This window comes from Urtica dioica, chromosome 5 (genome assembly GCF_054948205.1).
Source record: "Urtica dioica subsp. dioica isolate 48M chromosome 5, U.dioica_male_clone48M_v1_H2, whole genome shotgun sequence".
NCBI lineage: Eukaryota > Viridiplantae > Streptophyta > Magnoliopsida > Rosales > Urticaceae > Urtica > Urtica dioica.
Genome location: NC_142760.1, coordinates 42741242 through 42802421, shown reverse-complemented (window position 1 = coordinate 42802421; position 61180 = coordinate 42741242). Strand labels below are relative to the sequence as shown.

Genomic DNA, 61180 nt, shown 5'->3' with positions numbered 1-61180 from the left:
CTAGCGTGGTCCCAAGGCCAGCGAGCCTCCACGGGTCTAGGCCGTTGAGCCTCCGCGAAGCACGAAACCGGCGGGTTACCTCGATCCTAAGGCCCGTGAGCCATCATGATACCAAGGCCACCGCGATCGAAACTAGGCCAAATCCTCTAGTAATTTTCTATTACAAAACACATTTGAGATCAAACAAAGAGAACCAAAACAAGGCTACCAAACTCATATAATATCACACAAAAAAAGAAAACCAAACGCAATAGAGGAATAATCTACTTCAATTCTCTCTAGAATGTGAGAAGAAATATTTACTCTCTCTCTCAAACACTTTCTCTCATAAACAAAGGTTAACCAAGCCAAATTATATTTCCTCTACAAGAGTGTCCAAGAACTTGAGAAATCGATTCTCATGTTCGTCACTTGATAAGAGGAATATTTCGTCACTAATCCCACGAATTCAAAGACACGTGACCAAGTCCGCTCACATCACGTGTCCATAAGTGTTAATCCAAAAAATGGCTTAATAGTACCGATATCGGTATTTTAATCTTTGTGTGTGATAGCTAGGAGTAGCATGTTGGTGTCTCTAAAGATAGGTATTTTAACCTGTTAAAATTAAGTAGTTAGCCGATTTGTATTTTGATCAGTTAAAATTAACCGATCGGTTAATTATAAACAATGTTTACTGGTAAAATTAACTAAACGATTAAATCAACCATTTTTTTCATGGTTAACCGGTTAAAAGCAAAGAAAATGTATATATAATAAAGAGATTTGTAACGAATTAGCCATTTCATAAGGGGGGAGTTAAAATTTTGGCCAAACTATCAATAATTCTATTAAGGAAATAGCCAATAAATGTATCATCTTCCTATTTTACCCTTTTGCAACTGATTACAGAGTTGTTCTTGTTCCTGTATCTTCACTTCTGCGATTCTGATCCTCTCTGCCTCTCACTCCTTCGACGAGAACGGAGACGATTGTTTTGCCCGCCTCCATCGCCGCCCAAAGCTAACCCTAACCTTAGCCCATCGAAGACCCAACCTTTGATCCACATCGGCCAACAAAGAAGAGCGTCGAACGGAGCCAGATCCGAGGGACGGTCGCGACGAGGAAGACAGAATCAAAATGCGCTCAGTCGTGAATGAGCCACAAGAGGAGTGAAGCAATCTTCGAAGCTTGAGAGAGGCGTTGAAGATAGAGACGAGGCACATCGCGGCTCCGATCTGCGAGTTCTATTCCTGCTCCGAGAAAAGCGCATCAGCCAATGGCTTGAGGAACGACGCGAACGGAGGCTTAACCACGTGGCAGAGGAGCGACTCGACGGAGGCGACGTAGGCGGATCTGACGGCGGAGTCGTTGTCCTAGAGCCGGCGAATCACGGCACAGAGGATCTTGTTCATATGAGGAGATAAATCGTCTCCGTAAGACTCGGTGAGTACGGCCAAAAACCTCACGCATTACCTTCGCATAGTCGATCGATCCGAAAGCGTCGATCGAGTGAATACACAAAAAGAACGCCGCGATCGAGGAAGAATTGAGTCCTTTTCCGATGGATTTGAGCTCCGACGCGGCGCAAAATAGGTATCTCCATCGGCGAGCCTCGCGAAGACTCGGTGCTTCAGACTCACCGGAGAAGATGAGACAACATGCATTTTGGTTCAGTTCTTTGTTTGATTTAATGTTCAAATTATACTCTGAAGTCTGAACCTTCAAAGTAAATTATAGTAATGGTATCCTGCTCTCTATAACAGTAAGTTCCATTTTTCATATGGAAATGTTGAATTTTTTTTTTTGTGTGTGGTCATTTTAGTTAATTTTATTTATTAACCTTATAAAACCATTTGTATGTCGGAATATATGAACAACAAGAGTTATAAAGCAATAAATTTGTTTGTTTGAATGTAAGTTAATATTATTTACATTCACAGTTAATAATATTTAATGTTGTTCTTGTTACGGTTAATAAGATTTACTGTTGTTTTTGTTACGGTTAATAAGATTATGATTTACTTAATGATTATTATGATGTACTGTCGGATTTACTGTACTCGATTGTTCACGAAAATAATTAGTAAATCGTATTTACTTCTAGATTAACTAGTCTTCATCTCTGATGTGAAAATGAAAGAGATGAGCGATATAAAGAGAAGAGCGATATAAAAGTAAATCAGATTTACTATTATATTTACCATAGAAACGAATGATTTACTCAATGGTTAATATGATTTACTGTCGGATTTTTAGTCCTCGATTGTTCACGGAAATAATTAGTAAATCGTATTTACTATTAGATTAACTAGTCATATTTACCATAGAAACGAATGATTTACTCAATGGTTAATATGATTACTGTCGGATTGTTAGTCCTCGATTGTTCACGGAAATAATTAGTAAATCGTATTTACTGTTAGATTAACCAAGTCCTCGTCTCTAATACTTTTCCTGTTAGATTAACTACAAAATGTTACGGTAAATAAAATTTACTTTTGTTCTTGTTACGGTAAATAATATTTACTGTTGTTCTTATTACGGTAAATAAAATTTATTGTTTTCTTGTTACGGTAAATAATATTTACTATTGTTCTAGTTACGGTAAATAAGATTTACTATTATTTTTGTTACGATAAGTAAGATTTAATATAGTTTTTGTTATTGTTAATTAGATTTACTAATTTTTTTGTTATAGATAATATTATTTACTATGATAGTTAATAATATTGACCTAAGGGTATAATTGGAATATTGGAATGTTGTCATGATAAATTGGCTATTTTCCTAAATATGTTAATAGTTTGGCTATAATTTTAAAATATGGGTGTCATTTTGGCTAGTTCTTCAGCCGGCCCTATAATAAATTGTGAAGTGATTCTTTCTAGATTTATTTATTTTGATAGTGTTTCATTTATTATTTTTTATATTAATTAGTTATTAGTGGCTCTTAAATTTCTGTCATAATCATTTTTTAATTAAATTTATTTAAAATTTCTCCTAAATTTAATTTTAATTGTTCAATAATTTTTTTTAACTTATTACCAATATAGAATTTAATTTTTTTCATTTGGACCCCCTATTCGATTTTTTCTAGCTAGGTTTGCCTCCACCAAAAATTGGTACAAAGATGCTCTGTTTCTTAATCACCGGGTTATTATGTATTAAAAAAACACCCATATTATACGTAGGAATAGGTCATACAATACTCAATAGTAGAGTAGCCCAAACCAAGGTTCGCAATCCCGCGGGTTCCGACCGGGTTCCGGTCGGGATCCCGTGAACCGGAGGGGACCGGGACGGTTCTTGCATAAACCGGTCCCGTGAACCAAACCCGGTCGAATCCCGGGTAAACCGGCCGGATCCCCCCAAACCGGGTCTCGTTTTGGGTATAAATAATTTGCCCAAAAATCGCGAAACCCTTATCTCCCGAGGAACAAATTTGCGCGTCCCGTCCCGACCGGATCCCGTCGACTGTCTTCGTGTTTTGCATAAATCCCGGCCAAATCCCGTGAAACCCTTCGAGTCCGTCCTTCGTCCCGCCGGATCCCGTCTTGGAGAGGCCGATTTTGTCCAGATCCCGGGGAACCGAGAGGTTCCACCCGAGTTCTTCAATTTTTGGGAATGTTTTTCAATTTTTAGTTATGAATTGTTGATTATTGTGATTATTGTCATGATGAAGTTGAAATAATAATGTTGATTACAATTAATTTGATGATTATTGTTATGGTTATGTGGATGATTATTGTGGTGGTTATTTTGTTGATTTTTGTTATATGATTATGAATTGCTGATTAGTGTAAAGTTAATTTGATGGTGGTTACGTTGATTGTTGTTAATTGTCATATGTATTGATGATTATTATAGAATTTTAATTAATTCCGAGATTAAAATGTTGAATCGAATTGATTATTGTTATGATTAAGTTGAATTATTTGAAGTGTTGATTAAAATGAATTTGATAATTATTGTAATGGTTATATTGAATTGAAATTAATTTGATGATTGTTATGGTGATTTGTGAATATGTGGAATTGAAATGATTATGATTATGAAGTATGGCGTCCGACCCGGCATACAAGTATTGCGAGCCCGTCGAAGGACGACCGAATGCAAGCAAATGCAAATTTTGCGGGTACATCATTAGCGGTGGTGGAATCACTCGTGTGAAAAATCACTTGGCGAACATAGAGAAGACAAAAAGTGTGAAGATGTGCGACCAGGTTCCTCATGAAGTACAAGAGGAAATGCAGAAGTTACTCTACGTACGCTCTCAAAAGAAGAAGGAACGTGAAAGTTTGTGTGAGGCGATGCGAGCAGACCTTCACAAAAGTCTAGGGGACTCTGACGATGAAATAGACGAAGGTCCTGGTGGATCTTCGAGGTCCTCTGATCCAAGAAGATCGCACTCCGGGATCAAGAGGTTGGCCAAAGCTGTCGACCGATTCTTCATTCACGAGTGACGTATACATATGTCCTACGATTATCACTTTCGTACGTGGTTCAACACATATTCTAGTTCCATGACGTGGTACCCGTATAACATGATGGTGGATGATCAACCACGTCGCAGATCTAGGCGACGCATTTCAACCCCCGAGGCACTCCACTTATAATTAGTGTGTTTTATCGTACGTGTTGTAATAATTTTATACTCTACTTATGGTATTTTATGTTTAAGAACTCAGTTTATGTTTGATATGAACTTTTGTTTGAAGTATGAAGTATGAACTATGAAAACTATTTTTATTATTGTAAAATATTTGTCTGAATCCCCCTCGGGTTCCTACATTTTTTGTCGGGTTCCTCTCCGGTAAACGGGTTCCTACCGGTATCGGTTTCCTTTTTTTTTCCTGAATCCCCCTCGGTTTCCTCTTCGGTAAGCGGTATCCCCCTAAAATTGGGGCCCCGGTACGGTAACGGTAACGGTAAGACGATCATTGGCCCAAACATATCATTCGGGGTGATAATGTCAGCAATATCGTCCAAAAGATGTCCTTCCTCATTGACGCGATCTTCGGAGGAATTTTGAGATTCCAAATCTTCGACCAGCCGTTGATCGAAACCTTATAGACCCCTTTTTCCCTCCAAATGCCACACAATCCTATCGGGTTTTAAACCCGAAGGTCTTGTTAAGACAAGATTGCCTCCGCTTCGAATGGTAAGAAGGAATTCCGGACCTGCTCTTCATCAAACTTCTCCGAAGAAGACTCCCAAGAGTGCCAATGCTATTTATCCTTCCCATTATCTGAGCCCCACCAAAAATCAGCACAAGCTTTCTCAATTTCCTCGCAATTCCCAACCGGAGTTTTGAAAGTACTCACTACACTGAAAAATGAGCTAGAGTCTAGAATTGCAAATTGGACCCGTGACGGTTTTGGAATAAAGATTATATGAAATTTCGAATGTCACTAAATCTAGGGACCGGAACTGGAACTGAAGCGAAATTCCAGTTCCTTCCGTCATTGTGCACTTCCACGTAGCTTCCAGTTCCTCGGTGATGACTGAAAGTGAAAGTTCTGATCATGTGTGGAGTGCAAAAATACCCAATAAGACTTGGAAGGAATTTCTTCCCATACTAGTTCTAATTTTTTTTTCTACGTATATGTGGGCCGTTGGATTGATATCCAACTACCCAGATTAATCTCCAGTGGAAGTGAACTTTTCCTCTGCCGGAACAGAAATATTACCACATACACGAAATTTCAGGTCATCAGTGACCAGAAATATTCCTTTTAGTCCTGACCGGAAGAAGCCGAGGAACGGGTTCTGCTCTTCCAAATGTCCAGATTTATGTCACCATAATGAACACCAAATTTTAATACATAAAATAATTAAATTTTTCTCGGAAGTCAAACAACCTATAGTTCACTCCTAGACTCTAACGTGCTTTACTCTCAGGTTTTGCAATGTCTTGAGCCCCTTCTATTTGGGGGTTTCCTGTTCAAGTTATTTTCTAGTTTTCAGTTTGATCTGTTTTTCTGTTTCTATTTTGTCACTTGTGTGTTCTTCTCAGACAATTTATACTTATCTCACATACTTGGATTCAAAGCCAACAACAAAACGGATACGAATTCAGACCCGAAAAAACTCGTAGACCTATTAAAACGTGATACTCAATAACTAAACACATCAAAGTTCTATCTAAGATTTACAATAATAGCATAAAACTCCTTAAGCATGAGTTAGAAATTGGAACCGGGAGAGACAAACAGGGAAAGTCAAAGTCAAACAAACTATTTCAGTTGTCCTTCACAAACTGAAATCGAGCAGAGATCTTCGTCAGCTTCTCAACCCTACGCTCACATTAAAGTCAAATTCGTAAGACACATATAAATCTACATCACATATTATAAGAGTATGAATAACTGAGTTGTTCACCCTCTTTAACCAATATGCTAACGGATACAAGTAAAAAAAAAAAACAAAAAGAAATGTAGTAAATGCATTTTAAATGTTCTTTTCGTGGAGAAATGAAACCATCTTCTAAAACTGAAATATGAAAGATACACCAACTTCAAGCAAATTAATGGCAAAATAACGACATGTACGAAAATTAAAAATAACGGCTAAACCTTCTTAAAATAAAAATAAAATGAGATATCCTTGCCTACTTCCATGTTACCCGGCCTAAAAAAAACTAGTACTTCCATGGAATTTCATAAAATAAAATAAAAAATTCCATACCTCAGAATGAACATTGAGTACCTCCGCATTAGAGTGTAAGCAATGATTTGAATCTCGGGCCGCCTCGACTTGGGTCATAGTAAACGAGCTCATTCCTCGGAAAGGTCGTGCGTGATTCACCAACACATCGATTTTCGTGATAGGCTCTTCGGGAGAGCGGTTGCGAAACTGCTCCGAGCCCAAATCGAAAGATTCCAATCCGTACGTGTTGATGCTTTCGTGTTTGTAGACCCAATAGAGAGCTCCGTCGAAGAAAGCCTTACCGCTCTCAAATCCGGCAGAGAGTACAACATGACAACCTCCATGTTATAAAACTATGGTATTTTTTGAATATTAGTATTTTCAAAGCCTTTGATAAATACTTCATTTTTTGAATGAAATTGTATAAGCGGGAAAAAAAAAATTATAAGTCAAATGTAACAGGTAAACAAGAAAAAATACTATAATTTTTGTAATAAAAGATAAAAAAAATACTGTAACTCGATATTTTTTTACCAAATTTTGAAAACAATGGGTGTTTTAACATCTATATCACTTCAACCACATCTATAATGGGTGTTTAGTGAATTTTAAAACTGGTAACAAAATGATAATTTAAGACTAACTGATAGGAGAAGATTAAAAAAAGAAAAACTATATAGTCAGCTAGTCTCTTGAGATTTTGTTACACGCGCATCATAAACATTAAACCAAAGTAATAGACATGATAGTAAACCAACGTCCCATCTTTGCATATTATGAAATGGCTTTTATTTATTTATTTTGGACAATATATTTATTATTTTTGTAACGAATAAAACAAACTCTTGTTTTCGTAGGCAAACGAGAAAATCTCTAGAAGAAATGGTTTTATTATGTTTATGGAGAAATGGTTCATATTTGCCATTAAATGTTAGTATCGATCGTATAATAACCTAGTAAACCAATTCGGTATGAATTACTCTACGAAAAACGGGTTTAAATTTCAATGTTACTTGAACTTATAGTTATGCAATAATAATATAATAATATGCCGATTTACAATTTTTGAATAACATTTTTAATTTTTATTTGGTTTTAAAAATTATGTTGAATGTCTGAAAATTTCGAATGCTTTTTTTTTTTTTTTTTTTTTTTTGTGGATGATCAAAATTTAAACTAACAATATGAGACCTATAATTAATTTTTGTGTTAGTCTACTCTAGATAGACTTGTTTGTGTTTACTTTTCAAATCCAGGAAAAAAAAAAGAGACTTAAGACTTAATGGAAGATTGTATTAACGTGTACTGAGTGTTCCATCAGCAATGAATAAAAATGTTGGACCATTAATTTTAATGTTAGTCAACATAGACTTGCTTGTGTTTATTTTTCAAACCCATAAAAGACGGAAGACTTGATGGATGTATTGGCTGGCTAGTGAATTATCAGCAATTTCTATGTTAGTCAACACAGACTTGCTCGTGTTTACTTTTCATATCCGAAGAAGACTAAAAACTTGATGGAAAATTGTTTTGGCTAGTTAGTGAACGTTCAATTAGGATTAATATCGCTTGGACCACATCTTTAGTGGGTGTCCAGTGAATTTTTCAACAGGTAACAAAATCGATAATGGATTAGTTAATTACCTAATTGTTTTTTTTTTTCCTCTTACTTCCACGAAACATTCTAATAAAATAAGATGTAAAGACCTAAAAATACAAGAGAGGAGAGGAACATCTTTCTGATGCATGCTAAGCAAAACTCCATTTAAACATGGTTTTTGATATAGTGGTTAAAGCTTCAGTAAGAACAATGAACGTAATAATGGTTATGTTCTTCAGCAAAATATTATTATAGAAAGATCTCGTCTTCCAAATTTATTGACTTGAGTTGACCTGTCAATGAGCAATGAAAACCGATAAATAAAAATAATTTTATTATTTAATTGCATAAAACATTACAAGTAGGAATTTCTATTGGTATGATGATACACGCCTGAAAAATATTTCATTGCAACAAAATAGGAAAGATACAAGATTTTACAAGCTTTGGAGAGGCTTGTTCTCTCCCAATCCCAAGGAAACCATCCCAATTCTTTGCTCAATATTTGCATTCCTATTCCTTTCATTCACGTTTTATTTATACTAAGTAATTATTATAACTAACTATTAATTTTTAATTACCATGCTGCCTTTAAAGTCCTAAAATATAATTAATACCACAACAAATAAAAAGGTTGATATAATTTATTAAAAACAAAGGGTTGATATATATTACCCTTTCGATTAGGTAATACATAAAGTGAATCGTAAAAGAAATACGTTAGGGAAAGCTATGATAACCGTTTCCTATTCCGAATCTGTTGAGATTTCTTTAATTACTCGAACAACTAATCTTTTCCATGTGTTTTTGAGAAGTGGTTAACCTCTCTTGTCGAATTTTAATTGCAATTATTATATAGCAATAATAGAGTTTATGATAGGGATAAATCTAAAAATATGACATCTTGGTAGTGTTTTTTCTCATTATTCAATATGAGCAATTTATTCTAAAACTATGACAAGTAATGTCATGAAAAACAGTTGTTTAATAACATTTTGTCATTAAAATATCGTTAATGTAGTTTTTCTTTATGACAATAGGTGAGATATGTACAAAAGGACATCAGGTGAAAATACAAATGTATCCTCTGAGTAATTTGGTCGAAATTCATTAATACAAATATATTAAATACTTGAAAAATTCGTAACGTTACCATTGGATTTTGTGAAATATCATCAAACCGTCGATTTTCTTTTTCATTCATAAAAAAATGTAAATTAGTAAGGATTTATGCTTTTTGCATGGTAAAAATATAATGATAAAATTGGTTCAAGCATGGGATAGATATTTCACATCCTGATCACAGAGTCGGGGGTTAATTATTTGACACTGAAATTACAAGCACAAAAAGTTAATTTTGACCAAACTCGGGAATATATTTGTTAGATTCCTCGAAATAAATAAAAGATCGTGATCCTATTTTTTTAAGGGCCGACTAAACAACTAGTCAAAACAACACCCCTACTTTAAAATTATAGCCCAACTATTAACATATTTAGGAAAATAACCAATTTATCATGACAGCATTCTAATATTCCAATAGTACCCTTAGGTTAATATTATTAACTATCATAATAAATAATATCATCCATAACAAAAAAATTAGTAAATCTATTTAACAATAACAAAAAATACAGTAAATAATATTTGTTGTAACAAGAACGACAGTAAATCTTATTTACCGTAACAAGAACAATAGTAAATATTATTTACCATAACAAGAACAAAAGTAAATCTTTTTTACCGTAACAAGAACAAAAGTAAATCTTATTTATCATAACAAGAACAACAGTAAATCTTATTTACCATAATCGGAAAAGTATCAGAGTTGAGAATTAGTTAATCTAACAGTAAATACGATTTACTTATTATTTCTGTGAACAATTGAGGACAATAAATCTAACAGTAAAAGTATCAGAGATGAGGATTAGTTAATCTAACAGTAAATACGATTTACTTATTAGTTAATCTAACAGTAAATACAACAGTAAATCTTATTTCCAAAATCAGTTCATCAAGAAAAATGGACGGCTTCGATCAACTACCTGACCCGGTGGTTCTCATGATCTTCAACTCCGTCTCCGACATCAAAACCCTCCTCCAACAGTAAATACGACAGTAAATCTTATTTCCAAAATAAGTTCATCAAGAAAAATGGACGGCTTCGATCAACTCCCTGGCCCGGTGGTTCTCCTGATCTTCAACTCCGTCTCCGACATCAAAACCCTCCTCCGATGGCGGGCCGTCTCTCAGCGCTTCAACGCCCTCGTGGACTGAGTGAGAGAGATAGATGATGAGGTGGAGTCGGCGTGGCCGCGCGATTGGACTGAGTGAACTCTCGGACGAGCTTCGCGGCGATCAGAGAAGGCTTGAAAGGCTCGTGAGTGACTGATGGTTTGATTGGATAGACTTGTGAATGACTGATGGTTTGATTCGATATAGCCACGATCAAAGATTGAGGCCGCGAAGGGAAGTGAAAGATGTATCGGAGATTTGCTCGGCGTAGAGGCCGTACGGACACACAAGAGGGCTGTTCTGACCCTCCGGCAGAGCTCCGGAGATAGCTTCGAAGGTGAACGTGGTTCTGTGGCCAGACTGGTATGAGAGATCGTCGAAATCAGAGGAAGCCATGAAAATTTTGGAATCTTCTTCTCTGAAGAAATGAAAAATGGTTTTGGATTTGGTTTTGGGGAATTTGAGTTTGGGATTGAAACGTGAGAGAGAGAGAGAGAGAGAGAGATAGGGTATTTTGAGGCAAAGGGTAATTCTGGAAACTTTATATAATTTGGGCTAGTTACCTAATAAACTAATAATTGAGCTATTATTTTAAAACCTCTCTCTTCAAGTGGCTAGTTCTTTATCAATCTCTTTTTTTAATCAAAATTTAAAGTAGATAATTACTTTCAACTTGATTACACTTAAAAAGAACAGAGAAGAATCGGCAAATCCTCTGGTCCATTCAGATCATATTACATGAAAATAGAAAGAAGAAAAAAAAAACAAGTGTCTCTTCAAACAAATGTAGAACTCGCAACACCACTTCTCGTGCTCATTCCTGAGTAGAAAAAATGAAAAAAAAAAAAAGAAAAGAAAAAACAGAGTTAAAATATGAACAGCCAGAAATATAATATCAAAGAGGAAATTACCGAAAATCACACCTTATTTAATATGATTTATTATGTCCGCTAGACATTTGCAGTATGGTTGTCTAGCAATCCTTTTTTGAAGCCAAAAATCGAATCTTCTGGTGAACAACAGAGCGTACCCAATGGATACTCCGATTCCGAGACCTGCACCGTATCCGATAATTGCAAAGAGCTTCCACGTCAGTGTTTCATCGTCGCCATCGTCAACCTCTTCATTGTCATCCTCTTCGTCGCTACACGGCTTCGTCAATGGAAATCCACACAACCCCGGATTTTCACCATATGAATTGTTGTTGAACGTATTGAATTGTGTTCCTCGAGGTATTTCACCATCCAAGTTGTTGTGGGTGAGATTTAGAAAATTGAGTTGTTTCAGGTTCGAGGCCAGTTGTTGCGGGATCTCTCCGGCGAGCTCGTTGAATGAGAGGTCCAACCATTCGAGATTACTCAAATCTCCCAACGAGGGTGGAATCGGACCGACGATGCTGTTGTTAGAGAAATTGAGGCCTTTGAGCGAATCGAGCTTCCCGATCGTTTTCGGAATCGCACCCGTGAATCCATTTCTTGAGAAATCAATCGTTGTGAACAAGGTTTGGATTTTCTCCAGCTCCATGTAGTTTCCTTTCATTGTCACCGCCACAGAGTCTTTATAATAGGCAGATCCCAAGTATTCCAATTTATTTGCATGCGCACCGATCATTGCCTTGAAATTCTCAAAATATTTTGCTGGCAAGACACCCACAAACATGTTGTCGGAGAGATCCATGATTCTCAAATTCTGAAAAGGAAGGCTACTCTTGGGATTCTTTATTGCACCGTGAAATCTGTTAGACCTCATTAGGAGTCTGAGAACATAGTTGAGCGCCTTCCAAGTAGTAAGAAGAATTGGAAGGATTATTTCTTTTGGGTTGAGGGGGCTTATGGTTTTGACCAATGCCCGATTACTTATACTTAGTCTTTTCAATTTCAGGTTATTAGCCTCACTACGACGAGGAAGACATCTCAGATCTCTCTGAGATCCTTGACTTGTCTGAAGAAGAGCGTTCTACCTTTACATTGTCGGACTCTGACTTTCTCGACGACTACTACCGCTACCTCTATTCAAGTAAGTGTTATGCTCATTGATCTATTAGCATTGTCAGCCCTAATGTGGTTTTCATGGTTTTCAGACATAAACGCACTAACTACAAAATAAGAAACTTAATGAATTCTCAATTTGGCACTCAAAAGCTTCATTCAATCCTGTTCCGTAGGATTTTTTGTTACAAACGATTTAGAACATATTTGATATAAATATTGTTCAAGTTTTGTTTGTTAGTTAATAAACACAAGTCAATCCGTTTATGTTTGTTAAATAATTGGGTTTTTATTTGTTTACAAAAAAAATAATGGTTAATCATTTGTTATACTTTGTATTAAAAAAAAAAAAAAAACCTTAGCTTGCGTTATAAACTATCGTATTTTTGTTTTGAAATAATCAGTTTTTGTTTGTGTGTTTAGTGTATATTGTAAAGACTTTAGAGGAAAACGAAAAGTTGCTATTCTCTTCCACATTGAGATATTTTAATGATAAACTGCAATTCTCATCCAATGGAAAAAAATGACTATGGTTGTCTTGTCGATTACAAGGTGACGAAAGATCTGCAGAGACTTAAGCACAAAGACTTTTATTCAGCAATGGAAATTTATATTCTCATCTCATGTCCGTTTCACAACTTGATAGGAAAAACAAAAAAGAAAAAGAAAAACATCGATATCGTTATTGTGTTAACTTGACTGGGTCAATAACCGCGAAGAAGTAGTTTCATATTTTTATTGACAATGAAATAAATTTGGCGCTATTAGTTTATAACACAGTCCCACTGGCATATAACACATATAGTCCTCTGATATTTCAATTTGGGCCAGCTTGAAGAAAATTACAGTTCTTATTTAATATTGTCCTAGAACAGTTGGGCCAACTTGATTTATCAATAATTTAAAAATAATCCATAAAAGCTAAATTTTGAATTGGAAAATATATAGAGCAATATGTCAAGATTTTTGTGTTAGTGTGATTTGACTTTAACCTATACAACTTTATGCATTGATAATACGTGTAGCTGTAAATATTATCGCTGAATTTTGAAGAAATTTGAAAAGCCAATTTATTAATTTTGAAGGACATTTTGAAAATTCAATGGAATTTCAAACAAATTGCGAAATTCTGTTTTTCATCGTGATTTTTTTTTCTTAAATTATGTTGAATTTCATAACAATTAATACAAGTGTTTGCTCATCCAAGCTTAGGGTTTTGGTTTACTTGGATTACTATGCAAAGAGTGTATATTTCAGAGGAGATAACATTTTTAAAGAGGTTCCTTCGTAGGATTTGAACATGGTCAAGTCCTTTGTGCGACGATTCAGAGTTTATTATCCTTCACTGTCTCAAAAATCAAGAAAAAAAAATATAATTCTTTTTTTTTCTATTTCTTGAAATATGCTTAATATTAAATATATATATATATATATATTAAAAAATTGCATTTAAGCCTTAAACGTCACACAATTTTCCGCCACATTTTCTTTCTTTTGTTTTTTGCACAAAGTTTATCAATATGATTTTCCTCTATTTTGCTCAGCCTTTCAGCATTTCCTCTGTTTTTGTTGCGCTCATTCGAATTTGTTTGTCGACCTAGATCTTTTTCTTTTTTTATTTATTTTTTTTTAGGAAAAGATTAGAACTTTCACTACTGGAAAATAGCTAGCTCAGCGCAATGAGACTTGGTAGTGTTTACTTTTCGAATCCAAGGAAAATAAGGCTCCGTTTGGAACCCGGAAAATAGGAGGGAAAGGAAAATGGAAATCTCTCCTATTTTACTCAGCGAACTCTTCTCCTCTATTTATAGGGGTCTTTTGGTCAAGTACTTGGATTCAAGCGTCACACATTTAATTTTGTTAATAAGTCTTTCTACTATTTGTTGTTTTTCTTCATTAAGTATTTTGATGTTCCTGCTCATGAACTTTGTTGTTCTTTGTTTTGTATTCTTATAAAACTGCTTAATCTTCAAAATAATTATATGAGTTGAAATAGAAACACATTAAGTTGACGTTAAACCATTCAATGGAACGGAGAAACATACATTTGAGAACTGATGATTAACTCAGGAAAAAAAAAACTTTGAAGGCTAGAATAAGAAACGGAAGATAATGGCACCGTACATTGGGTCATAATGTCATTAATGTTGACACTCTTAGATATAAGACTGATGGTAAGTACTTGAGTATTTATTCCTTACAAAAGATAGAACTTAAATAAAGGTCAGAGAACAAAATAGAGGTGAATCCGATCATATATTACAGGAAAATAACAGAAAAGAAAAACAAGTACAGAATGATCTCCAAACAAATGCAGAACTCACAACACCACTTCTCGTGCTCTTTCCTATACGTAGATAAAAATTAAAAAAAAAAAAAAAAAAAAGAGTTAGGATCTGAAAGTAGATATATATATATATATATATATATATATATATATATATATATCAAAGAAAAAATTATTGAAAAGCATACCTTATTTCCTCTGCTTTATAATTTCTGCTAGAGATTTGCAGTGCCGTCGTCTAACGATCCTTTTTCGAAGCCAATAATCGAATCTTCTGCTGAAGAACACCGTGTACCCAACGGATACTCCGATTCCAAGACCCGCCCCGTATCCGATCATTGCAAATAACTTCCACGTTAGCGTTCCATTTACGCTTTGTTCGTCATCGTCACCGTTAACCTTTTGTTTGCCTTCCTCTTCACTGTTGCACGGCTTCGTCAAAGGAAATCCGCACAGCCCCAAGTTTCCGTTGTAGGTATCGTTGCTGAATGTGTCGAATTGTGTTCCTCGAGGTATTTTTCCGTCAAACTTGTTGTCGGATAGATTTAGAAAACTGAGCTGATTTAGATTCGAGGCCAATTGCTGCGGGATTTCTCCGACGAGCTCGTTGGAAGAGAGGTCTAACCACTCGAGATTGCTCAAATCTCCCAACGAGGGTGGGATCGGACCAATCGTTTTCGGAATCGCACCCGTGAATCCATTTCTTGAAAAATCAATCGTTGTGAACAAGGTTTGGATTTTCTCCAGCTCGATGTAGTTTCCTTTCATTGACACCGCCACAGAGTCTTGATAATAGGCATACTGGTTTTCTTTGTAATCCAAGTACTCCAACTTATTTGCATGCGCACCGATCATTGCCTTGAAATTCTCAAAATATTTTGCTGGCAAGACACCCACAAACATGTTGTCGGAGAGATCCATGATTCTCAACTTTTGAAAAGGAAAGCTACTCTTGGGATTCTTTATTGCACCGTGAAATCTGTTAGACCTCAATACAAGAACTCGTAGCTCTGGAAGAGACTCCAAGAACTGAGGAAAAACGCCATTGAGTTCGTTGTATCCGACATCTAGAACTTCCAAAAGCTTGGAGTTAAGCAAAGATCGCGGCAGCGGGCCTTCCAATTTGTTTCCGTTGAGGTTTAGCGTTCTCAAAGAGCTTCCGTTTGAAAACGCTGAAGGAATAATGCCATCAAACTTGTTCTTTCTCAAATCCAAAACTGACAAAGAGTTGCTGAAATTTCCAAGGCACGGAAGGATACTGCCGTTGAAGCTGTTGTTTGACAGGTCGACAACTTCGAGAATATTGTGGTTGCAAATCAGAGATGATATTCCTCCACTCAATTGATTGTTGGATGCAAAAAATGCAACTGTAGACTGAGGCAGATTCGGAAGATGGCCTTGAAGCCTATTAGATCGGAGGTCAATGTATTCGAAGCTATGATTCAGTGGAGGAACTGGGCTTATGTGTGTAAATGAGTTGTAAGAAAGATTCAGACTACCATATTTTGAGAGATTCCACAACCATGCGGGAATACTCCCTTCAATTTTGTTTTGGGAAAGGTCTAAATAGTCTAATCCCTCTAAGCTTTTCAGACCGTTTGGGAACTGAGAAATATTGCAAGAAGACAACCTCAAATATGAAAGAGTTTTTGACTTCAAGACAGTGTGGTTAGAATGGGGGATGGAAATAACAGATAAGCTATTAAAAGAAAGGTCCAGTTGATAAAGTGTTCTAAGCTCTAAAAAATGTTCCAATATGACGACACCACTCAAGTTATTGTTCCCTAGATACAAGGACCCATAACCAAGTGGAAGGGAATATAACCAAGTGGGTATTGTCCCATAAAGAAGGTTGTCGTTTAATCTCAAGGTGTGTAAATTCAATGGAAGAGGTCCCAAGAGTTGATGAGTTGAAGAGTCACATAGAAAAGCTTTTTTAGTTGATGAGTTGCTACAAAGATAGGGTAGCTGGCCTTCAAGTTTGTTGTATGAAAGATCTAAACCAGTGATTTCACTGCTGAAACATGTTGGAAAGGTTATATCTCTTTCTAATCCTATGTTGGAAAGCCTCAAATCGGTGAGTTGACTGGTCCAATTTTGTTTAGGGAATGAAACAGTGAGACTTGGGCTATCTACTAAAGAGACCAATGTAAGGTTTGGCAGCCGAAAAATATGTTCTGGAAATCTCCCTTTGAGTTTGTTGGAACCAAGACCCAGAGATGTAAGAGAAGTTGAGAGGTTCATGAAAGAATTGGGTAAGACGTCAAACATGTTGACATCATCTAATTTCAAGAGTGTGAGAGAAGTTAGGTTCGTCAGGATTCGTTTCAAGCTACTTGTCTCGGCTCTTAACTCATAATATTGACTGAAACCAGAATCAATCTCAAGTGAGAGCAAGTTAGACAAGTAAGCAAGTTCTGGAGGAATATGGCCACTGAAATTGGAGTTTGAAAGGTAAAGATGAAGCAAGCTGGGAAACCTACCAAAGTTGGGTGAGATTGAAGATCCTTTGAAATCATTGTATGAGAGAGAGAGATATTGGAGATGAGTGAGAGAGAAAAGGCTGCTGTTGGAGTCCATGACACCTTGTAGCCCTCTGAGGTAGAGATCAACGACGTGACCGGTCACGTTGTCGCACGTGACTCCACTCCAACTGCAACAATCCTTGCTCATATTCCATGATTCAAAATGGCTATAATAATCTGTGTCAATATGAAAAGAGTTTTTGAAAGTGAGCAAAGAAGATCTTTCATGAGGATGGCAGGGTATTGGCGAAGTGAACTTTTCCTCTGCCAGAACGGATATATTTTCACATACACAAAATTTCAGGTCATCAGTGACCGAAAATATTTCTTTTAGTCTCGACCAGAAGAAGCCGAGGAACGGGTTCTGTTCTTCCAAATGTCCAAATTTATGTCACCACGAACACCAAATTTTAATACATAAAATAATTAAAATTTGCTCGGAAGTCAAACAACCTATAGTACACTCCTAGACTCAAAATTGCTTTACTCTCAGGTTTTGCAATGTCTTGAGCCCCTTCTATTTGGGGGTTTCATGTTCAAGTTATTTTCTAGTTTTCAGTTTGATCTGTTTTTCTGTTTCTATTTTGTCACTTGTGTGTTCTTCTTCAAACAATTTATACTTATCTCACATACTTGGATTCAAAGCCAACAACAAAACAGATACGAATTCAGACCCGAAAAAACTCGTAGACCTATTAAAACGTGATACTCAATAACTAAACACATCAAAGTTCTATCTACGATTTACACTAGCATAAAACTCCTTAAGCCTGAGTTAGAAATTGGAACCGGGAGAGACAAAGAGGGAAAGTCAAAGTCAAACAAACTATTTCAGTTGTTCTTCACAAACTGAAATCGAGCAGAGATCTTCGTCAGCTTCTCAACCCTACGCTCACATTAAAGTCAAATTCGTAAGACACATATAAATCTACATCACATATTATAAGAGTATGAATAACTGAGTTGTTTACCCTCTTTAACCAATATGCTAACAGATACAAGTAAAAAAAAAAACAAAAAGAAATGTAGTAATGCATTTTAAATGTTCTTTTTGTGGAGAAATGAAATCATCATCTAAAACTGAAATTTGAAAGATACACCAACTTCAAGCAAATTAATGGCAAAATAACGACATGTACGAAAATTAAAAATAACGGCTAAACCTTCTTAAAATAAAAATAAAATGAGATATCCTTGCCTACTTCCATGTTACCCGGCCTAAAAACAAAAAAACTAGTACTTCCATGGAATTTCATAAAATAAAATAAAAAATTCCATACCTCAGAATGAACATTGAGTACCTCCGCGTTACCCGGCCTCACAATATCCTTGAGCGAGACGAAGCTTAGAGTGTAAGCAATGATTTGAATCTCAGGCCGCCTCGACTTGGGTCATAGTAAACGAGCTCATTCCTCGGAAAGGTCGTGCGTGATTCACCAACACATCGATTTTCGTGATAGGCTCTTTGGGTTGTTACCGACAAATAATAGACGGAAGGGGCGCAATTCAAAAAAATTGAAAGATCAGAGTTGTTTTTGTGGAAATTTCGAGTTTAGGGGGTGAGTTGTTACCGACCTCCGAGTTCAGGGGGTATTCTTGTAATTTATCCTTATATTATTGAACTTAAGTTTTTGCAAAATAGTCATAGTTTGTCAACTATAAGCAAACTAGCCCAGAACTTAAGTTTTTGCAAAATAGTCATAGTTTGTCAACTATAAGCAAACTAGCCCAAGTAAAATTAATCTAGGCATGATTAAATTTAATCTCAACGAACTATAAAAATAGAATGTAAGTTTTATGAAGGCTGGATTAAAATTAATCGAGATATGATTAAAAGTCATAGTACTCTCAATTGGCTATTTTGCTATACCTAATGAAACTATGTCTATTTTGCAAAAGTCATAATTTGAACTAACTACTTCATACCATTTTTTCTTTTTTATGGCTGGACTTAAAAGCCCATGGCTTTTCAAAATTACTCGGTCTTCCATAAATATCCAATTTTAATATGTTAGTTTTATAAATGTCTCCCATTATTACATATATATGAAAGGGAGAAATGGTTTACTGTCTGTAACGGGATAAATTAGTCAGACACCGAGCAGGATAGTCGGACTCCCGAGCAGCGAGAGGAATCCAGCACCGAGCTCAGGTTAAGTAAACCCAAGGGCCATCCATTGAAAAGGAACGAACCGTTCATAAGTCAAGAACGAAACCCACCGATCAGAACTTCGGAGAGAAGAGAAGAACGTGGGTCAAAGACTAGTCACAACCAAAAGAAAACATGTTTCAAACCCTAAAACGCACACCTTGACGGTTCAGGAACCATACGAAGAGTAATAGCCGTCCACCTCAGCGAGAGGGAAGAGGCAGTTACCCAAAACCGTCCAGAACGTGGGATTGATCACCCCACGTTCCCCAGAATCAGGGCCGGCCCAAACTCACCGGGGGCTCTAGGCGATTCAATATTTTGGGGCCCTATAATACTAATAAAAATTTAATTTTTCAGGGTAAAAATGTAAATTTTTTAAAAAATGGGCCAAAAGTGTAAATTTTTAGGGTAAAAAATGTAAATTTTCTTAAAAATAGGCAAAAAGTGTAAATTTTTTTAGGCCCATCCACATATGGGGCCCTAGGCCTGGGCCTAGCCCGCCTTAGCCCAGGGCCGGCACTGCCCAGAATAACCGTCAGAGACACGACCACGAGGTTACACCAGACGAGTATAAATAGAGGCTGCGGCACAGAACTAAGGACGGAGTTTTTTACTTACTTTCTTTCACTTAGAGCCTCTAGAAAACATTACTCTCTTGTATTAGATTCGTCTGTATAAATAGAAAGTCTTACCTAAATCGTCTCTGTACTCGGAGTCACTGTACTCGGAGTCCGTGTATTTTCGTGAAATATTGTTGTACTAATTTTACAGGTCAACACTGTCCATGTTCATGACTCAGCTTACTGTTCAGGTGAAGTGAAATTACAGTTTGTCTTTTAAATATCAAGATATTAACATTTATGCCATCAACAGGACTAGCTAGCGAACGGGAAAAACTTCCTCGATTCATTAGCTAGCGAAAATACGCTTCCTTATTTAACATTGATACCTCATTAATATTGAATCGATACAAAATTCTACGAAATAAGTTTCCCATTGGGAGTAAACGTCATTTGTGATGACAATTATTTATAGAGACGCGCTTCGAAACTTAGGTAATAATGTTATAAGCCTAAGGTCAAATAATTAAAATGCATAGAAAAATAAGGAAAATAACGTTATCATTTATCATTATTCCCTGCTTTCAATAATACATTTTGCTATAGGCAATCCTAATTAGAATATTCTAAAGCAGTAGAGTCTATAACAACTCTGCTCTTTTTGAAATTCACCTTGTACTCAAAGTGTAACTAAATTAATCCCACTATGAAAGCTACACATTTAAAAAAAATAAAAAAAATAAAGTTCTATTTAATTGTAGAGACGATAGTAAATAATCACAGATACATGTTAAATGTAAGCAAATCATGTAATTTATAATGCTTTGAACTTAAAATCACCAGGTAATCCACTAGGTATATAACCATATTTACAGTTTCACATTGTTATATAGTCAATGTTTCGTAAATCTTAGATAAATAGTCACGTCCATGTATTACACGTGTAAATTGATGTAAATACCACACCATTTTTATTTCAATGAAAAATTAAACCAGGAATGCCACGTCATCTTTATAACTATTTACCTAAGATTTACGACACGTTGGCTATATAGCAATCCCAAACATTTTAGTTGGCTAGTTACCTAATTTTTTTTATAAAAATTAGTTAGAGACAAGATGTGCCACACAAATGCAGAGTTGATGTATGCGACAATGCAATAGATGGAAAATATAAAACAGTCCCGAAAAGTAAATGATACAAAAAAATGATAACCTGGTTTGGTGCAGTGTCAACTACTCTGAGGGGACAGTTTGCCCAGTGAAAATGAATTTCACCATATGAAAAGTAGTCAATTGTACACTATGATCGTACACGATGGTCTTATATGCCACTTCACGACTTTTTTCCTATTAATAAGCGTGAATTTCAACTCAAGCTCCCCCTGAATCTGAACTCACCTCACTTCCACTCGAACACTCCCCAAATGTTAATTTATCTTTAATGTCAACAGCCGTGAATACACAACTCAAAATACAAAACTCAAACAAGATTATAACGCTCAATGAATATAACCACACACACTACACAACCAGTTTCTCAATCCGCCAATCTTGCACGTCAAAGAACCCTAATGGTGTGAATGAATACGTCAAAGACTACCAAAGGATAAAAAATTTCTTTTATAGTGGTCAACAACTATGGTAGTCAAAATAAGGTTTCCATACCCATTTACGCAGAGCAAATATTCGTAGGTCTTACACCTTTACCAAATATATAGATTTTGCGCACAGTGACCATTCCAGAGTATATTGCAAGATATTTTGTCACGACAAACTTACCACTCTCCAGGATCACATAACAAGTCGAATATTTTCTACTCTAATTCTAAATCATAATGTTCACCTTTATGATTGCAAAATCATTTTCTCCTTTTTTTTTCCTTCCCATTACATCATCTCTCACATTGAACACTTAACAATACACCATCATTTACATTGAAAATTTAAGCACCTTCAAATGCTTTCTATGTTCGCCTCACATGCACGAGACCTTACTGGCTAGAATATGCCAATGAGGTACTACCACACAACTGATTTTAAATTACTTTCGTAATTTATAGGCACATAACAGTTTTCTCTTACAAAACCAATACCCTGTACAGTGATACAAAGATCGATCGATACAAATAAAAAAATCATGTTGGATCATTTTGAGTCGATTGAGCAAGGAAAATATCAGACGGTGATAAAGTCCCTGACTGATCAACATCAAGATCTTCAAACTCTTCCATTACAAGGGTTATATCTTCTTGTGTAATCTTTCCCATTTCTTTCATTTTGTACAAGACAAACTCGGCAGCACTGTAATGGCAAAAAAATCAAGTGAATAAAACGACACTCCAACCACGGAAGAAAAAATAAAAATAAAGAGACCATAATTTTTTTTATTGTTGATGGTAGCAATTGGAATGAGTAAGAGATACTTTAACAGATTCTAACATCTAGACTGCTTTATATTTCTTCAAAAAAAGAAAGAAAAAAAAAAGACTGCTTTAGATATAATAAAACCTTGTAACTATTTAATTAAACCAACTAAATACAGACACGGGCAATCCGGAGACATGCTAGATCCAATTGAAATGAAATTTATTGGGACACCATGAATCGAATGGGACATGACACATGTTTTTTTGAAGGCAAAAGATAAAAGATGTAAATTTTTCGAAAACAACATTTCTATAAGTATTTTAACCAATTGTATGAGTTCTTGTTGAAAATATTACGTGCAAATGCACTCACTAAATAACAAGATACGATTTCTTTTTTAAGGTTACATTTCTTCTTTGTTCTTTTACGTTCAAAAGACTCGGACTCAGATTCAACCCCGACACCATAACTACAATAAAATTCCACTAAAACTACTAAACAAAAAATGAAAAAAATATTATTTTAGAACATAAGTCCTAGTCGGGGATTAGGATTTGCTTGCGCTGCCCTCGGATCGGCTTTCGTTACGGAGAAAAAAACTAAAATAAAATCTAGCCATAATATTTGAATATTACGTTAACCTCGTATTTTAAATAACAATTCATGTTAAACCTCGTATTATTCTAAATAACAATTAGTTTATGTTCATTATTCAGATTTTAAGATATTTCTTAGGTATGAAAAAAACTACAAAACTAAATTAGTTCAGAGACCATAACTAGAAAATACTTTGTACGTACACTATTTAGTGCAACTTTAATAATGAATAAATATACAAATAAAAAAAAAAAGAGATTGAGCACTTACCCAACTTTCCCATCATCATCGAGATCGGCCGCTTCCAAGTCCATATTGGTGACTCTCCGCGTCAGAACCCACTGCACGAGTCTGCGCTGGCGATTCTCCGTGCTGAGCTCCACGGCGAAGAGGAAGACCTGCGCTAGAGTGGTGGTGCCGAGAAGAATCCAGGCCACGGCGAAAACCCGGCCCCACTTCGTCGAGAAGCTCTTGTCGCCGTAGCCCAGCGTCGTTATGGTGGAGCACACGCAGTAGATCGCGTCCACGACGCTCATCTCCTCGACGACGCATAAGAAGACCGTCCCCACGACCACGATCAAGAGGAGCGCCGCGCACGCCAGCACACACTTGTACCTGTGGGGCGGACCCAGAAACTAAATTTACGGGGGGGGCTAAATGCAAAATAAAAAAAAAAAGACTAAATGAAAAAAACAGATTCAAAATAAGCTTTTGAGATAATTTTGTAATCGTGGTTCCTAGAATAGTCTAGTTGGTAATTCTACACTACTTCTAAAGTGGAGGTCGTGGGTTCAATCACTTCTTATTAAGGGTTACTAAATTAATGAATAACTAATTAAAAAAATAATTACTAATTTATTATTGACAAAAAATTAAAGAGAGTTGGACATAAATATTAGTATTTTGGATATTATTTTAATTTTTTTTAAGCCCAAAATAAATATTTTTTTTTTTTTTTCACATATGTTACTAAACTAGTAAACTTGTCACAAAATCTCGTAAACATGTCACAACGCAAAATCCCCTTTTTTCTTTTGAAAATCCAGTATTTTAAGAAAAATTTAGTGATAAATATGTCAAATATATATATATATATATATATTTTTTTTTTTTTTGTTTCGGTAAAATAATCCGAAATGGTGAAAGATTTGTAAACTTGTCACAAAATCCCGTTTTTTTGTGAGAGGTTTAGATGTTTCAAAAAACACTCTTTAATTTTTTTTTTTCTTTTGGCAAAAATCATCGCAAATGGTGATATATCCACATCTAATTCCCAAACAAATAGAAAGACTTATATTAAAAAAAAAAAAAAAAAAAAAAGTAGGTTTTCCCGTCCCTGCTCGTACCTCGCCCGGTTGATCTCGGCCTCTCGGAGTATCTCAGCCTGGCCGACTCGCTGCCCCATGTGGAGCGCCCGTACGAGGAAGATCTCTTGCTTCTCGACCAAGTAATCCGCGGCGCCGCTCAACGCGAACCCCACGACAGTCATCCCGACGAAAACGAACGCGCACGCCAACAGCTTCGCGACGGTCGTGCTCGGGACGAGGTCTCCGTACCCGACGGTGGTCATCGTCACGACGCAGAAGTAGACCGCGTCGAGGGCCCCGCCGGTCGACTTTCCGGCGAGCTGGTCTCGGGCCGCGTAGAAGCATATCGTCCCCGCCCCGAGGTAGAGCGCGAGGAGCGCCGAGACCTTGCACAGGCTCGGGTGGATTGTCCCGAACAGCGCTTCGTCGGGGCGGGTCGGCTGGGTCGGGTCGGGTTTTAGGGTCGTGAAGTTCTCGATCGGGACGCTCTTGCATCGACGGAACGCTTTCCTCTTCTTCACCGTGTCTATTCTCTCCGGCGGGGCGTTTAGGGATAGTAACGGTTGTTTCTCTCCTCTCTCTTCGTCGCTCGCCATTTCTTTTTAATAAGCCCTAGAGCAATGTATAGTCATATGAAACGTTAGAAATTTTGAAATAGCCAACGTTTCGTTAATTTTTTTGTAAATAGTCGCGTCAATCTATTTACGCTATCAAAATAACAAAAAACGTTGAGCAAATTTCTAATAAATATGACTATTTACTAAATATTTACAAAAGTTTTTTGGTTATTTACGAAAAATTTACAAAACGCTAGCTAAAATGCAAACGCTTATGTTTTTGTGGCTTATATCGCTAAATTTTTGTAAATTTAAGTAGAAAAAAAAAATCAAATTATCTAGGGAAATTTAAGGCATCACAAAATTACATCCCATTAAATTGGTGATTCTTTGGGTTCATTGATTTTGAGTATAATCTTATTATTATTATGTTAGAGCATATTTAGATCTAATATTATGTTGAGCATATATTGGCCGCTCTCGCATCGCCGGAAAGCTTTCTCTTTGCCATGTCTCTTTTCTCCGGAGCGTTTAGGGCTAGCAATGGTTGTTTCTCTCCTTTCTATTCATCGCGCGCAATATTTTTTTTTTTTTAATTTTTATAAAATTTTAATGGGCCCTAGACAAGGTCACAATGTGTGACTAAAAAAAAAAAATCAGGTTATCCGGGAAATTTAAGGTATCACAAAATTTAGGCTAGGTAGCGCAAAAAAACCGTAAAAACCGTAAACCGGATCGGACCGGTGATTTTTAGACCGCCGGTCCGGTTTAAAACGGTTTTTTTTTTCTCCGGTCCGGTCTACTCACTTCAAACGGTGCGGTCCGGTCTACTCACTTCAAACGGTCCGGTCCGGTTTTTTTTTTTTAAACCGTTAAACTGGATCGGACCGGTTTATTTAAAAAAAATAAAAAATAAAAAAATTAATGTCCAATAAGCTAAATTAGGCATTTGTGCATGTATTTCCCCCTCATACATGACTATATGTTTTTGTTTTGGTGGAAAATTAATGGTTTTTTTAATTTTAATTATGTAAAACGGTTCAAAACCGTCCAAACGGTCCGATCCGGTCTAAACGGTTCAAAACGGTCCGGCCCGGTCTACACGATTCAAAACGGTCCGGTCCGGTCTACACGATTCAAAACGGTCCGGTCCGGTTTTTACAGTTTTTTGTCCGGTCCGGTTTGGGTTTTTTTGGACCGTTTTGAACGGTCCGATCCGATTTTTTGGCCGGTTTTGGACCGGACCGGACCGTGCACAGATTAACTAACTAAACTAATTGGATCTAATTCATATATTCAACAAGATTAGATGTACGAAAAAAAAAAAAAAAACGCTTGCATTAGAAATCGAAGCTCTCATTCATAGCTACAAATCTAATAAAATTTGATTCAAGAGTAAGAAATTTGACTAGCCTGAGATAGAGAGGGGATAGGAGAGAAGACTTACCTCAGAAAGCTTTTCTGTTTGGAGAGAGAGAAATACTTTCCGAGAAAATCCAGAAAGATCTTTGAGTTCTTCTCACAGCGCAAAATTCCAAAATAATAAAGAATTATTTGAAAAATTGAATGCTTGAAGTTGATGACTCTGCGAATACGAATCGATACACGCCATAGATCTTGTGTACTGCTGTGGAAATTAATTTAGTAAACCCTTTAAATAATTAAAGTTAAAAGTCAGAATATCGTTTTATCCAGAACTCGATGTGACAGCCACGTGGCACACACGTTGAGGTAGTGTGAAACGACTCGGCGTACGCGTCAATCACGTGAAAGAGGGGATAGTAATAAAACGGCGTCGTTGAGTGGTAAAAACGATGTCGTTTGTTTCTATTTTACGACCGTATATACTATAAAGTGGATCGTTTACGAAATTCGTTGAGCTGGGGAAGGAGAAAAATGGCGGGAAAGTATCGGAGGCGAAACTCGAGCCCTAGCGATTTGCTTAAGAGAATCAGAGGTCAGATTTTGAAGGTTTTTTTGTTTTTTTGATCGATTTGATTTTCGACTGGTTTTGACTCTCTTTCCATCAGATTTCACTCTAGCTGTGGTGGAAGATCTCGGCAATGGACGATCTCCTGTGCTTTCCATCGATCGGTTCAGCAATTACTGTTCAAAATCCAATGATTCATGGTTTGATTTTTTTTTTTCCCTTCCGGCTCAATGTTATTTCTGTTTCGCTCGCGCTCTAGTTCGTGTAAATTGTTTTTTTTTCTTCTCTTGGTCGAGAATTAATAACCGTTGAGGAAATGGAGACCCTGAATTTGATTTATGCACTTTCTTTGCTTATAATTCATGATAACTAAAATTGAATTGATTTACCCGGTGTAATTACTAATTTTAGTCGTGTGAAAATTGAATTACAAAGTTTTCTTGTTCGAGGCTTATGTATGATGTATCAGCGTTAATTTTTCAGGAATGTTGTAGCTTCGATTTGCCTAAACAAAAGTTCTTGAACAGCTATCAGATCCATAGCAGAGATGGCATTCATAATTTGTTTTTCTTATAGCCTCAACATTGTTTTTAATTAGTACTCATAGAGAGTTTTTGTGACTTTGCACAGTTGTTGCAGTTCCGACACCCCGATAGGAAATGAGACTCTTACGCTCCAGAGGGAATGTAATGTTCACAGAATAGGTGGCTCTATATCTCAAATTCAATCATGTTCATGAAGAAATACTCTCTTTTGATTCTAAATATTTGTATTATTGATGTAGTGACTTTTATCTTCTGTGGTCTGTTTGGTGAGCTTTCAGATGTTCTGTTACGGGTTCTACTGATTGTCCAGAAACTCTTGCAAGAGAACAAACATGGGTCTAAGAGAGATATATATTACATGCATCCAGCTGTATTTTCAGGTAATTTCTGATGGGGCTATATGTCTTGTTATTCCAGTGACATTGATACCGTTCCTTATAAATTCGAGTCTATGTACTCGGAGCGAGCCGAGTCTGAAGTAAATTTTATCATTGTTTATTCGACATTGCAGATCAGTCGGTTGTGGATCGGGCTGTCAATGACATTTGCATCCTCTTGCGGTGTAGTAGGCACAACTTAAATGTGGTGAGTAAGATTTAATCATTCCATTCAATAGATTCATTGTACATTGCTAAATCCTGAGTATATTTGAATCGGAAATTGATCAAGCCAGTGCAGTTTTGATATTCTCGTTTACTTCTGCTTATTTTTTTTCTCTTCGATAAATTCATTTGTTTAGCTTCTAAATTTGTTATGTATCTATGCACTGCCGTGTGTTTGTTTGTTTTTTTTTTTTTTTTTTTTTTAATGTTTATTGCATGTATACTTCAGTAAATAGAAGAAAACTTGCACTTTTCAGGAATCATAAGTTTGTTCAATTCATCCACGTGTTTATAAAGGTTAATTCCAACTTCTGATATGCTTTATGTATCTCATTTTTGGCAGGTTTCTGTTGGGAACGGGTACGTTCGAAGTTTGTGTTATAAAATAAAGTTCACAGCTTGCTTCTTTGTATATTTTTTTTAAACCGATGACTTGTTAGTTTTGTGCCGTAGTATTTGTTTCTTGGTCTGTGAGCATTCAGTCTTCGCTAAATCACTTTCGTATTAGAAATTGAAATGCACCTTAAGCATAATATAAATTATAATTAATAGGGAAAAGTTTGAATGCATATTTGGATCTGTGGTTACCCTTATGGTTCCTACTATCTTATATGTTGTCTCTTCACAACCTCAAAAGTAAGAATGAAAGCATCAAAGAATAGAGGAGGATATTTGGATTACTTGTCACTATATTCTGTGTGTTTTAAATGTTAAGTTTAAATGATTTCTCATTGCAGGTTGGTAATGGGATGGCTAAGATTTTCAGAATCTGAACAGAAATTTGATTGCATAAACAGGCCTAGCACTGTATGAGCATTTAATAGTTCTGAACTTCTGATTATGTACTGAATGTTTTGGATCTACTCAGTGTTTAAGTTCCATATCTTCGTTTGATTCACTACAGGCTCATCCAATTCCTGTTCATGTTGAAGAAGTCAAAGGTATCCAGACCATTTTCCACGAGACATGCGGTTTGAACAATGACTTATTTCAACTTCTTATGTTCTCTTCTAGGATTATTTAGGCTTTGAAGTGTGATTTTTTTATATGACGTGTATTATATGATAGAGTTATAGAACTTAGACAGAGAGCTTTCATTAACTCTAAAGTGCAGATATAGTTGGCATTGCTGAGTACATTCTTGTTGTGGAAAAAGAATCAGGTATTTTTTTTTTTTTTTTTCATTTGCGAGGCTTAGATTACAATGATCATTTATATTGGTCTAACAGGATTTTTTGTTTGATTTCTATCTAGTGTTCCAGCGATTAGCAAATGACCAGTTCTGCAACAAAAATCGCTGCATTGTTATAACGGTTAGGATGCCATTAGTCGTTGTGCTTTTCCTGAACTAGATTAAGCTACACTGTAATTTTAACATTTCCACCACTTTAATTACAGGGACGAGGATATCCTGATATTCCCACAAGAAGGTAGAAAATTCCCCATATTGTATTATTGAAATCTATACGAACCCTATTTGCTATTTCTGATTGAATTTTTGTCATTCTGTAAATATAGGTTTTTGCGTCTTCTCATTGATACTTTGCATCTCCCGGCCTATTGCCTGGTAGATTGTGACCCTTATGGTTTCGATATCCTCTCCACATACCGATTCGGATCCATGGTTAGGCCTCTTTAACTCACTATCTGAATTGTCAATATCTAGTTACTTGGAAGACTCAACTCGTTGTTTAAGAACCTTGCGTGTTCTACTCAATTTTGACCGACTCTCATCTTTTTAATTCCAAGAAAATGGCATATGATGCAAAGTTCTTGAAGATACCGGAGCTAAATTGGCTCGGAGCTTTTCCTTCGGAGTACGAAGTGTATGGTCTTCCCAGACAGTGTCTTCTTCCCATGACAAAAGAAGGTAAAAAGATGCAACTATGCTTGTTACAAAAAAAAAAATGCACTCTTTTAGTTTTTGTCCTAACCAAATGTGATATATATCATAACTCTTAGACAAAAGAAAAGCCGAAGCCGTCTTACTCAGATGTTACCTAAAAAGAGAAGCGCCACAATGGAGGTAAAATATTTATGTACTTTCTATGGTTACCCAATATGATTAACTTTGACACTTGTTAACATGGGTTTCTTTTTCATTTCTTTTTTTCTTTTCTAATGAAAGGTTGGAGCTAGAGACAATGTTGCAGAGAGGAGTGAAATTTGAGTTAGAAGCATTGTCCGCGTGTTCGTTGTCCTTTATGTCAGAGAAGTACATTCCGTCTAAAATTCAAAGTGGTATGTATATCTAACATCAAACTTCTCTGAATGTTTGTTATAGGATCCCAAAGAGGACTTAGGAATAACTTGTGAATCATCAAACTGCTCTGAATGTTCTTCTGGTGTGCCATTCAAATATATTAGCTTACAGAGTACTCTTTTGATCCTGCTTTTCTTAATTTTGTATGGTTTGATTAGTTAACCGAGGAAATACTGAGAAAGAAGTTCTTTCCAAGAAAAATAATAAATCTAAATTCACTTCCGTGTCTTAAACAAGCCCTAAATTTCTTTTAAATAAGTAGAAATATTTTATTCATACGATGGTTTTTTTTTTTTTCTTCCTTTCAGTGAATCATAGATTTCTTCCCTACAAAATGCAATTTATCTTTTCATGCGATATATATTTCCCTCCATTTATAAATAATGCCTCACTCTTAGAAAAATGCAATTTATCTTCACTAGTATTAATTTCTCAAAGCAAGTAAGAAGTGTCTCGATTGACCAGTTTATTTTTTAACCATACATAGATGGTCACCGAAATTATTGGAGATAGGTTGACAATAGATTTTTCGCTTCACTATACGACGCTTACTAATTGAGCGAAAAGGAAATCTTATAATATTAAAAACTAAACCTCGCCCTATAATTTTCGAACACGTTATTGGTTAAGCTACTTTGATTTATACGCAAGCTAAAGTAGTCCTTAGCTTACTTGAAATGGCTATTTCAAACTATTGAGATGTGTACTACCACACAAATGACTCAATAATGCAAATCTTAGGACTCATCATTTTCAAGGTTAAGTAATACATTTTGGCAGGTAAATATCTTCAAACAATAATTTTCTTTGTTTGTTGAAGCTATATTCGATAGATCATGGTTTGACGAATTCTCACTCTCTCGAATCGTTATCGAGAGGGTCCTAGATCTTGTTCGTATCAGATGAATTATTATTACTATATAACGTCCGAAGAGCTTCCAAAAAGCCATGAAATATCTAATATCTTTCCTTGGGTCCCAAGCAAATTATTGAAAGCTGAAGTGTTTCATTAACTTTGCTCATTCTTATCCGTACATGAATTATTCCATTCTCTTATTACACTTTGTAAATCCAAATATCTTTGGTTCGGTCATTCCCTAACGGCTAACTATTCAATTCTCTAAGACCCCACTTGCATTATTGATTGCCTGCAAAGATGTGCATTATTTGAGCTATATAACTAGCTAGATAAAATAATGAACCGTCCTAGTTTCTTTCCTTATCATTCTGATGGGTCTACCCAAGAACTATTCAATCATGACGAGCTCAATCAAATGCTCAAAGGTGAGCCCGTTAGCCGGTGATTGACACGTGTCACGATACATTGTGTCACGTGACACCCTTGTGCTAGGCTCTTTGTTTGTTTTTTTTTTTTTTTGAGTTTGTGGTTGAATCTTCATTACTTATGCCCTTATTTTCTTCCACTATTGACATTCATGGTTGGTGTCACTGAAACTGTGATGTGCATTTTCTCACCAACTCATTTGGGTTTTGTGGATATAGTACTAGTATACAGCTATAGAGAGAGATATATAGGTACTGCTATTTTCTTCATTGTTGTGCTATAGAGTCAAGAGAATCAAACATGTCTAATTAATAATGACATCGATTTTTCCTTTTGAGAATGACCCACATTATTAATGTTAATAAAGGAAAACTTCTCTTTCGTGATCTTAATCTAATTTAAGAATAAGTGAGTTAAAGCTTGTAATTTTTAACTACATGAGTCTCTTTCTGCTTGAGACACTGTAGAAATATGAGTAAGTGAGTGTAGTCGCTTTCAGTTTCTGTAGCGAAATCAAATTTTAGCTGTGTCACGTTGGAATATTTAATTATTTTTCCTAGATACTGATTTATTTTCCTGTCAGAAAGAACTAAAACCAATTGGTTATTGAAATTAAATCACCGAGGTTCATACATTTATACCACTTTGGATCAAAGCAACTTCCAAGTGGCAATTAAAATTGCATAAGTTTCACCGAAATCATTGATTTATGTCGGTTTGATTTTTGTTGTCATATGCCAAAAGAAGGTGATTTAAAAAGTTATAAAAACAATATTTTTAAGAGTGGAAGTAAATATATTTTGTTTGCTTATGAAGTGAAGCCATGACACGTCTACTTTCAATTCATTTCTGATCCTCTGCTCCCCACACTGTGTGGATGTGGTTATTTATGTGTTTTAATTATTTAATTAGAAGTGTATATTAGTCTTCAAGGATTTCTGAAACATGAAATTAATTTCTTGTTCAAGATGAGTAAATCCCAAATAATTGGCCAGCAAAGTAACTTCCCATTTTTTTTTCGATTAATTGAGTAATTAAAGCCATCAAAATTTAGAGATTTGCTAAATAGTCAATTTTTTGTAAAATTTAAAGGAGAAATGGTGGTAATAATACCCAATGTTTGGTCAAAATACTCCTTATATACTAAAAGTTTTTTTTCTTTGGCAAAAATACCACATGTTACGTTATAGTAGGTCCGTTACTAGTTGGACCGTTAACTTCAAACATAAATTTTAACGGTAATTAAAGTATTTACGTGTAACGAAATTTGAAACTTTGAGTATTTTTGCCCAAGATAAAAAAAAAGAATGAGTATTTAAGTAATGTTTTGTCTAAATATTGAGTATTTTTGCCACCATTTCCCCCAATTTAAATAAATAATCATTAAAATGATGTGTTATTATTTGAACATTTTTAACATTTTATTTATGTTTTTAGAATATTATGGTTATTTATAATTATTAACGAATATTTACAATTATTAATGTTTTTTTAACTTTGTTAATAAAATTTCGTAATTATTTATTTAAAATTTATCAAAAATTGGTTATATGGTAAAATTTGAGTTTTATATGATTATTTATCTGGAGAGAGGCTGTTTCTTTTTTAAATGATTGCTCGCAAGTTTAATTTGCATATACACTTTCCATAGAGGATGATAAGTTTTTCTGAAAACAAGGCTTATGAATGTAATCCTATTTTCAACACACCATATCCAAAAAATTGCTAATTTATGATTCATCTGTGTCAAGTCTCATTATTCTGGTTGTTCTTTCATCCCTAAAGAAGAGAAGAGCTTAGAGTCAATACAGCTGTAGATCACCATTTTTGAGCTAAGACTTTTTAGCTTCATATCAGACAAACCATTTTGAGTAATAATACATTTTGTCCTGACTTAGTATTTTTTTTTTTTTTTTTTTGTCCTCCAACTGACTTGGTATATTTTTTCTTCACATTTTAACTCCATCTTAAGCATTACTTCCACGTGGGACATCTCGTGTCCTCTACAATAATGGCTGTACTATTAATTTATGGTTTACATACTCTATTCTGTAGAGCATCAATTAGTGGTCTCTTATTGGTTTGACTTGCTGTGCCTATCAATCACATTTGTTGTTTTCTGTCTCAAGTCTCAACAATCACCACCACTCACAGGCTTTTCAATATTTTTCATGGAAATCGTACTTGTGTCAAGTGTGTGTGTTCTTTTTAGGATTTTGTATGTGCAATATAATCCCGTTAATATACGATGTTAAGGGTTTAAGTTATGATAACAATTTAATTAAGATTTATCGATCACATGTATGTGCAAAAAAAGCTATAATGGGCTGTAAACTCTGATTTTGAAGCAGAAGCATGATCATTATCATTAAGCACATTACATATATTGACACTAAAATAAGCCAATAAACGATAGGGAAATATACGATTTAAGAAAAAAAAAAGTTTCTACTATTACATTACTTGATGATATGTTTATATTAACACACTAAAGGAAAAGTGATAGATTCCTAGTAACTGCCTTAATAACCACAGAAATACATTTGAGAGGTTTTTTACCTAAACCATAATCAAGTGTCTTTGTGCTTCAATCCTCAAGTCTTCTTTCATTCTTCTAATGAAGTCATCAAACTTTTTGTTTAGCTCTTCTGTGCTTAGCTTTCCATTTCCTAATATATCCTCTTCTTCTTCTCCTTCATATATATCTTCTTCGTCCCATTTTTCTTTTTCTTCATATGTATCTTCTTCAACATGAACTAGTGCACTTTCTTCTTCTTCCTCCTCGACTTTGCTTTCTTTCTCTTGCTCTTTATCTTCGATAACAATCGCCTTTTCAATTTCCGTGTCTCCTTGAATGTCGGCGAAGAACTCTTTCTCATTCTCTTCTTCTTCTTCTTCTTCTCTTTCTTCTTGATCTTCAACATCAACATCTTGAGGCAAGCCAACGATAATAGCACTATCAACACAAACTTCGTTCCGTGGCAACGCGTGGGATTGACAACCAGATCGAGAAACATCATTGACGGTACTTATGCTCTCGAGATCATTTTCTTGATCTTCTTGGTGGCCAGACAAGGATAAGAGTCTGATGAAACCGGAATATTTTGCAAGGAAGACCAAGAGGCCATTGCACAAGAGAAACATGAAGTTTTTGTCAATGGTGTGGGTGAAGAATTGATAAGGAAACGTGGAGAGGCAAAAGTTGAGAGAGTGAAGAAAAGAAATCAGAGATGGTTTGGAAAAGATGAAGGAGAACACAGAGAGTGAGAGCAACAACTGGGTTATCATTTTCACACACTGAACGTTTGTCAAGTTATTTGCCAATATATGAAGGTTTTGGTTCATACTTTGTTCCATTGTTTTCGTATGATATCAAGGAAGAAGCTTGGAAAAGATTAATGACTTGAACTTTGAAGGATTGATTATTGATCAGTGTTTATGTGAAATTGAGTTTGGCTTGAAATATGAAGCTATATGAAGTGCTTCGAGGTCTATATATAGTTCTTCAAGGTGTATACATGTCAATCATGGGGTTGGTTGGTTTTACCAAACTACCCTTGACAAGTATGCAATAATGGATATGAAAAAAAGGGTCTTTTTCTTTTTATATTAAATAGTGTTCTAATGCCCAACGTAGAGCCATTTAGGAATCTCGTGTGTTTCCTTGGTGATTTCATCTTTATTATTTTAGTGGGTACTTTCTAGGTGTCAAATATATTAGGTAATAGTTATCTTCATGTGTTACCAATATGAGGTTGACTATTGAGAGGTGTCATTTGATTAGGGAGGGTTTTGGGACCAAGGAAGAGATTACTTTTTTTTTTTTTTTTTGGGGTAACGTAAGAGGGATTTACACATACGAGATCTATAATATTACACATACTATAGATTATAGAAGACCCTCATGGTCGACATAATTAGGCGCTCCCATATATATTTGTGGCTTACATTATATTTAAATTTTATTTTTCTTATTTTTGTTCCGAGAGAGAGATTTGTGGTGTATATATAAACACACACACACACACAGACATATATATATATATATATATATATATATATATATATAAACACACACTTTGATTTGATTTTGGAAATTTATTCTCATAATTTTACTTTGAATTTAATTTTCTGTTGTTTTATGTGATTGATCTCTTTCCTCATTCCTATTTACCACCACGAGTTCAAGTTCATGCTATAGTTTTCATACACGTGTAATATATTTTTGCTTATATATAGATATATCATGTTATCAATATGAGAATAGATTACTCCTATATATGATATGAATGAACCATAATAAACCACAATTTTGCTTCATTTGCAACACTTATATGACAATGTTTATAACTCAGACTTGTTTGTATAGCAACTACAAGTGCATTGCAGCATTGGATATATATATATATATATATATATATATATATATATATATATATATATATACATATATATTTTGTGATTGATCTCTTTCCTCGTTCCGATTTACCACCGCAAGTTCAAGTTCATGCTATAGTTTTCATACGTGTAATATATTTTTGCTTATATATAGATATATCATGTTATCAATATGAGAATAGATTACTCCTATATATGATATGAATGAACCATGATAAACCATACAATTTTGCTTCATTTTCAACAATTATATGACAATGTTTATAACTCAGACTTGTTTGTATTGCAACTACAAGTGCATTGAATTAGGGACTCCTCGTGGCAAAATGATATGCAAAATATCTGTCTACAGATGTCATTCCGATCATAATAATTATGAATTTAGTGTTTTGGACTATATCAAGCTGGATATTAAATTTTAATACCATAATGATATAAAATAATGGAAAGAAAACCACCATGCAACGTGGAATAGTCAAGTCACGCAAAAAATAAAAAAATGAGCCTGATTTATAATGGTAGCTCATCATTAGAAGCTAATTTGCATAAAGATTATTCATTCATTTGGTGTTATCTGACAAAAAGTTCTACGAGGAAGCCTTTAATAATATAAATCAAGACTCTCTTTGTTCACGCAATCTCTCTCTATATACTATATAGATGGCTATTCCATTTTTTTTTTTAAATATAGGTGGTTCTTGAAGGTTTCTACATTTATATTTAGTTTAAAGTTGAACCGTGTAATTTATTTTAGAAAACTTTGAACAATAATTTGTATATAGCGAAAAAAAAACTACTAAACAAATTCAAGGATTGCCGTATAAAGTTTTTTTTTTTTTACTTGACTTCCCTTTAACCAAGTAAGAAGATTCCACCTTACCAAAAAAAAAAAAAACACTAAGAAGATTCCATGAGTTTTTCTTTTCTTTGTTAACTTTTAATAAGTGGGGAAAACTGAAAGTTGAAGCTCGCTTCTACACAGAATAATCTTTTTGAAACTTCCCACTTAAATTTATTCTCCTTCCGGGTTTGTTGCTATCAAAAAAACAATATTGGATATTCTCTTTCACATTCTTTCAATCTCTTTTACTTCGGAAAGAAGGCACCACAAATTTGACTATATTTGCTTTCTAATGAAACATTACTAAGAGAAAGAAAAATAGAACCAGCAACATTTCAATGTATATATATATATATATATATATATATATATATATATATATATATATATATATATACATACACGAGTTATGTTCCTATGTGAAAAAAAAAATAGAAGACAATCGAACTAAAAAGCAGTGCTTCTAAGACATTGGGCCGGGCCCACATAAATTCAAAGGCCTAGTCAAAGCTCAAAGCCTCCGCCCCGGCTCTGGACCCTTCGGCTCGACCTTTGGGCCAACCATCAGACAAGAATTTGATCGCCGGGTCGTGCTAATTCCATACGAATCAGTACTGAGTCGAGCTTCGCTTTTTGAGACTGTCCTTCAGCACCAGCCTTTCGGGCCCACATATGAACTTTTTTTTCACATACTTATCTCTCTCTCTCTCTCATGGAACGTCGAGGATTTGATCACATTTTAGTGCACACGAGATTCCAGGTCTACACTGATCAACTACGTGGGCTTTAGAGTGTTGAACCAAAAAGCGAAATTCATATCTTTAGTGTTAGAATGATGGGTACTCGTAAAAATACGTTACAAGTCCCCATCAACAAATCTTCTCCTACGTACAATGGAGAACTATTTTCCGATGAGGCAAGAAGAACACATTTGAGGATTCGATCACCTTTTAGCGGACTTGCGATCTAGGTCTATCATAGATCAACTATGTGGGCTCTTGAGTTTTGAGTCGTAAAAAAGGCATAACAAGATAACAACTAGTAAATGAATGCTTAATTTTGATTGTAAGAGCAAAGTAGTAATATATTGAACCAAATTACATGCAACTCAAATGATAGTTGTCTTTAAAAACCATACCTTAGTTAGCAATACAATCACAAATAATTTATCTAGTGAAATAACATGATTATTTGAGGGATAACAAAGTTAATCAAATATGTATATTTTAGCTTGTATAATTTTCATGCTATGAATATGATAATTCTTTTTTCCTTACAAAGAGTAAGAAAACCAAACAACAAAAACTAGTATACCACATCTCAGATGAAACTTTATGCACTAAGATTCTAAATATAATTAACAACAAGATTTGAGATACCAATAACCAACAAAAGCATAATCACATACTCCTAGTACATGACACATACTCTTAAGACCCTAAAGACAAAGCCAATTATACTTAGCTTATTACATCTATTTTCTAGTGCACGTCACATACTCATAAGACCCTAAAGACAAAGCCAATCAAGCTTATCTTATTACATCTATTTTCTAGTACATATCTTCATGCTTAACTGCATAATCATACACAACTAATTAGATCGGACAAAGGACAATGATAATCAAGTGTGGAAAAGAGGGTGACAAAATAGAAATCAAAGTTGATTAGGCCACAAGAAAAATCCAATAGCAAAAACCCTCTTTTCTTCAAGAGAGCCTTTAACACTTAGCCCATACTCTTTGAGAAGCATATCCAATCTCCACTCTTCCATCTTCTCATAATCTGCCTTGTTGTACCTTGGATAGTGAAGTGGCAATTGAAAACCACCACTTGGGAAATCTTGATCTTTGCATATTGAAACAATTGATGAAGCTTTTTCCTTTGATTCCTCAATCATTCTCTTTTCACTTCCTTCCCTCATGCCAACATTTTGAGTGGGTCCCAATACTTGTGTAAATGAAAAACTCAATAACCCCTTAAGAGCCATGTTGGATTATATCTCTCCAGAGACAAAGAAGAAAATGAAAGTAAAGGACAAAAAAGGGTTCACTATGTATAAATATAAGACCGAGTTTAAGAATAGAGCAAAGAGCAAGGCAATGAACACAACAAACAAATTGTGGCATTGCACATATTTATACTTGGGGATTAGGGCTGATAGTATTTAATGAATTAGTTTATTGTGTTACAATATATCTTCGTGTCATGAATGAATGCCGTTCCTCCACTGCCGTCCCTATGTGTTGATGTATAGTAGTTGTTAGTCGCTTTAGAAGCTTTGAATGTAATAAATTAAAGGTTTGATATAGTTGTGGAGATATTTTGTTTGGAGATTTCAAGAAGGTTCTCTTTTAGGTCAAGGGGTAACAATGAACAATGTTTCTTTGTTTCTATTAAGCCTTCTGATTTATTTTATTTTCCTTTGATCAAGAATCACACAATAAAGGGAATGAAAAGTGGGAAATCGTCTCAACTAATAGCAATTTTGATAATTTGGATCAAAATAGTAACAACTATATCTTTTTACACGTTTATTAGTAACTGTAGACATGAAAGTATACAGTATAGACTTATTACTAGTTTATAATTAACAACAATTGCAAATATATAAGTTTACAATTATTAGTAAAAATGTTCAAAACACAATTCCTAATATTTCCCATGAAAAGTTCCCTATAGTGTAGCTTTGACTAGGCCCAAATATGATCCAGGATTGTGTTGGCCACTATATAGCCCAATACAAATCGGGCTAAAGTTTGAAATTGGGTGGCTCATAATAATTTGGGCCCAAAGCCCACTCATGGGTAAGCAATGAATTATGTATTTAAAATTATGCCCTTATATTAAGCCTCCGTCTTCGCCTAAAACAATCACTTCTTATTTTAAAATTTGCCGATGACAACGATGAAATAGGTTTAGGTATAGTATTAAGGAAAAGGAAACAAAGTTTAGTTTTATGTATTAGGTATGAAGTATAGTCGCAAAGGCATTTTTGTATAGATATTTAGCTGATGAGGTATTTTAGAAATAATTTCAAACGTGTGATATTAATCACGTGTACATTTTGAGGTAGTTACGGAATTTCTCTATATAAGTTGGGCTATAATCTGAATTTGGGTATGCAATGGGCCCAAAGATATTACTATGGGCGGAAATCCCAATTTTTTTGGGCTGATATTTAGGGAAGTCTCGTGGAACTAAAGCTATGTAGAGCCTTCTAGCAATGTTGTTGTTGTTGTTGTTTTTTTTGTTTTTTTTTTCTTTTCTTTCAATTATTAATTAATTATGCGGGGTAATTAAGCAGACACTTTTTTTTAGCTATGTTAAATTATAAGTGCTTTTGTGTTTTACTCGATATTTACATTTATAAACCCCCTTAAAAATTTATATTATACTTAATATTTACATCTATAAGTCCCTTAAAAAAAGAGTCCATATATATAACTTTATTTACAGTTTTGATTTACCATTCAATCAATCTTTATTAAATTTTTGATAAATTGTCATGACCAAATATTTACACGCATAAATTAATTAAAATGTTCTATCAAAATATTGATTATTTACTTAAAACTTACAAAACGTTGATTATTTATCTAAAATTTACAAAATGTTGGCTAATTAAAAATGTTTCTAGTTTTAATTGACTAATTTGCTAAATATTTGTAAAAAAAATATATATATATATTTATAAACTGTTTTTTTTTCTGGGAGAGTAAGCATATTAGCCCAATCAACCCACCAATATTAGGAGAATAGCCCAAATTTGAATAAATTAAGTGAATAGCCCAATTAATATTTCACTACCTAAATTACCCTCATATATAAGAGCAAAACTCAATTTTCCCAAAACCTAAACCTAAACTCGTCCTCGTCTTCATCCATTTCACTCCACCGATCCACTTCACGCCGCCGATCCATTTCACGCCGCCGCGTCGTCGCCGATCGTCGTCTATCTTCGTTGATGATCCCTAACGTCGACAGCGAGATCCGCCATAGACGGCGTCGATTCCGTCGAGCTCCGGCGATGATGATGCTCGACCTCACCGGAACGAACCAGCTCGACCATGGCGCCGAGGAACAAGACAAAGAAGGGAAGGCGATCTGCTGCTTGGCGGCGCAGGGAAGGTACGGATCTCGACGGCGACGACGGTTCAGATTGACTAGAAAATCGGCGGGGGAGAGGAATCGGCGGCGGAGAGGAAATCGGCGACGATGGAGGGGATTGAGGAGAAGCACTTTGTAAATTCGCGAATCAGTTAATTTAATTAACCTACTGGAGTGAGTTAGGTTAATTAATTAACTGATTCGTGAAGGATTTGAAATTCACAAAAAAATTACAAAAATCATAACTTACGTCAATTGATATTCAAAGCATTCAATTAATAAACCTAATTCCGAATTCAATCATTTAGTAAATTAACTTTACTCACAAAAAAATCAGAACCTAAACTAATATTCAATCAATAAGTTAATTAATTAACCTAAATCACTCAAGTAAGTTAATTAAATTAATTTATTCGCGAATTTACCAAGGGCGTTATAGTCTGAGCCGAAAATATGGGCTATTTACTTAATAAAATAAAACTTGGGTTATTCCTCTAATAAAAATGACAAACTTGGCTAGTTACAACACATTTCGGTTTTTTTCTTTATATAAAGAATAAAAATATTCAACTCGGCTATATATTTTCATTTTTTTGTTTATCAAACAAGGTAAAGCAAGTCGGTTGCCAAACAGTTAGTAAAGGATAGTATAAACTCCGTATCCAAACACTCCTAAATTCTATTTTTCTTTCATCGTGAATTTATTTCTCTCTCCTCTTCTCTGCAAAACCCTACTACAACCCCAGAACGGGTCTTATTTCTCAAAAAAAAAAAAAAAAAAAAAAAAACACAGATTCTTCGTTTCAATGTCATCGATAATTCTTCGCTCTCGCGCGATTGCATTAATATCGAAGGGGAGTCAGAGATTCCTAAGCTCTGGATTGGCCTCAAACCCTCCCAAAGAGCCTCTCATCGCCGCCGAGACCTTGGCCGCCGATCAACCACCATCTCCGGCGGAGGATGCTACGAAGGGTAAATCGGGGAGATTTCTGACCTACACGATCGCCGGAGTTCTCACCGGAGCTCTGGCCGGGATCGGATACGCATCGTACGGTATGTGGTTTCTGATTTTAAATTTATTGGTAAAATTTTGATCTTTGAGTACTGGTTGTTGAGCTGATCGAATTGGATTCCACATTGCAGTTTGAAAGATTTAGATATTTTTGGTGTCTTTTGCTGTTTGAGCTGTGTAATGTGTAGTTCATCAATAATTTCAATTTTATTTTTTAGGATTAATGTTCTGTCTTCAGGTGAAAGTTTGAGCTTTTTCTATCCCCTAACGGAGGATAAAATGCTGCTGAATTAGCTCTTAAATTGTGAAAGCTTGGGTTTCTTATTTACTTATATGCATTTATGGAGGGCAAATCGGTGTGATGAATTTGATATTGACTCGTGAAAGTTTTGATTCTTTTTTTCCTTTGACTTTATGGAGGGAAAGTTGTGACAAGTTAATATTTTTGCGAATGGTGGATAAATTTGGTTTACAATATGGTCTTTGCTGGCTGTGAAGAAGTTGTGAATTATGGTGCAAGTTAAAGATAAAAAGAATTGGCTTTTTATTGCATTTGAGACTCTGTTGTTGATAATTTTTCCGATTACATGGCAAATAAATTTCAATAGTTATTTGATTTGTTTTGTTTTTTTTTTTGCAAATATGTTTCCCGTACCAGCGTATCCTTTGGAAGAAGTAGAGAAGAAGACGAGGGATCTCAGAGCCGCGCCCTCTCGTTACAAAGTGCCCGATGATGCGCCTATGCTCGACGTAAGTGTGAAATAATAATGTTTTTTTTTTAATTTAATTTTGTCCGGTACCCAATTGTCGTGGCAGAAAACAATTGTTTTGAAGAAAAAAAGTATAACAAATAACAGTTAATGGTTCTCTAAGAATATCATTTAGGATTTTTCGCATGATTCTTCTTACTTTTTTTTTCTTCATTTAATTGTATTGCATTGCCGTATCACCTTCGCTGTCCATGAGGAAATATTAAGAGTTAACATTTTTCATAATCTCTTTTCGCAGAGAGTTAAAAGCTTGCTTTACTCGTCCGCTATGACAGGTGAAATGGAGATTTTTATGTTTGAATTTACATATTGCCCGTTTTACTTACTCATATTTATATAATTTCCCTTCCTTTTTGACTGACAACTGTTTTGATTTAATTCATATATGATATTCAGTGCCTGCTAAAGCGACTGAACTTTACTTAGACACAAGGAAATTGATTGAAGAACAAGTTCGGGTGCGCATCCACTCCTTTCACCTTTGGTCTTCACTTCATATTTTTTTTTATGTCATTTGTGTTTGTGTAATTTTATTCAATAACCGTCACTAATTTTTTTCATTGTAGGATTATACCGAGCCATATGCAGAGAAGCTTCTTCCGGATTTGCATCCCATGGAGAAACATGTATTTACTCTAGTTCTGGATCTACAAGAGACTCTATTGTACTCTTATTGGACGGTAAGGCTCTCTGAAAAATGTACTCGTGGCATCATAATCTCCTAGTATGTTAGGAACTAGATATTGAGGATATAGGGGTTAAATATATAATACTATGTTATTTAAGCTTAGAATTGGTATGAGGAGTTAAAGGTAGGAAGAAATTCTCATCTGATGGAGAGCACAAACCTCTCGAAAGCCCGATATCGACCATTGTATTTCGTTTCGTTTATATTTCAATTAATCCATGAATATCAGTTTGTATCATAGTCGCAAGAACTCTTCAAATTCGATTACGACATTTCCGTTTAGATCCAAAAACTATTAGCCTTTGTTTTTATATCGTGTTTAAAAAAAAAAAAAAAGTCAGATGGGAGTTTTGTTTGCATGCTCGCTCGCTCAATACGACAAATAATGTATACTTTTGGATTTTTTGTTCTTTTCAAACACAGAGAGAAAAAGGATGGCAGACCATAAAAAGACCCGGGGTCGATGCTTTTCTGGAGAACCTAGCTCAATACTATGAAATTATCGTGTATTCCGACTATTCAAATATGGTAATTTGTTGATTTTTTTTTTCTTCTTTATCGCGTTTTAGTAGTTCCTGTAAAGTCCCAAATCACTCATTTATCTTTCTTTTAATTACTCATATTTGTCTGCTTCTTGGTGAGAGCAGTATGTAGATCCTGTGATGGAGAGATTAGACACCAAGAATTGTGTGCGTTATAGGCTCGGAAAGGCAGCGACGAGGTATCAGAACGGTCAACATTACAGGGTAGGTTGATAACTTGAATTCAATTTAAAAAATACAAACCTTTTGTATAAAAAAAAACTAAAAAGGGTCTTCTAGCCAAATAGCCAATTGAAAGTAATAAATTTGTAATTAGCGGTGTCAATAAATTTTTAAATTTTTTTACCCCTGTCAATAAATTACACTTAATTCCGTTTCAAAAAATTTATTGACTGTCAAACTCTGGGTATTTTGCTAAAAAGTTAAAAAGTTTGGCTAGTTTGCTAATTAGTTTGTTTTTATATGGCTATTTTATATTTTTATTTATAAAAAAACGGGGTTGATATAATTAGTTTGTATCCTAGGACCTCGCAAAGCTAAACAGAGATCCTGCAAAAGTCATCTACCTGAGTGCTCATGCGAGAGAAAATAGCCTTCAACCTGAGAACGGTGCCGTAATAAAGCCATTCAAGCTCGAATTGGACGACACGGCTCTTCTTGACTTCATTCCGTTCCTCGAGTGTAAGTGTATATGTTTCGATTTTGAAAACAGACCGATCCGCAATTTTTAGGAAGTTTTTTCTGATGGGTTCGGTTTTATCGTTTGATACGCAGTTGTTGCCCGTAATCCTCCGGCGGATATCAGACAAGTTTTGGCTTCTTATGAAGGCCGTGATATTCCCGAAGAGTTCATTCGACGGTCCAAAGAACATAGAAAGTAAAGCCATTTCTGTGCTATGATTTCATTTGGTTTTTATTTTTTTTTATTATTATTATTTTATTTTTTTATCTCGTTTGGTACATGAAAACTGAGATTGGAATTTCTGTGCAGGAAAATGCAAGAACAAAAGCAACAAGGTCGGCTGTGGAAACGTTGAAGGATTTAGATTGTCCATTTTTTTACTTTTTTTTTTGTGTAAAAGAAGAAAAAAATAATATATAACCATTTTGTGGGTGTAAAACAACATCAGTTGCCGGGCTGTGAGGAAAGCCAAATTTTTTTATTTAGAAATAATTTATAATTCTTTTTGGATCATAGACAAGAATTTCATCTTTTTTTATTTTATTTTTTAAATTAGGATTTTTCTTTTTTAGCTTTTGCTCTCGGATTACGTTTTTTTCAACTAACAAGGAAATTTGTTTCAAATTAGTAGTATTTGGTTTTGGGTTCTCTTATTCTATAGTTGGGATTTTATACCCAAGACAAAGAACAATTTAACTCTACATGAATTGTAAACTTGTATTTTTCAGCTATTTTGTATCTTCTATTTTATTTACGTAACATGTGAAAGGTAAAGCGAAGGATTGTACCCCATTTGCACGTTATTCATGAGCACCAATCGACGAACGATCACATATTACGTCCTTTTTTATCATTGAAATTTTAAAAACCCCTAGTTACTCTAAGGTGAAAAATAATCACCAAGATGTCACAAAAGGGTAACGAAGTTCTTCACGAAATCAAAGAAGTTTCTTCAACGTTTAGCTTGAATAAAATCTTGTAACAACATTTAATTGTTTTACAAGTTTTATTCCATCCCAAATCATAAAATGCCTCAAAAAGACATCTAGTTACAATTCTTAGAAGGTGAAAAATAGTCACCAAGATATCACAAAAAGGTTAGGAAGTTCTTAACGAAATCAAAGAAGCTTCTTCAACGCTTTGCTTCTTAATTGTTTTACAAGTTTTATTCCTTCCAAATCATATAACGTTTCAAAAAGACCTCTAGTTACAATTCTTAGAAGAGGTGAAAAACATGATCTCCATGATGTACTAACAAAAAATAATTCTTCTTCAAATCATCAAATGTTTCAAAATATATCTGCCAGGAGGGGGAAAAAAAAAAGAGTTAAACTCAAGCTCCTAGATATCAATATGAGTGAATTTCTCGACACAATACGACACCAAGATCGGTCCCGACAAATCACCGACTGCGCAGCCTGTAGAAAATATTTCGCATCGTTATCATCATCATCATTATCATTATCATCACACACAACAAAACCACAATTTGTCCCCAAAAAAAAAAAAAAAATTATTACCAATCCATTGGCCGAGTGAAGGACGAATGAGGACCGCCCCGATCCCCGCTCCGATCGAAGCGAAAATCAGCGAAGCAACACACTTGACGGTCGTGGCCGAGACTTTCTTCCCGAGAAGTTTGAGTTGCTCCGCGGTTTCGACTTGGTCGACTTCTTCTTTCAAGATCACAGTGTTCCTGAAGAATCGGTACGTCTCAATGGCAACTTGCACGATCCACGAAGCAGCGACCGCTAGGAAATGGCCTGTTCAAAAAGTTAAAAAAAAAAAAAAAGGGTGAAAAGAAAAACACGTATTATGATTCGGGGTTCGAAGCAATAAGTGGTAAAAGAAAAAAACAATACCTCTGAAAGTTGTTCTGCTAACTCTGAAAAAGAAAACGTAAGAGGGCAATCTTCTACCTGCCTTGCGCACGGCCGATTTTGGAACATCTGTGACCATTGATCACAAAAAAATCAGAGACATAGCCGATTTTGATACGAATGAAATTAGTACAAGAATTAAAAAAAAAAAAAAAAAAAATCGGTACCTTTCAAGAGTTTCCAGGCCATTCTCTGAGACACGTAGTGAACGGTCATTCTCTCCAAAACCCGCCTCGTCGTTACGACAGTGGTCTTATGACAACACACGACACGATATAACTCGGTTTTAGTTTTACACAATCAAGAGCAGTTGAGGTTTGATTTTTCCAGAAAGAGATTAATGTATTATTACATAATGAATGAAGAAATAGTACAAAATATGACTCACTTAAGTGTCTATTTGCCCTATGCTCCTTCTTAGCCCTAATTTGATCTCGACGAAATTCTTTGAAAAACAAACAGACAACTTGCAGAAGTGATAAAACAAAACAGCATTGTGAAAACCCTTTCAAACTGGTCAAAATCAATGATCCCGAAGCCTTGAAAAAACAAACAAGTGATTACTTGGTGGTGTTGGTATCGATATTAATTTATTTTTTAATTAAGAAATCAGCATTAAACTTCAAGACTTATACGCAAGTGAGAATGTGAACTATCGAGCTCTCAAATGAGGTAAACATTGACATGAAAGTATAGCCACCCAATCTAGTTTCTGGGTTTTTTTTTTTTTTTTTTTTTAGAAACTGTATCATAATAATTTATTCATCCACTGAAGAGATAGAAGAATAAAACAAACGACCAAATGAGGTTCACATAGTCTCTATTTGAGCCATGCTATTTTTCAGTCCTAATTTGTTCTCAATTCTATACACACCATTATGAAAATACCCATCAATCTTGCAAAAAAATCATCATTCTAAAACGAAAAGAGAGAGAGAGAGAGAGAGAGAGAGAGAGAAACCTCGCGACCGATTTGTTTGGCCGATTTTTTCAAGGGAGCGATGTAGTCCACGGTGCGTTCTTCGGGGGCGTCTTGGAGAAAGTCATCATCGTCGGAGATCGAGCGAGGCTCGACGAGCGGCAAGTAAAAAGTCAGAAGCGCCCTCAGCGTCGTCACTCCGATAGCCCGGGGCTCGAAAGCCGAGAGAAGAGGCTTCAGCTCGACATTGTACTCCTTGCTGTACCTGATCGCCGCATCGCTGCCCTGAAATATCTTCTCCGAAGCGCTTCTCAAGCTCGCCACGTAGTCGTCGGACCATCCCGCGACTCCCGCGGCGTCGCATCGAGCGACCGGTGTCCTGAAATTACTGTTGCGCCACTACGGTGATTTTCAAAATCTATATGGCCTTATTTCTAAAGCTAAAATGAGTTACAAAATAATCTTTTGATATGGTTTTTCGAGCGAACTATATTTCCCAAACCTCTATCCAAATCCTAATCAGAGAAAAGCTGACTAGGATTACTGTCGCGCCATTTTTATAACTTAAAATCTAATTGTAAGTTTTAAGCTAAATTAGAGTTAAATATCTTTTGAGATGAAAGGACTTTGAATTTTTGCATCCTATTTTTTGTGTGAAAAAACATCAAAGATTGCACTGAAAAATTAAAGCCAATTATACTTCTTAAACCTGTTAACCGAATCCTAATCAAAATAAAGCATATCAAAACATAATAACCAAAAGCTAAATGCGTATTCTCAAAAGAGGACATGTAGTTTTAAGCTAAAGGAGTGAAGGAAAAAAACATCTTTCGAAAATGAATACCGATAAATGACTTGAAAATCATACTTTTGGCATCCTATTTTGTTGCTATTAAAGAATACACCAAAGATAGCCAAAGCAATATTTCAACCAAATTTCGTTTCCTGTACCTCTTAACAAAATCCTAATAAAAATAAAACTTCTCGTAACCAAAAGTTAAATGCATATTCTCAACAAAAAAAAAAAAAAACACGTAATTTATGGAGATTTTACATAAAAGAGCCCACAAGATATTCTAAATCCCCAAATTTTCCAATCGACGAGACACAAATGTAACCACGGAATTTTGCAAAGAAAACATAAAAGCATGGATTGAGCAAAAACAAATGCTATTCGCAATAACACACACACACACACACACACACACACACACACACACACACACACTAAAAAAGCAATGATTTGGCAACAATCAAGAACATCCGTACGAAGATCGGTTTCCTTTTAGCTGAACATTCAGGAATGTCAAATCAATATATGATTAGAGTGAGAGAGAGATAGAGAAAGAGATTACCCGAAGAGAGCTTTATAGGCAAAAGGAGTTCCAGCTGCGAGAGAAGCCGCGGCAGAGAAACCGCCGAGAGACTGAACGCAGTTCTGAGTCTGCGTCGTGTAAAAGTTGGGATTCTTCCTCAGCAGATCTAATATTATCGCTATTCCCGCCATTGACGCCCAATCTCAGCTCCGACGATACGAAAACCCACCAATAATGAATAAAACGATCTCTCTCTATCTCTCTCTATTCGTTGATGATTTTATTATTATTGTATGAAATCAGTATTTACCTTCTTTCTTTTAGTGCTTTTGATTACGAGAGCGACTGAGAGAGACGGACAAAAAAATCTCTTCTTTCTTTCCTATTTGGTTCTAAATTCTATTACTTTCAATATCTTATTAGTTTCGTATAAATTAAATATTTAACGAAGCTTTTCTTATTTCCCAATCTACTACATTGCCATTTTCACTTTTTTTTCCCCTCTCTCTCTCTCTTATGGAAATTTTAATAAAATAGACTAGTTATTAAAAATAAAAATAAAAGACTATTTGGGTGGTCATAATTCATTAATAGTCTTAATAGTTGGTACGTAGGGTGTGGGTAAGATCTTCCAAAAATGATTCCTTACCCACGAATTTTGTTTTAAAACTATATATTATTCATTTCTATTTATTTTTAATGATTCTGGATATGGATAAAACCCTATAAAATACATGATAACCCATAAATATATTCTTTTACTCATTTAGTATGATTCATTAATAAAAAAATAATCAAATCTAAAAATATATTCAATACAAAATAAACAAATTTAAAGAAACATAAATTAATAAATTTGACACAAAATTGCTAATAATTCATAAATATAATAACAATTTTAAGTGGATAAAGTATGGGTAGAGTCATGGATAAAGTATTTAATATCATACACTATACTCATATCTGGATAAAGTACGTGTAGAGTCATGGATAAAGTATTTAATATCATACACTATACTCATATCTATATAACTTTTAATCGGTATTACTTGTACCTTATCTATTACTCATTGGTCTCTTATTTAGACAAAAATACCCTTAATAAAAACATAAAAAAAACTCACTCTGAGAGATTGAGACTCGAACTTCCTCACAAAACAAATTGCCCACTAACAGAATTTCTTTGTTGGCCAAGCGTTCTCCAATCCAGCGTCGTTGCCGGAATGTTTTTCGTGGCGAGTTTCAAAGAAACAGGGATTGAAGGTTGCTTCAGGCTTAGCAAAACTCAGTCGAAATTCTCGTCGGAATTTGTCTCAACTAAGCTAAAAATTTCCTTTTTTTTTTTTTTTTTTTTTCTGTGAAACTCAAGAGGAAACGATTTAGGATTTTTTTAGTTTTTTGTTTTTGAATGTTCGAATTGAAATTCGAGTAAGATTAGAAATTGCTTGATTATTGTTGCATTGTTGATTAATGAATATTTCTTCTCAATTTCGCGTGTTGGTTTGAATTTCACCGTTTGGAATCTCCATAGCCAAGCAATATTTTATAATAGGGACTAAATAAATGATATATACATGATATACCAAGAAGATTAGTTTATATATCATGTATAAAATTAAATATTACAAGCTTTTAGTATTTACGATATACGTGCCACTAATTTAAAATTTTACTCGCCAATACTTTGTATTGTAAGACTATTTTTGCTATTTACGATCAAGTCGCCAATACGACGTGTCATATTTCAATAGGTGGTAGACATAGAATGGGACACGAGAAAAGCCAGATAAAGAATTCAAAAGACAAACACCAAGTAAATAATTAAAAAAACAATTTCACATACAAATTCACATCAAATTTCAAAAGGAAAAACCCTCGGGCGATCTTTGCTTGGTCGAAACGGTAAGAAGGATTTCGAAACTACGACGTCACTAGAACATTTGTTATTCTGCGACTTGATCTCATTCACGGCCTCGTAAAGCTGCCAATCAACGGCCGAGTTTCAAGAGAAAGACCTCCTCATTGGCTGAAAACCATTACCTTCTCAGACTGAGTTTTTTTTTCGTGTTTTTTTAGGGTATTTTTGTCTAAATCAGGGACAATTAGAGACTGCGACTCGTCGGCCAAGCGTTCTCCGATCCAGCGCCGCCGCCGGAGTCGTCGCCGGAGTGTTTGTCGTGGCGTGTTTCGAAGAAGAAAGAGGGATTGGATGTTGCTTCAGGCTTAGCGACGCTCCGTCGGAATTCTCGTCGGAATTTGTCTCAACTAAGGTAAAAATTCCCGTAGTTTTCTTCTGTGAAACTCAGAGGAAACAATTTGGGATTTTTTTTTAGATTTTTGTTTTTGAATGTTCGAATTGAAGTTCGAGTAGGATTAGATATTGCTTGATTATTATTGCATTGTTGATTAATGAATATTTCTACTGGTTAGAATTTCACCGTTTTGAATTGGGGAGTTCGATTTTTTTTTTTTTAGCGTTCTTTGTAATATTTAGAAGCGGAAAAGAATAAACTTAACTATGTTATAATGAAAAGGAATGAAATGAAAACAAAACGAGAGAGAAAGAATTATACCATATTTTTTTTCCGTTCTCACAGTTCATTTCTTTTAATTGTTGGCACAACGATGGGTGAATTTCAGGATACTTTCAATTTTACCCTTTATTTGTTTTTTTTGGTCGAATTTGGAAGCGATGAATTTGGGAGACACGAACAAGGTATGGGAAATGAAAGCCCTGAAAAAACCAGGGCAAGAAGAAGCCATGAAAACGCTCGAGAGAATCGCTAAGCAAGTTCAACCCATTATGCGTAAGCACAATTGGCGCGTTAAGCTCTTATCCGAGTTCTGGTATTGTTTCCAATAAAGCTTTATACCTATACATGCATATATATATATATATATATATATATATATATATATATATAATGTTTGCTTTGAAATAATAGGAAACGATGTGTGGGTTTTGCTGAATAGAGATTCAAATAATGATTTAATGCTTTATGATACTTTCATTTTAGAGATCAAGTTTTTTATTATTTTTTTCCTTGCGCCATTTTTTTTGAATTTTTTTTTTTATTTGACAGCCCGAAAAATCCGTGTCTTTTGGGAGTGAATGTGTGTAAAGGAATTCATGTGAAGCTGAGGCTTCGGAGAGCGAATAGAGATTGGGATTTCATTCCTTACGAGCAAGTTCTCGATACGATGCTTCACGAGCTTTGCCACAACGCTCACGGCCCTCATAACGCCACATTCTATAAGCTTTGGGATGAACTTAGAAAGGTCCGTTATTCATTTATTTATTTAATTTTATCGCGACCTTTTTTTCGCTTGCAATGCTGTTACATGGCATAGTATTTGTTTTCTGTCCTAAAAGTCTAAATGGCTCATATAATGCATTGATGATTGTTGTACCATTTTTTTTTTTTTTTCACTTAAAATGTTGCCATGTCTTTGGTTGTGTTTAATCTGTATTTGTCTTTAGAAGATGTGGGATGAGCATATGATACACCCTAGCAAACAATGTATTTGCTAGAATATCTGTGATTCTTAGTGCTTGCTAAACACTTAATTAGATACAGAATTAAAATGCTTTGTAAGGGAATATGAATTAGTCATTTTCCATGTCTCTAGTTCTCTCTCAAACTTTCCCTTTGAAGTCTTACCCTACCGAGCCAACATTTGGATTCTCGTCTTGGATCGTATCATCGGGGCTCTCTTTCACCGACATTCTGTCTCTATATATGCTAGGACCTGGGTTATTAGTGTACAATAGTAATTAGTAGACAAGTTAAGGGTTAATGTAGAATAATTAGAAAGTATGGTAGCGCCTATAAATAACGCTGGTTAAGATGGAAATGACACTAAAAAAGAATCTGAATAGTCTTGAGTCTTTCGTAAGGAATAGATTTCCAATTAGAGAACACGGATCTCTCGAACTCCTTTCGTTCATATTCCCATCAATACACTCAGATATTCCGAGGCGTATCAATATATATATATATATGGGTCCAGTGGCTATCTAGCCATATTAAACGTTAGAAATTTTGAAATAGCAAACGTTTCGTTAATTTTTCGTAAATAGCCACGTAAATCTATTTACGCTATAAAAATAACAAAAAACGCAGAGTAAATTTATAGTAAATAGACTAGGCTTTGGTAGGCTTGAGGATAAAAATGATGCTCTTCTGGCAAAATGGTTATGGCGATTCCCGATCGAAGAAGATGCTTTGTGGCATAAGGTCATAAGGGCCATATACGGTACACTACCCAACGGGTGGGATCCGGGGGATTCTCAGGATCGTACGTTTCGAAGTCCATGGCGTTCAGTTTCGGTCGTCCGTGACATGTTCTTGACCCGTTGCTCTTGGAAGGTTTTCGATGGGTCCATTGTGCGTTTTTGGGAGGACGTTTGGTGTGGTAATATAAGCTTGAAAGATCGTTTCCCAGGTTTGGCCAGACTCTGCCCTTTTCAGAACGCTACTATTAATAGGTTCGTGTCTTCTACCCCGTCTCTTCTCGGTCATGTGGACTGGAACTTTGGCTTCCCAAGGAACCTGTCGATTAGGGAGCTGGAAGAAGCCACTGATTTGATGGGGGTGCTAGATTCTTTTAAGTTGTGGGAAGGTTTAGAGGATCGACGTATGTGGTTGGGTGATGAAGAGGTGTTTTCGGTGAAGTCTATGGTTGTCGATATTTCCCCCGCTTCCTCTAAGCCCCCGTTTCCGTTTTTTGATGGGATATGGAAAGCTCCGGTTCCGAACAAAGTCCAAATTTTTGCGTGGCTGGTGGCTACTAAGAGAACGAACACCGCAGATCGCCTTCAAAAGCTAAACCCTCACCTTTCTCTGTCGCCAAATATTTGTCCGATGCGTCTCAGCGCAAGCGAAGATGCCGACCATCTCTTCATCCGGTGTAGAGTGGCTACTGCTTTATGGGGATGGCTTTGCACAAAGTTGGATCTCGTCTCACGTCCTAACTCCGTTGAGGAACTGTTTCTTTTATATGGCTCTCCAGGGTTTAGCTCTAAAAGGGCCGCAGCTGCTAAGACCGGGGTTTTGGCAGGTTTGTGGTGTATCTGGAACACCCGGAATAAATCCATCTTCAACGACGAGTCGTGGAACTTGAACGCGTTGACTGATAGTGTTAATCATTGTATCGCTCTTTGGATTTTTTCCTGTTGTAACGAGTTCAAGTCCTTTTCTTTAGCGGATTTGGCTAGGGATTGGTCTAGTTCGCTGTAATTTTTTTTTCTAGGGATTCTGTTTTGACTGGGGTTCTCCCTAGTGGTTTTTTGTAATTCTTGTCCTGGATTTTCCGGCTTTGCCGCGGTTTTAATAAAGTCAGCTGTTTCTTTTTTAAAAAAAAAAATATGGTTATTTACGAAATATTTATGACAATTTTGGCTGTTTACAAAAAATTTACAAAACGTTGGCTAAAAGGCAAACGCTTATGTTTATGTGGCTTATATCGCTAAATTTTTGTATATATATACACACTGCGCTAACGAGATTTTCATGCCTAATGATTGGCACGTTTCGTATAAATCCCATGCAGGAGTGTGAAGAGCTAATGTCTAAGGGAATCTCGGGCTCCGGGGAAGGGTTTGACCTTCCGGGGAAGAGACTCGGCGGATTCTCGCGGAAACCTCCTTTGTCGAGTCTCCGCGCCGCCGCTCTCTCGGCAGCCGAGAAGCGGGCCCGCCTTCCTTCGGGGCCCAACCGCTTAGGTGGCGACAAGTCCATCATGTCCGCTCTCAGCCCAATACAAGCCGCCGCGATGGCCGCCGAGAGAAGGCTTCAGGACGAGATCTGGTGCGGCTCCGAGGCCGCCGGAGAAGGTGCCTCCTATCCGGGTCCCGCGGAGGAGAAGCCGAATCGGAAGAGAAGCCGCGGATCCGACGGCGGCGAGTATTATCGCCCGGGAGGATCGAAGGAGTTCGTGGATTTGACTTTTGACGATTCGCCGGTCAACGAGGATTTGACTTCTGACGATTCGCCGCCCGTTGACCCGTCTCGTTGCGGTGATTCGGACGCGTGGGAGTGTGGAGCGTGCACTTTGTTGAATCAGGTTCGTTTTTTAATTCGAATTCTTTCTTCGTAAAGTTGGCAAAATCTTGGGTGTTTTGGGGATTATTATAGTTAGTTGATAGTTAGGGGTTGAATTTTGAATAGTTGGAACTTACAAGTTACATTAATCTATATAAATGGGTCAGATTATGGTCGTAGAAGAAAGTTATGTTGAAATTGTAAATAGATGAAATGAAGAAATTCTTGTATGAGAGAGAGAGACTTTTAAGAACTTAACTTTATTCTCGCCCGAAAAGGAGTTTTTTCCTCTCCAAACAATTCTAATATAATCAGCCTGTTTTTTTTTCTTCTTACAACCTTTAAACATTCTATGTACAAGTACAACTCCTTTTAGTTATTATAAATCGTAACACAGAACGTCTCTGAATGGGAAGACTATTGCTGTGTATGAAACAAAAATGTATCGAGGTTTAGAAACATATTACTATACTAAATTAGGTGTGTTTATCGATTTTGTTGATTTTCTTTGGATATATTTTGGGTTTTGCAGCCATTGGCTCTGATATGCGAGGTTTGTTCTACGCAAAAGCCGAAAGATTCGAATACGAAATACAAACTCTGGTCCTGTAAATTCTGTACGCTCGAGAATTGTGTAAAGTTGGATAAATGCTGTGCGTGCGGTCAATGGAGATATTCGTACGGAGCGCCGATCGCGACCCATGCACCGAATCGCGGCACTTGACATAACCGTATATAATCGGTAGTAATTTTTTGGCTCGAAAATGTATATGATAATTGACTCGTTGTCAAAATACTAGAAGGCAAAAAAAAAAAAATGCTCATTTTGTCTCCAGATTCTGGCGATTGAGAGCATCATAATCATTGGGAGTAAAATTTTAAAAAGTCTTTTCTTCATCTCTATTTCTAGTTCTACTTCTATCTATAAATTTGATACCTTGGTTTTTGAAACTTCTTGATGCAAGTTTTATATTATTATTTTCTTTCCTGTTTTGTAGGGCTTAAACTGACTTGCATATAAAAAGCTTGAATTAGTAAAATGGAAGTCCAACTAAACCTTCAACCCTGCAAAAAGACTGTCTTGATTTGAACAGAACTCCCCATTCAAATGACAGATTTTAGGACCGTGCTTACTCAGCACTGGGTTTGGGCAACATAAGATCTGAGGCTTTGTATACATTTTGCTTTTCCTTCGCACACGATAAACTTTTCCACAATAGAACCAACTTTTCTCAGTCCCTTTTGCTAAACTCGTAGTCTTTGGGGAACATCGAGCAATAAGCAAAGAACCGCTTGAGCTGCGACGACAAAGAACTGTAACTCAACCACAGAGCGGGAATAATTCCGCTCTTCTGATATTCTCGAAATCGCAAAATCCCACAAATCGCTTTCGAGTACGCTTCTCCACAAATCCCACATGTATATTTGCGTATAAGTAATGAAACAGTAATAATGAGAGGGGTGTAATGAGATACCAAAATTAACTCAAATAATTGCATTGAGAGGCCTAAATGCATACATACAAAACCATGTTCCTTTGAACATGCATTTTACTATTTTCTTCTAGTTCTTGTATTCTTTTCTTACATACAAAGAGAACACTAACAAGAACAAAAATTTGTATATAACCGAATGATTAATTAAAAGTGTCTTATGATGACACTAAAATACCAACTCCTTTCAAAGTCTCAACCATTTTTGGCCATCAATGAACTCTGTGCTAATGTACGGTTTAATCTCCACATCGTCAAACGACTTCATCCACGGAACCCTACCTTTCGTATTGGATCCCGCTCCCCGACAACTGTACTCTCCGAATTCGACCGTCCTTGATGAGAAATATAAATAAAAATGAGTTATCAAATTTTTTTTTTCTATCACCAAAAATTAATGGACGCTTAAATACGAAAGTAGGCGTACTTTTGCCTGAATGGCCGGTTCCAGTCACTCCATCCCGCGGGAGTTATGATATCACCGAAAACGCAAAATGAATATATGACCCTTGAATAGTTACCCCAAGCCCGGCCCAAAAATATGTTCCCGGTTCCTCCAACGATGCAACTCACGAAAGAGAAGCCCGAGTTTTCCTTCGGGGAGTCTCTATGGTGCGCCGCTATTGCCCCGCCTCTCTTAGCCGTTGACCGGAGAATACAATCCTGCATTTGGAATTTTTTTCGATAAAATAAGACCAAGTAAATATATTGTCCAATCTAATTCGAATACAGATCCTCTGTCCCTTTTTTGTGTCTCCTGACACATGTTCAAAACATAATAAAAATATAAGTGATGACGTGATTTATTTTGATTGGAGGGACACAGTTACAAAAAAAAGTAATATAATTAGATGAATTAGAGTCGATTGATGAAATAAAGGGACCTCGTAGAGAGATCTGGCTCGGCCGAAGATGAAGTCAACGCTTCCTTGTATGTAAGATTGGTAAAAGTAGTGCGATCCAACGTCGTCTAAGAGAGTGTCTTGACTTCCCAAAATCCGGACTTTGTAGAACATTGCTTTGTCGCCGCTGATTCTCACTGCCACGGCTTGCATTCCACGACCCGTTGGGTCAGCCACAACCGTGTTCTACAAATGCATACATGACATGAAACGACTTCACATCAACATTACATGAAATGACTCAACACTATGATTTAATAAATGTTTCAAACTTTCACTCCCATGCCTTCTTTTTTGTCACATCATTTGCCTTATTCTTGTTAAAAGTAAGAAGAAAAAAAAGGTATAAAATATGAGAACAATCCATTCATGCTACATAATATGCTTGCAAAAGGTATTTTTTTGGTACCTAACTTCTTCCGAAACTTGAACATGTCAATAAATAAATAAACAAACTTGAGCACACAACTCTATATAGTTCTTCACTCCCATGCCTTATTTTTTGTCACATCATTTGCTAATTTTTGTAAGAAGAAAAAAAACAACATTTTTTTAGAACTTCCCAAATATCCAATTATGCTATTAGTTGGTATGCTTGCATAAGTATTTGGTACCTAACTTCTTCAACCATATTAGTAAACAAATATACATAATTGAACCACAAGTATATATTTATATATATTTGCAGTATATTAAATAATTTTTTTTTACCTCGAATGTGACGGCAGTCGCACAAAAATAATCGGACTCGATGGTGATCGAAGCGGATTGATACGTCCCGAGTTCAGTTCCATTTTTATTTTTATCGGAGGCTTTGTCATTCCAACTAATTACAGTTTCTGTAATTCTACTCACATTTCCAATCAATGATATGTATGGCTTAGTACTTGGTATCAATACCTTTTCCCTGCCATATAAAAATTAAAAATTAAAAATACAAGGAAAATTATATACAGGACCCAGAAATAGATAGCGTGAGATTTAACAAAACTATAACAAATGAATAAATCTAACTGCCAACAATACCCTTAATGATTAAATTAAATGGGAGCTTAACTGAAATTAATGCAGTCCATTACTACATTTTGTAGTACAAATTTTTTTTCTTTCATATATAATTTCCCTATAATTTATTCATCAACTAATCAGATCTCTTAAACTTATCATTGTGAATACAAAAAATAAAATAGAAAGAACAGAAAAGAAAAAATTATTTAAATACCTGTAAATCCCAGGAAGAATGTAAATCTTGACTCTCTGAGTGTTGAAATGAGGAACCATGTTAATGGCTCCTTGAACAGTAAGAGAGTCTCCACTTCCGTTTTTGTCCACGACGATGACGTGGCTTTTGTAAGAGCCGTCCGATGAAGAGCTGTTTCGATCATTCGAATCCGACGGCTCAGTTAATCTCCGTTGATCATGATCATCACCGACTTCAAAATCTTCCCAGCTGATAACGTAACGCGATCTCTCTGATGACAACGATGAGCAAAACCGCACGTGATAAAACCCCATCAACGTCAACACAACAACGAAAAACAACACTGATATTCTTCCCATATGTTTTTTTTTTTTTTTCGTTCCTGTGAAGATGGGAAAATGAATGTGCGTTATATATTTTAGATCATATATGGATATATAAATGTTATGCTGTAAGTGTACATATATGGAAGTTAAAGAGACTGGCTATAGCTAGTAATGGTTTTCTTTCTTCCTTTCTTTCTATTTATTTTTTTAATTATTTTTAAAGTCAGTCACGTACCTTGTGTTAAATGCCGTATAATAAAATGATCATGCTTAATTTGGCGGGAGTTTAAGCGTAATTTTTATTTTTTTTTATCGTGTGTAGAGAGTGGGTTTAGTGCGTATAATTTATATATATATATATATATATATATATATATATATATATATATATATATATATATGCATGTAAATGATCAGAGAAGTTAGGGAGACAAAAAAAAAAAAAAAAGAGCGGTTACGTAGATATAATAGTTATGGGTAATGTCTCATGTGATTGATTATATTTACAAAGAGAATTAGAGTGTTTCTTTGCATGAGCTTTTGAGATTTTAAGAGGTATTATTAGGATATTGAGAGAGTTCTCTTTTTCATGACCAGATTTAAAAGTTTATGGTACTTCACATTTGACACGAGTCCCTAGTCAAAAGCTACAAGTAAATTTTTTTTATACGTACCATCTTATTTTTTAACTATATATATATTCTATAATTTATGTGCGAGTACAAATTAAATTATTACTATATATATATTGTTGATTTCATCTTTACTCAAATTGGAATTCTATGTTTGACAATTAATAATGGGGTTTCAACTTGGAATGATCATATATTGTGTACTTTTCTTCTATAAATGCACAACAATGATTATATGCTAAGCAAAAGTCTTCCATATCATGTAAGAAACCCTATAGAATGTGAGAAATATACACACGCATATATTATATACACGTATATATATGTGTGTGTGTATATATATATATATATTGTATTCTTGTAGTTAATTTCCATGAGTGTAACAACTTATATATAATATATAAAAATTAATTGGTTTCGTGTAGTTCAATTATATTAATTATAATTTATAAAACATAACCGTGCTTTGCTAAGCAACTCAATCATTCAAAGCAAATATATATATATATATATATATATATATGTATATATATATATGTATCATTTACATTAGCTCAGATATATATATATATATATATATATATTCAATTTAAGTTGCTAGCTACAAATTAAAACTATTTTAGGGTTTAATTTAGAGGAATGAAAATCAACGAGTGGATATGCACTTAATTATCTCTGAGCTGGCATAGAATGGAATTTATGGTCTTTGTATGGTTATCTATACTTTAATCAATTACTTGGCATAAAACACCTTTATATTCTATCTATTTATATATTAACTCCGCTTCATTCGCTTAGTGGTGTGGTGGTAATTATATTCAGCACATAACCGTCTCGAAGTTGATTTCTGATTCACAATACTATATTTTGCCATTTAATTAATTATTTATTCTTATAATACCCAATACTCTCTCTTTCTTACTTTTCATGCAGCTAAAAGAATCATAACTCTCATAACAAAAAAAATTGGAAAATCAATCGATCAGTTAAAGATGTAGAGTTATCAACTCATCATAATCATAAATTTCCATAAAGGTGGAAAAACTGTTATACTCTTAAAGTAAAATCTATCGTAAAGGCATAAAAACCATACACATTAATTGAAAACTTGTTAAACAATTAACAATCCACCACCATAGTAGTGCTCACATTTGCCTCATTTCCTAACCCCGCAAATGCATGCAAAGGAATAGGAAGCCATTAAAATTATTAAATATAAATAAAAATCTTAATTTTCAAATTGTATATAATAGGTTGTCCATTTTGTCAGGGAACGTTTTGTTTCCTAACTATTTGGGGCTTTAAAAAGCCCACGTTTATGGTCCGACACTTTGCATCCACTAGCTTGGACTTCAAGTCTACTTACATCATGGCATATGGGCCTAGGCTTTCACTTTCATCTATTAGGGTATTTTTGTCTTTTCTACAAAAAACGATAAGTAAACATTTTACATTACAAAAACAGAGGATTTTAAATGTGGATGGTCGTTTTTACCATTACTTCGTTTATTTCCCAGATGCTCTTAGATTTTGCTTCGACCATACCTTCTTGTCCAATAAACTTAATATATACAATTTACAGTGAAGATACAATATTGATATATAATTTAACCATTAGCATATTATTATTATTATATATAATAAATTCTATTTAATCACATACCAGTTATTGTATAGAGTACACTGATTACGTGATATTGTATGCATTATACTGATAATGTGATTATTGTATACTGTTAGTGTCGGAGAGGAGCGTTGGAGCTACGACGATCGCAGAGATAATGTATACAATATAATAAGTGATTATTGTATAATATTAGCATTGGAGCTACGGAGACGACAGATAAATTGTATACAATATATTGATAATATAATTATCGAATACTGTTAGCATCGGAGCCACGTCAACAAAGAAAACGGCCTCCCACAAGCGTTCCAGCTCCAACATGGCGGTGCAAAGCCAGGCATGGAGTTTTACGCACTTTTGCATAT

General features: G+C 35.2%; 9 protein-coding genes and 1 long non-coding RNA gene across 12 annotated transcripts; 3 read left to right on the top strand and 7 right to left on the bottom strand.

Moving 5' to 3' along the window:
* Positions 1-11058: 11058 nt before the first annotated feature.
* Positions 11059-12214, bottom strand: LOC149398746 (receptor-like protein 49). The gene is made up of 2 exons (XM_089614660.1): positions 11389-12214; positions 11059-11285 (listed from the first exon to the last, which is right to left on the bottom strand). Exon 1 carries the CDS (start codon positions 12212-12214, stop codon positions 11390-11392), a length of 825 nt encoding a protein of 274 aa, XP_089470786.1. The 3' UTR covers positions 11059-11285; position 11389.
* A 2310-nt stretch (positions 12215-14524) lies between these two features.
* Positions 14525-17468, bottom strand: LOC149398745 (receptor-like protein Cf-9 homolog). The gene is made up of 2 exons (XM_089614737.1): positions 14929-17468; positions 14525-14800 (listed from the first exon to the last, which is right to left on the bottom strand). Exon 1 carries the CDS (start codon positions 17411-17413, stop codon positions 14930-14932), a length of 2484 nt encoding a protein of 827 aa, XP_089470863.1. The 5' UTR covers positions 17414-17468; the 3' UTR covers positions 14525-14800; position 14929.
* Positions 17469-21884: 4416 nt separating this feature from the next.
* LOC149398744 (two-pore potassium channel 1-like) lies at positions 21885-26457 on the bottom strand. Of its 2 annotated transcripts, none has more exons than XM_089616105.1 (4): positions 26256-26457; positions 24291-24863; positions 23215-23559; positions 21885-22281 (listed from the first exon to the last, which is right to left on the bottom strand). In XM_089616105.1, exons 2-4 carry the CDS (start codon positions 24845-24847, stop codon positions 22116-22118), a joined length of 1068 nt encoding a protein of 355 aa, XP_089472231.1. In that variant the 5' UTR covers positions 24848-24863; positions 26256-26457; the 3' UTR covers positions 21885-22115. The 2 variants fall into 2 exon arrangements, with proteins under 2 accessions (XP_089472231.1, XP_089472232.1); XM_089616106.1 differs by having other exon boundaries at positions 24291-24849; positions 26256-26456.
* Positions 26458-26704: 247 nt separating this feature from the next.
* Positions 26705-30264, top strand: ATSPO11-1 (Spo11/DNA topoisomerase VI, subunit A protein). The gene is made up of 15 exons (XM_089615599.1): positions 26705-26765; positions 26839-26938; positions 27369-27442; positions 27562-27663; positions 27795-27868; positions 28229-28245; positions 28623-28692; positions 28790-28856; positions 29000-29047; positions 29140-29198; positions 29284-29315; positions 29404-29509; positions 29635-29755; positions 29848-29911; positions 30014-30264. Exons 1-15 carry the CDS (start codon positions 26705-26707, stop codon positions 30138-30140), a joined length of 1122 nt encoding a protein of 373 aa, XP_089471725.1. The 3' UTR covers positions 30141-30264.
* A 3504-nt stretch (positions 30265-33768) lies between these two features.
* Positions 33769-34881, bottom strand: LOC149398742 (uncharacterized). Its single transcript, XM_089615540.1, has one exon. The coding sequence runs from the start codon at positions 34788-34790 to the stop codon at positions 33993-33995; it is 798 nt and encodes a 265-aa protein (XP_089471666.1). The 5' UTR covers positions 34791-34881; the 3' UTR covers positions 33769-33992.
* Positions 34882-38059: 3178 nt separating this feature from the next.
* Positions 38060-38471, bottom strand: LOC149398741 (uncharacterized). The gene is made up of 2 exons (XR_016297203.1): positions 38411-38471; positions 38060-38247 (listed from the first exon to the last, which is right to left on the bottom strand). It is a non-coding gene; the product is annotated as an uncharacterized LOC149398741 (long non-coding RNA).
* Positions 38472-41470: 2999 nt separating this feature from the next.
* Positions 41471-45018, top strand: TIM50 (Haloacid dehalogenase-like hydrolase (HAD) superfamily protein). Its single transcript, XM_089613937.1, has 10 exons — positions 41471-41834; positions 42452-42543; positions 42802-42838; positions 42960-43021; positions 43130-43243; positions 43675-43779; positions 43899-43997; positions 44318-44474; positions 44568-44670; positions 44785-45018. The coding sequence occupies exons 1-10, from the start codon at positions 41588-41590 to the stop codon at positions 44828-44830; spliced, it is 1062 nt and encodes a 353-aa protein (XP_089470063.1). The 5' UTR covers positions 41471-41587; the 3' UTR covers positions 44831-45018.
* A 548-nt stretch (positions 45019-45566) lies between these two features.
* Positions 45567-48953, bottom strand: LOC149398739 (isopentenyl-diphosphate delta-isomerase). The gene is made up of 6 exons (XM_089615046.1): positions 48630-48953; positions 47317-47662; positions 46523-46607; positions 46338-46424; positions 45996-46238; positions 45567-45893 (listed from the first exon to the last, which is right to left on the bottom strand). Exons 1-6 carry the CDS (start codon positions 48779-48781, stop codon positions 45817-45819), a joined length of 990 nt encoding a protein of 329 aa, XP_089471172.1. The 5' UTR covers positions 48782-48953; the 3' UTR covers positions 45567-45816.
* Positions 48954-50407: 1454 nt separating this feature from the next.
* On the top strand, positions 50408-55609 carry LOC149398738 (DNA-dependent metalloprotease WSS1-like). Of its 2 annotated transcripts, XM_089615045.1 has the most exons (6): positions 50415-50492; positions 50667-50860; positions 51281-51437; positions 51674-51869; positions 54144-54656; positions 55167-55609. In XM_089615045.1, exons 3-6 carry the CDS (start codon positions 51283-51285, stop codon positions 55356-55358), a joined length of 1056 nt encoding a protein of 351 aa, XP_089471171.1. In that variant the 5' UTR covers positions 50415-50492; positions 50667-50860; positions 51281-51282; the 3' UTR covers positions 55359-55609. The 2 variants fall into 2 exon arrangements, with proteins under 2 accessions (XP_089471170.1, XP_089471171.1); XM_089615044.1 differs by having other exon boundaries at positions 50408-50860.
* A 705-nt stretch (positions 55610-56314) lies between these two features.
* On the bottom strand, positions 56315-58544 carry QRT1 (Pectin lyase-like superfamily protein). Its single transcript, XM_089614659.1, has 5 exons — positions 58252-58544; positions 57741-57936; positions 57012-57215; positions 56555-56790; positions 56315-56462 (listed from the first exon to the last, which is right to left on the bottom strand). The coding sequence occupies exons 1-5, from the start codon at positions 58542-58544 to the stop codon at positions 56315-56317; spliced, it is 1077 nt and encodes a 358-aa protein (XP_089470785.1).
* Between the last annotated feature and the right edge of the window lie 2636 nt (positions 58545-61180).

Bases quoted from the DNA above. Each gene is read 5' to 3' on its own strand.
- LOC149398746 (XM_089614660.1), bottom strand. From the start codon at position 12,214: ATGAGGTCTAACAGATTTCACGGTGCAATAAAGAATCCCAAGAGTAGC.
- LOC149398745 (XM_089614737.1), bottom strand. From the start codon at position 17,413: ATGAGCAAGGATTGTTGCAGTTGGAGTGGAGTCACGTGCGACAACGTG.
- LOC149398744 (XM_089616105.1), bottom strand. From the start codon at position 24,847: ATGGCGAGCGACGAAGAGAGAGGAGAGAAACAACCGTTACTATCCCTA. The intron at 23,560-24,290 runs GTACGAGCAGGG...TCCGCCCCACAG, and splicing joins GCCGAGATCAACCGGGCGAG to GTACAAGTGTGTGCTGGCGT. The intron at 22,282-23,214 runs GTAAGTGCTCAA...TTGCCATTACAG, and splicing joins GATGATGATGGGAAAGTTGG to TGCTGCCGAGTTTGTCTTGT.
- ATSPO11-1 (XM_089615599.1), top strand. From the start codon at position 26,705: ATGGCGGGAAAGTATCGGAGGCGAAACTCGAGCCCTAGCGATTTGCTT. The intron at 29,316-29,403 runs GTAGAAAATTCC...CTGTAAATATAG, and splicing joins CCTGATATTCCCACAAGAAG to GTTTTTGCGTCTTCTCATTG. The intron at 29,510-29,634 runs GTTAGGCCTCTT...TTTAATTCCAAG, and splicing joins CATACCGATTCGGATCCATG to AAAATGGCATATGATGCAAA.
- LOC149398742 (XM_089615540.1), bottom strand. From the start codon at position 34,790: ATGGAACAAAGTATGAACCAAAACCTTCATATATTGGCAAATAACTTG.
- TIM50 (XM_089613937.1), top strand. From the start codon at position 41,588: ATGTCATCGATAATTCTTCGCTCTCGCGCGATTGCATTAATATCGAAG. The intron at 42,544-42,801 runs GTAAGTGTGAAA...CTCTTTTCGCAG, and splicing joins ATGATGCGCCTATGCTCGAC to AGAGTTAAAAGCTTGCTTTA. The intron at 43,022-43,129 runs GTGCGCATCCAC...TTTTCATTGTAG, and splicing joins TGATTGAAGAACAAGTTCGG to GATTATACCGAGCCATATGC.
- LOC149398739 (XM_089615046.1), bottom strand. From the start codon at position 48,781: ATGGCGGGAATAGCGATAATATTAGATCTGCTGAGGAAGAATCCCAAC. The intron at 46,608-47,316 runs GTTTCTCTCTCT...TGTTGTCATAAG, and splicing joins CCAAACAAATCGGTCGCGAG to ACCACTGTCGTAACGACGAG. The intron at 45,894-45,995 runs GTAATAATTTTT...TATTTTCTACAG, and splicing joins TTCACTCGGCCAATGGATTG to GCTGCGCAGTCGGTGATTTG.
- LOC149398738 (XM_089615044.1), top strand. From the start codon at position 51,283: ATGAATTTGGGAGACACGAACAAGGTATGGGAAATGAAAGCCCTGAAA. The intron at 51,438-51,673 runs GTATTGTTTCCA...TTTATTTGACAG, and splicing joins AAGCTCTTATCCGAGTTCTG to CCCGAAAAATCCGTGTCTTT. The intron at 51,870-54,143 runs GTCCGTTATTCA...AATCCCATGCAG, and splicing joins TTTGGGATGAACTTAGAAAG to GAGTGTGAAGAGCTAATGTC.
- QRT1 (XM_089614659.1), bottom strand. From the start codon at position 58,544: ATGGGGTTTTATCACGTGCGGTTTTGCTCATCGTTGTCATCAGAGAGA. The intron at 57,937-58,251 runs GTATTTAAATAA...TTTATATGGCAG, and splicing joins ATTCTTCCTGGGATTTACAG to GGAAAAGGTATTGATACCAA. The intron at 57,216-57,740 runs GTAAAAAAAAAT...ATGCATTTGTAG, and splicing joins CGACTGCCGTCACATTCGAG to AACACGGTTGTGGCTGACCC.